Genomic DNA, 72,089 nt, shown 5'->3' with positions numbered 1-72,089 from the left:
CCTTTGAAAAAATTCTAACGTGCAACAAGCCTCCTCTTGATACTGCAGGTTGAAGATGTAGTACACAGCAAACACTGTTGCAACTGCAGTCAAAAATGTTGACTGGACACTCACAAAGAAAAAAAAAAGAAGCAATTTTAACAATTGTGCACAACAGCAATGTTAACAATTTTATATCTCAGCCATCAGTAAATGTTTCTTCTTCATCATGTGCAATGACACACTAACCCAGCAAAATCAGATGAGGATTGGCAGGTAGATTGAGTGTCTTCTCAACCTCAGATGCAGATGCTGCAACCTGTAGAGAACACACAATACACAAATAATAATATTACATAATATAATGTGGTGAAGTGGAAAGAAGAAAATTAAATACTTACATCTGCATGTGAAACCAGTCCATCTTCATGTTCCTGGAAGTGGGACATTAACGTTAGAATCTTGACAAGCAGGTGTACCATATCTTTGTTCTCATCCTGGGACATCCTCCAACTTTTCATTAAAAACACTTAAAAATATTCTGTCTACTGCTCTCTCCTCTTCCTCTCTCTCTAACTCTCTCTCTCACACACACACACACACACACACACACACACACACACACACACACACACACATACACACTCTCTCTCTCTCTCTCTCTCTCACACACACACACAAAACTGTATTTGAGGCTGAGGAACAAGTTAGAATGTAAGTGAATGAAGTAACGTTTCCTCTGTGATATAGAGATTTGTGCCAATAAATCCAGTGCAAAATTAAAATTAAAATGTGCTCAGATACAAAGCCCACTTTATTAACAATAAGTTAGAATATATTTAGATTACACTCTAACTAGTTTTAGATACGACTTATATTGAAAGACTAATGTGTCACTCCGAAAAAAACAAACGTTTCTCACCATAACGTTAACGCTACTCTTTCCATCTATCAAGTCAAGTGCTCATGCAAAAGGCGATGAGTTTATGCTTCCTAAGTAAAATTAAGTTTACAGGCCTATTTTCGATTTCCCAACATATAAGGATAATATATAAGTTACCAACTTTATACGCACCTAACTTAGCAACATTAATGCAAATAAAACAAATCATCGATTTTAAACTACACTGGGTTGGCGCCAATGCAAAATGTAAATATAATTGTGCAAATAAGTGTTTCAGAAAATCAGAAAACAGAAAACTAAAAATTTTAGAAAACAGTTCAGTACTGTATATTTACGCTGTTAATATGCTGTAAATTTACAGAAATTTTTTACAGTGTATCAACTACTCTACATCAGTAAACTATGGTGCCAGACAATGATTGTGCAGTACTTTCTGTTTTCTTTAGCATTTTACCATCAGGATCATACAGAGTCAGGTTCATACGGAGACTACACAAAATGTTGCAAGGTTGCAAGTTCGAGTCTTTTGCCAGCAGGAATTGTAGCTGGGGGGAATGAATATACAGCGCTCTCTCCACCCTCAATACCACGACTGAGGTGCCCTTGAGCAAAGCACTGAACCTCCAACTGCGGGGGGATGGTTACATCAGATGAGCCTTTCATTGGCTGTTGCCCTTTGGCTGAAATGAAGGGGGAAAACTGTTCTCTAGCTAGCACTCATAACACTTCCTCCCAGTCATGAGGTGCTGCCATTTGCTAATCCTGTACTCGGCACTCCTATTACCCCGAGAGAGAATGAAAAACAGTGTGTAACTCTGTGTGTGTGTGAGTGAGATCAGAAGGGAGGGGCAAGCAAGTTGTGTCCAAGCTGAGCGAGAGGGGGAAGGGGCTGAAAATGTTGAAGCAACAGCTTGAGGTTTCTAGGGAACTGGTCGGAAGGAAACTTTGAGCTGTTCATTAGATGAGGAAAGTACTGAAGAATGAGGTGGAGAAGCATGGACAAATAACACATATGCCTCAAAGGAACATAGCGGAAAACAGAGGAGTGAAGGAATTCATTATTGTGCGAGACAAGAAGACATGAGAAGAAAGTGATAGATCAAGGCAAGAGCAACGCAGCAGAGAAGGGATTCAAAGCCATCAGAAGAGAAAAGAAGAGAAAGAGCAAGAAGAAAAAGAGAGCTATAGTGGCAGTTAAATAAAGAGGAGGGAGGCAGGAAGAGGTGATTAACAGTCTGAGAGAAGGAGAGGGAGTAAGGAAAAGGGTACAGTTGTCAAAAAACAGACACAGTGATAAAATAAAGGGAGGACGGAAGAGCAAGAAAGGAAGTCTGCAACATTTGCACATGCATGGGTTCTGTGAGTGCGTCACAGCTCCAGTGTGAAAGTGGATGCACGTTATGAGGACTCTTACGCTGGGCAGGCTCTTTCCGATCATCCTTCTGTGCTCCTTATGCAGTGTGGTCATCTGGATATATCACTTTAACAAGTGAGTATTTTCATTTAAGCCTGTGTGTGCTCTTAGCTATCCTTCTATTTGGAGACTGAACTTTTAAAAGACCTGAGTGCTAAATATGGATATGGTCTTCTGGCCACCAAGACTGAAATTAAGTCTTTTTTCGGGTCAAGTTTGTTACCAATAATTTTTTTATAAGTAAAGGCCTCTTTAATCTTTGTACTGTCTGATACGTGCAGACATTTGATTAGTAAAATATTATATTAAAATTTTACAAAGGGGTGATGAAAGCAAAGCAAGAATTTGGGAAAAATATTTCAATGTTTTAGAATGCTGGAAAGGTCTAAAAGTTGGACTTTAGATGTTCGCTGTTTACACTGTTTCAGTGAAGTTCCGTGGAACATCTCACTTTAGAAAATAATTGAAAGTAAAATTTCTATGTCTGAATTTGCATGTCTGAACATAGTATCTTAATATCGGGTAAATACTGGTAGTGGGACAATGGGTAAAGTGGGACAGTTAAGCTTAATAATTTATATCTTTACATGGATATGTTTCTTTTACTAAAAATCAACACTGAGCTCATCAGTAGCAAGTGTGATAAAAAAAATTATGTGGCTATGACATAACTTCCGGGGTGTGGCACATCATATTTAACAACCTTGCAGTGAACTGTGATGGTAAGTAAAATGACATAGCATTATGCGGTAAATAATGTTAAGGTTATAAAAATAAAACAACTCATGGATCATTTGTAATTGTTACATATTTTGTTATAAGATGTATTGGTGAATCAGAATTTGTAAAAATCACATTTGTAACAACATTGAGTTTTACATAGTAATTAACTCAAATGATATATAGGGAATTTGAATAATTAATCAAGAATTTGATTAATATATATCTCAGATGACAGTTACATTTAATTTTATTGATTATGAAAAATAGCTCAATTGCCAATACCAATACTAATCACAGGGCACTGTAATTTACTCATTAATATGTCAATATTACATTCTTCATATCAATTATTGTGATCTCTTACTGTAAATTACTGCAGATCAAACCGGGGTATGTCCAGCACACCACTGTAGACCTATCAATTTTCAATAAAGTTATCACGCCTTATAATTCAAGGAAAAGTATTCTCTGGCCATGAAAATATTATCCTATCCTTATGATAAATTTAGTTTCTAAATTTAGAGCTTGTAGCTAAAGACCAAAACATTTCAGTGACTCGTAATGTGAGTGGGGTGGAGTCCAAAGCCAATCATTTTATATATGAGTTTTAATAATTCAACTAGTAATACATCAAACTACAAATCACACAGAGTAAAATATGCGTACGAAAATACAGACAATAAACATTTAAGAGACATAACGGAATCCAAATAAAAGAGAGAGAGAGAGAGAGAGAGAGAGAGAGAGAGAACGAGAGAGAGAGAGAGAGAGAGAGAAGTGTAGAAAGCGAGAGAGATCACAGAATGAGCTCAGGTATGAAAATCATAGTCAGTAACTTTTAGAAGCCAACAACAAATCAGATCATAACAACACTTTAAACCAGCATTTAAATCTCCATAGAGAAAGTGATACTTGCAGAAGTGTCCCATGTGAGTGTGGCGTGAGATCGGCGTCGAGCTTGTGAGCCTTGCGCGTTGAAACAGCCATGTGCCATGAAACGGAGGCCATGTGACGCGCGTGCACGCTGCGCTTGGCGTGAGCGTGGAGCACGTGGTCCTTTGTTCTGTCCTCGCGCGGTATTTGAAAGGTTCAACAAACATTGTTCCAGAATTCGTCTTCCTTGCGTGGAGAGGCGAATAGTTTAATAAACTTTAGTAAAGAAAAGAAAAGAAAACGAACGAAACGAAAGCTTCCAAAGGAGCCATTAAAATGGCTTTTCCTCTCAGCCCCTGTGCTGAGGGGGTTCGCGCTGGGAGCGCGGCCTATGGCCGCGCGGAAAAAACGTTGGAGAGCAGCGTATCCGAGAACGGGGAAGAGGAAGAAGAGAAAGAGAGGGTGGACCTTGTTTGGTCAATTCTTATAGCTTGAAATAGTTCACGCCCATTTTCGAGGGAGCATCCAATGAATGTCCGCGATCTGAAGCGGAGGGAAAGTTCCTTTGTCTCGGTTGAGACAACCCCCTGATGATTTAGGGCCTGTCCGATTTCATCAGGAATATTAAAACAAGTTCATTATTCCAGATTAAATACATTTTTCATTACTTTGCTTTAGATAAGTGGGTCTGTCAAAGCATGACGATTAGAACAAGACTAGACATAATATATAAATGACCAAAGATCTAATTTTTAGATCGAATTACACATTTAAAGATTTGTTTAACACATGATAACACTGCAGATGTTGGGAAACATCTAAATGTACCAAAAGGGAATACGTAATACATTTATAAAACATGAAAACAGAAAGTTAATGAATACATTCCATAGAATGCATTGTTCAAAAGAAGCCAGTGACTTGGCTTCTCTCCTGTCCTGTGTGGTCGTAACTTTTACAACCTGCAAAAGTGGGGGTTGCAGAAACATGGCTTTCTTTGAGAAGGTTAAAGTGAGGAGAGACATTTCCTAAAGTATGAGCTTGCAACTTATACTCTTCACATAACAAGGATTAACCATTTTATGCAATACACAAACATTCAAAATACATATTTAATAAGGGACTTACAAAAGTAAGGAACAAAAAGAAAGGTTTCTTTTTGTGTGTGTGTGTGTGTGTGTGTGTGTGTGTGTGTGTTAAGGAATTTGCGGGGGTTTCAGGTATCCTTTGAGGCTCGCATGGGTATCGTAAAGTAATTTAAGTCCAGCCAGGCTGGCATTTAGTACCAACAGTCTGAATTTATAAAACAGAATTTAACCCATGAATCGCTGACCTGCATATCTGTTACACATTCATATTAATCTTCTTGGGGTTTTTTTATGCGATTTTGACACTGTCCCAGTTTGCCAATAGCATATTGTGAAATTGGGACTAGGGCTGGGACAACGCGTCGAGGTCATCGATGACATCGACGCAAAAAATACGTCGATGCAAAATATTCGCATCGATTAGTCAACCTGTTTTTATTTCTCTAAAAAACGTTTGCAAAACGTTTATGTGCGCTGAATATACGCAATGGCCGGATCAACATTCTGTCCAACGTTATATAACCAATCCAGGGGTTTTTCTGCATTTATCTTTTTTTTTGGCGGCTGTCAAAGCCTTATTTGATCGGCGAGTGATGTAGAATAGAATGACTGCTGCGTCTGACAGGGCGCGTACGAGAGAGCGAGCCCCGGCTGCGCGCGCACTCACAGTCTTCAAACTACACGAGCGCTGTCTTGCTCTCTCTCTCTCTCTCTCTCTCTCTCTCTCTCTCTCTCTCTCTCTCTCTCCCTCATGCACATTAACCAAAATCATTAGACACGATAGGGCGGAATGCCAGTTTCACGTGGAGCATTCAGAGATTTTCTTTTTTCTTCATGACAGGCTGCTTGCTCCCACTGTTAATTATTATTATTATTTTTTTTGGAAAAGCACTCTCTGTATTAGCTTAAAGCCCTCAAGTTTACATTGGTTACTGTATTCTTTCAATTGCTCTAAACAAGTATTTTGGGTGACCTTTTTATTGAATACTAGACATCAAGTTGTTGTTATTTTCATCTGCAAGAAGAACTTTTTTCAGTAAGCTAGGCCCTATGTGTTCAGTAAGCTTGTTTCAGTAAGCTATGTGTTTTCAAGGATTCAAGGTTTTATTGAATGCTATCTCTATACAAGTGCAAAGTAATGCATTCTTAGTCAGTCTTTCATTTTGTAATTTTAAGAGCAATAAACATATGTTGCAATGTTAAGGAATTCATAGGTAAATCAACATGTATAAATTGTTAGTAGTCAATTAATGGGGAGATAATCGAAATCGAATCGGTCTGAAAAAGTTAATCGTTAGATTAATCGATGCTCCGAAAAAATAATCGCTAGATTAATCGTTTAAAAAATAATCGTTTATCCCAGCCCTAATTGGGACAGGGTATTACTGGCAAACTGGGACAGCCATTCAAGTCATTCTAATGGAGGAATTGAGTTACCTTTTTATATGTCCCTCATACATTTAGTTAGTTAGCTCGATATTTCAACAAAGACTGACTTAAACTACGCCAGCTCTCACGCATTCACCGTGAGACACACGCAATTAACACTTTTAAAAAAACAAACAACCAAAAACAAGAAAGATGGAGGGTACAAGCTCGGATGGCCAGGACATTTGCAAAATGTGGTTCGGGGGCATTGTGTGTTTGAGGAAGAGTCATCCATTCTGTATTTAATGTTTCTTTCTTTTTTATTGTCTATAGTATAGTAGAGATCCTAAGCTATTTAGAATAGTATCATATGAGCGGCTAAGACATTTGGATCATAATAAAAAAGTATGCAGAATATAAATTATCAGAAAGTGTCCCACTTTACCAGTATTCACCCTAGTGCAATATGTTTTGCATTTCACATGACAGAACATGTACTGACTGAAACACAATCAATTCTATTATGAACAAACATCAGAATCACTGTATGTCTGGCTGGTATTATGTAACAAAACTTTGAAAATACAAAAAAAAAAAAAAAAAAAAAAAAAAAAATATATATATATATATATATATATATATATATATATATATATATATATATATATATATATATATATATATATGAGTTGTTGTGTTACAAAAACATGCAGTGTACCGCAGACAGTTGTTGTGTTACAAAAACATGCAGTGTACCGCAGACAGAAGAGAGGAACTCTTTAACCGTATGATAATAATAATGTAACTGTTGCATCCTGTCAAGGTTTATTTTTAGTGATAATAACCGGCTGATTGCAAATGACTTCTTACATAACACTAACAGTAATAAACAGTGTATTTTCTCCAAATATTCCTGAATGTGCATATTGCAACTGCATGGGAATGAGAAGAAACATGTATATAAAAATCGGGGCCTACATGTATGCACAACAATGCAGTAATTCAAACTTGGCAGCATGATCTTTCTTAATTTATTGTGTACATTTCTTTTCTCAATCTCTTAGACGGCCTCTGTAACATGTTGAGTATTAATGTCATATTATGTCATTATAATCAATTATCAAATACCATAATTAATTTTACCTCAAACTTTTCCCCCCCTAGTCATAAGCATCACTCTTTCAAACAGACATGGTTTAAGTCTCACTCTCATTTACATTAATACCTGAGAGTTAAAACAGTTAAAACAGTTAAACTGACATTAGATTTTGAATTGTAATCTTATATTGTGAAAGTGAAAGCGAAAGTGAAGTGACATTCAGCCAAGTATAGTGGCCCATACTCAAAGTGAACACACACACAGCAGTGAACACACACCCGGAGCAGTGGGCAGCCATTTTTGCTGCAGCGCCCGGGGAGCAGTTGGGGGTTCGATGCCTTTCTCAAGGGCACCTAAGCTGTGGTATTGCCAGCCTTCTGTTATTTACATGCCAAATTACAGGGAACAAACTTACAGTAAGTCTTTCATTTTACATGAAGATAAGTGTAATAAAAGTGGCTTTTGGTGAATTAGATCTGAAACTTTATAATGCTAAATTGCTACGTAAGCCTCATAAAGAGTATATCTACGAATCTGGAAGGTCAAAGGGCCCCCAACATCACACAGTAGTTATTCAGAAGATAATTTGAAGATTTATTTTTTCGTTTGTGTTTAGATATATTGAAGGTAAGAACGGTGATCTGCTCAGAGGAATTTTCTTTTTTAAACAGTGTGCAAGGGAAGTGGATAGTGATATGGATATGTTGTAAGAGAAAGTAAGAGAGGGACAGAAAGTGAGGAGAAATATGAGGGGATAGAGGGAGAAATTATGGAGCCCCGCACATGACATGCAAGAAAAAATTAATAAATTGTGCGCATGATTTACTAATCAGTTCCCTCAAATTACTAAAACGTTCACAGGATTACTATTGCATTCCCTCGATTTACTATTGCGTTCGATTGTTTTGAATTGAGGGAACAAATTAGTCATTCGTGCACACAATTTATAAATTAAACGCAATAGTAATTCACAAGATTTAGCCTTATATTTTTTTTCCTGCGTGTCATGTGCGGGGCTCCGTAAGAAATATACTTCACTGTAGCACACAAAATATTAGTGCTCAGCCATTCAAATTCGTGGACGCTGGAACTGACTATTGTTAATGCTCTCCCAATAAAACCAATACTGATATATATATTGCTATGTGCTGCTATGTGAGCTGCAGGCATACCTACATGTAAATGTATTCCTGTGATATCAATTATGGGTGACGTTTGTAGTGTTTATTCTTCTGAAATGATACTTTGAATTGCCACTCGAATATTAGAGTGGGCTTTTTTGTTAATTTTCTGCTATTAATGCGATTTTGCCTCTGCAGCAATACTTGAAACCTTATTTATGATTGTCTCTTTCTCTCCACAGTAATGTAATGCCACAGCCCTCAAATGGGATTCCTCAAAAAAGGGCAGAAAAACCATTTTGGAGAATTGGGTAAGGACTGTATTTGTGCTGGAATAGGTGATTTTGTATCTGCACCGGCGTGTTGGTAAGAACAAATAAGACTCAGTTGAACCTCAGAACTCAGCTGAAGTTAGGAGTTTACTGTTGATTAGGTTGAGTGCAGTGAGTGGTCTGTAAATATCAAAGAATAATAAGAAATATTAGATATAGAGCTGGTTAAATAACATCTGCTCAAGCAATAATACAGGTTATTAAAGTTGTTGCAGTACACAGTTGTCCACAAGATGACATGAGCTTACTCATGGTATTAGATATGATAGACGCCATTACAACGTGTCAGAGTAACTGCGCATCACATAATATATATACAAATATAAACAGATAATAATATAAATCGCAATCCAGAGATGTTACTCATATTATAATGGCACTCAGACTCAAACTTTGGCGCTAACGTGGACTGCAGCGATGACAAGTTAACAAGCTTGTAACCCAAAGACCTCAAAGATGCTTTCAAACACAGTGAGATGATCATATGATAACTGGATATAAACAACTTACTTTCTAGGCATTAACTCGCTCACATAAGACCACTTTTTTTATTGTTCATGTTTACATTTCAGTTGTTTGTCTTATAGAATTAAACAATTAAATCTGACACATTTTGAGATTTTAAAATACAAAATGAAATCATTTTATGTTTCTCATAATGCATATGTTTGTGAATCACCACAGTATGTCATTTAATTCTTTCAGAGACAATGTATTAATTGCCAAGGCACTGGAAAACTACTCAGACAAATGGAAAAAACACGAGGCAAACTTTACAAGATTCAGGTAAAACAGTAGCCCGGACCATGGGATGTTCTCCTTGTAAGGTTAAACTGACGCATGTGGTAAAGCTTTGCTGGATAAGAATAAATGTACTGATATGGATAACATAAACCAGACAAATACCCTGTAGAAATGCTTATTTAATTCACCCAAAAAATGAAAACTATTATCAAAAGATCTGTTCCTTTGAGGTTAGATTCTATGTCTTTATTACACAAAAACATATTGCGATTTTCTGGCCTATGAACTCTAAGGGTTCTTCTCGTCTTTTTGTTTGATGACTGCAACCCATCAGACTGAGCATCTGTTTCCTTCCAGGTCCTTACTGAGTAGCAAATGCCATGCTGTGTCAAAGGCTGTGGTCACACAGAATAACACCAAACTCGGGTCAAATGTTAATTATGATGGACAGAGCAGAAAGCCACTAAAGGTGACACAAGCCCTGTTCAACATTTTGCCTAAGGTAGCGTACCAGCATTAAAGTATTGAGTGAATTACCAGTTTGTTTAGTTTGTCTAATGAATTTGGAGTTACATTGTGTGTGTGTTTGTAGGAGCACCCCTTCGGAAATGCAACCTGGGAGTCATGTGCTGTGGTGGGGAATGGAGGTATTCTGGCCAATAGCAGCTGTGGAGAAGAAATAAATTTAGCCCAGTTTGTCATTCGGTTAGTGTTAGATCAAATATAGGTACTAGCCATAATATAGGGCATAATGGAACCTCTCTCATTTTTTTTCTATCATCAGCAATGCCTAATGCTGGCCTAATCAATCTCTGTCCACCCCTACATTCAGATGTAACCTTCCACCACTGGATAAGAGATATGAGAAAGATGTGGGCAACAAAACCAACCTGGTGACTGCAAATCCCAGCATCCTCCTTGAGAAGTGAGTCTGTGATTTGCTGTAGAATCAGTTTTCTTGCTGCTATAAATGCAGCAGTGCCTAATACATCATGAACAGGATGAAGGATTATCAGGTTGTGATTAAAATGCACTCAAAGAAGGATTTTCCATGCCTCATTGAATTTCAATGCAATTTGTTATATGGACAGATGATTCACTGAAAGTAAGGCTGGAGGATAAATCAGACAGGCTACTGTTGGTTGCACGTGTATTTTTCTCTGATGCAGACAGACAATGCTATTTAAATGAATTCAAATAAAAAAATTACATTTTAGACAAACTTTCTAATTTGAATAAACTTTACATAAAACAAAATAAACTTTATTTACTTTTTATTTTTGTAGTTTTGTATTTCCTACAGGTCAGGGGAAGGGAAGAGGTATGTAAAATGGAAACAGAAGTTTCTAAGCAGTTGTACACATCTTTTTTTTAAATTTAGAATAGGTCCAAAGAGATTTCAGCCTATAGGGATGCCTACATTGGATGGCAAATTCCACATGTATTTTGTGTATTTTCAAAATACAAAATACTGTATTTGTATTTCAATACATTTTTGAAACCCTATTTTGTATTTTTATTTTAAATAAAGTTTTATGTATTTATGCCCATCTCTGGTAACTGCCAACATTCTAATTTTCAAACTGTCCATAGCTGTGCCTCGATAAGCTAACCGATTATAATCACTGAATTCCAAAATCGCATCCAATGATATACCTGAATTACCTGAAAAAATTTATGAAAATAAATAACCTATTAATAAAGCCTATATTATGAAATTATAACATACTTATATAGTATGTAGTTAAGAACAATTATTAGACATCACAAAGTCTTTGAAGTCTTTTTGGGGCGGCAGTGGCTCAGTGGTTCATGTAGGTTGTCTACAAATCGGAAGGTTAGTGGTTCAATCCCTGGCTCCACCTGAGCAAGTGTCGACCTGACGAGCTGGATGGCGCTGTGAATGGCAGACACCGCCTTCGGTATGAATGAATGAGAGTGTGAATGGGTGAATGTGAGGCAACTTATAAAGTGCTTTGGATGGCCATGTGGTCTGTTGAAAGCGCTATATAAATGCAGTCCATTTACCATTACCATTTACCATTTAAAAAGTTTCTGTAAACACAACTTGCAATAAAAGATTTAAAGTATTTATTATTGATAAATTCTTTGGCAATGGAATTGCATTTCTTTTTTCACTACACACTACAATACAAGTACTACACACATTATTAATGATCTGGAATCACTGAGAGGAATATTCAGGCTTTTCTTTCTGCACCTCTTCTTTTACAGGTACAGTGGACTCATGGAGCGTCGTCGTCCATTTTTGGAAAGCCTTCGTCCTTATGGACAAGCCTTATTGCTATTGCCAGCCTTCTCCTATGGTCAGAACACAGCTGTATCCTTGCGTGCTTTTTACACACTCGAGGACCTTGGCAGCAACAGCCCTCTGCCCGTTTTCCTGAATCCAGATTACTTGAGGACGTTGTCAAACTTTTGGCGTGAACGAGGCCTTAACTCAGTTCGTCCAAGCACAGGACTCATCATGGCCAGCTTAGCACTAGAAATCTGTTCAAATGTCCATTTGTATGGTTTTTGGCCTTTTAGTAAACATCCATATGGCAATCAGCCGATCCCCAACCATTACTATGATAATCGAGAGAGCAAGAAGAACGTGCATTCGATGCCAACCGAATTTGAACATTTAATGAATCTTCACAAGCAAGGCGTGATTCGCATACACCTTGGCGAGTGTCAACCCACTCACAATTAAAACATGAGACTGGCTGGAAACTAGGCCTTGCCTGTAATGTACTGTACACCTCTCAGTTTAAGGACTACTACAGACTACAATAGGCCCCTTGGATGGGTGTCTAGAAAGACACAGCTGTGAATGCGCACTGAATTTATATAGACTATGTAGCTGTGCACATTTGCTCATCGAGTCAGCCATGACCATGCACAACAAAATCATGTTTAGTTATTTTTGAGAAATTCTTGCACACAAAAATAGCTGAAAACAGATATAATTATTTTAGCCTTGGTATCCTGTGAAAGTATTTAATTAGGAAAATGACTCCTAGCAGCATCCCTTAAGGGGGGGATTTGATGCCCATTTTCTGCAAGTTGATATTATTCTTATGGGTTATAATGAAAAGTCTTTAACATAGTTTGGTTAAAATCTCTCAAACGGTAGTGTAAAAAACAAATTTTTACCCTGTCAAAAACAGCTATTTTCAGCGCAAGCAGTTTTGTAGCATTTTCCTTTAAATGTTAATGAGCTCTGCTGATCCCGCCCCCTGGGGACGCTAATTAGCACATTATTAGGAAAGGTGATTTCACTGAAACAGTGAACGATTAATTGAAAAACCTTATACTCACTTCTGTTTTAAGCGAAGATGGATCATGAATGAGTCGTGCGAACATATACACATTTAAAGGTGCAATAGGTGAGTGTTTGTTATACTGGTATACTGAAATTCTCTACACATCCTGATACCAGTCATTAAGTTAAGTGGTTTAAATGTATTTATCTGTATTTATATATTCTGTGGAAGGGGTAGGACCAAGAAATGTACATCCGATCAAAATGCTCGGTCTGAGCGTTTTAAATAGCTTTCTTACCTGCCTGTCAACATATGTATATGCATACCTCTGTGCACCCTATTCGCGCAGACAGAATACATAATCAGAGCGTTCACACACGCTGTGCAAACGGAGTGAGAATGGCTGACAAACATCAACAACCCAGTCTTCCTTCCTGGTATTGTAGTACTTTTAAAGTTTTCTCAATTGGTAATGACACATGATGTAGCCCAGTGGTTCCCAATTCCAGTGATCACGCACATTTTTTGCATGTCTCGCTTTGTTAACACACCGGTTTCAGATGACAAACTCGAGCTATGTGAATGAACTGTGTTCCAATCAATATGATCCCTATACCATGTTCAGGGGTTTACTTCACTTCGGAACATAGACCAGAATTGGGAACCGCTGATGTAGCCTATTGTAGTAATGTTGTCTCTGGTATTCTGGTCTATGAGCATAAATGCAGCCAGGGGCGTGGCTTTGGACAGCGATTGAGGGGAGGGTGGGACAAATATTATAAGCAGATCGGGGGTGCATTCCCTTCAGAAATAAACATAATTCACTTTGTCTTCAGTGGCTCAGATGTTGGGAGTAAATGACAACCGCTATGTTCATTATTACATCTAACAACAGAACACCTCAATCACTTAGGAGCCATTCTTGTCTACATCTGCTCCGGTGGTGAAACAATGATGGATTACATGCTTACAGCATGTATGATGATTAACAGATGATTACAGCTCACTCACGGCAGGTCTAAGATAAGACACCAGTCCAGCCTGTGCTGAAACACCACTGTCAATCAAACTATCGTGGTAAGGGATTGACTGTGTGATGTCACAAATGCCAGCATCTGAGATCGGCTCAATTTGACAAAGGGGTTAAGATTTAACGAGATAAAAAAAAAAAAAACACTGGGTGGATTTTTATCATTACAGGGTGGTTGTGTGCACACACTGCCAACACACGCCAGTTCAAACAACTTGTAAAAGTGCATGTAGCATCCGATGACCCCCTTAACTCTCCCTAAGCAGACTTGCCTTAATCAGCCTTTAACGTGCTCATTATTGGTGCTCCTTCTTTGATCTCAGGTGTGCAGAAATAGCTAATATCAGTACCGGATTATAACTCTCTAGACTTTGAGTCCAGGACTCAGATCTCAGTTAAAGAATCGCAGATATGTCTGGATGATTGGAAGCAACACCACATTCACAGTGTGAAACAATAAGCATGGAAATGGGTTAGCAAAAAACAGAGTAAGAAGACAAGAAATGTAAAAGTTGACAATAGCAATACTAAATATAGTAATTTCAATTTTGAATACCCTATCTGAACACGATATGAATCTTACAGCAATCACTGTAAAGTAAATAAAATATACTTTTTATTATTAGTTAAACATATCATTTTGTGTGATTTTATTTTCTTAAACTTTAAACTTTAAACCCAACTTGAACCCAGCTTAAACACTAATTTTCTTCATGTTCTCTTTTTTTCTCTTCGTATTTCTGATAGTTTCATTGATTTTTTTTCAGTGAATAAGAGCTTCAGTTGCTGTTTGTCACTAAAAGCTAAGGCTTATGAAGTGAGTCATATTGACTACTTTTATTGTACTTTCATTGTGAATTTAGTTCTTTGAATGCTCCAATCAAATATGTCTTTAAAATCCTAATTGTTAGACTCATTTCTTCCAGTCTTGATTTGCTTCTGTCAAAATGTTGTTTAAAGTAAACTCCTGCTGACTCTTTCCATTTGAAGGGGAATAAACATTGAAACCTTCAGGGATAGACTGATGACAGTGAGTTGGCCAGTAGAAAGGCTTTTTGCAGTCTCGTTCTCACTGGAGCTTATTATGATAGAACAATTTGGCAGTTTGTGCCTTCTGAAATTCCTCTGCGTGCGAATAAAAGTAGGGGTTGATGGACTGGCCAGTAATGTATAAAAATGTACCATCAAACTACAATGGATGAGAAAGAAGTGGAAGCCCATTCTTTTTGAAAAGGTTGTAGAGTTAATGATTTATATAAAGTCATTGATGAACTGTCTTTGCAAAACAACTATAAACTAATCAATGCTCTGAAACACAGAGACAAAAAATACAAACCCAATTTCCAAAAAGTTGGGACACTGTACAAATTGGGAATAGAAACATATTGCAATGATGTGGAAGTTTCAAATTTCAATATTTTATTCAGAATTCAACATAGATGACATATCAAATGTTTACATTAAAAAAATGCTTAATTTTAAGGGAAAAATATGTTGATTTTAAATTTCATGCCATCAACACATCTCAGAAAAGTTGGAAACAGATGTGCAATCCCGAGCAACATCCCCTCTTCTTTTTATAACAGTCTGCAAATGTCTGGGGACTGAGGAGACAAGTTGCTCAAGTTTAGGAATAGTAATGTTGTCCCATTCTTATCTAATACAGGTTTCTAGTTGCTCAACTGTCTTAGGTCGCATCTTCCTCTTTATGATGCACCAAATGTTTTCTATTGGTGAAAGATCTGGACTGCAGGCTGGCCATTTCAGTACCCGGATCCTTCTTCTATGCAACCATGATGTTGTAATTGATGCAGTATGTGGTCTGGCATTGTCATGTTGGAAAATGCAAGATCTTCCCTGAAAGAGATGACGTCTGGATGGGAGCATATGTTGTTCTAGAACTTGGATATACCTTTCAGCATTGATGGTGCCTTTCCGGATGTGTAGGCTGCCCATGCCACATGCACTCATTCAACCCCATACCATCAGAGATGCAGGCTTCTGAACTGAGTGCTGAAGACAACTTGGGTTTTCCTTGTCCTCTTTAGTCCGGACGACATGGCGTCCTCGTTTTCCAAAAAGAACTTCACGTTTGATTCGTCTGACCACAGAACATTTTAAATGAGCCTTGGCCCAGAGAAAATGCCTGCACTTCTAAATCATTTCTAGATATGGTTTCTTTTTGGACCTATAGACTTTTAGCTGGCAATGGCGAATGGCACGATGGATTGTGTTCACCATCAATGTTTTCTGGAAGTATTCCTGAGCCCATGTTGTGATTTTCATTACAGTAGCATTCCTGTATGTGATGCAGTGCCGTCTACGGCCCGAATATCATGTGCATCCTGTATGGTTTTCCGGCCTTAACCCTTACACACAGAAATTGTTCCAGATTCTCTGAATCTTTGGATGATATTATGCTCTGTAGATGATGATAACTTCAAACTCTTTGCAATTTTTCCCTGAGAAACTCTGATATTGCTCCACTATTTTTCGCTGCAGCATTGGGGGAATTTGTGATCCTTTGCCCATCTTGACTTCTGAGAGACACTGCCACTCTGAGGGGCTCTTTTCATACCCAATCATGTTGCCAATTGACCTGTTAAGTTGCTAATTTGTCCTCCAGCTTTTCCTTATACGTACATTTTACTTTTCCGGCCTCTTATTACTACGTGTCCCAACTTTTTTGGAATGTGTAGCTCTCATGAAATCCAAAATGAGCCAATACTTGGCATGAAATTTCAAAATGTCACACTTTCAACGTTTGATATCTCCATTTCCACCCTGCTTCAATGACTACCATCCTGTTGCATCCCATCCTCATGAAATGCTTTGAATGGCTAGTCATTCACCACATCAAGTCTGCCCTACCCTCCTCCCTGGACCCCTTCCAGTTTACATATCGGTCCAACCGGTCGACAGAGGATGCCATCGCCACTGCTGTCCACTCAGTACTCACACATACAGAGAAAAAAGACTCATATGTCTGAATGCTGTTCATAGACTTCAGTTCAGCATTCAACACAATCATCCCTCAACAGCTCATTTACAAACTGATCCAGCTGGGTCTCAACGCTTCGCTGTGCAACTGGCTGCTGGACTTTCTGACTGGAAGACCTCAGGCAGTATGGGTTGGCAACAACACATCCATCACCATCACACTTAACACTGGGGCCCCCAAGGTTGTGTGCTGAACCCCCTCCTCTTCACTATGCTGACCCACGACTGCAGACCGTCACACAACTCCAACCTCTTCATTAAGTTTGCGGATGACACGACTGTGGTGGGTCTCATTAGCAACAAAGATAAGACAAACTACAGGAGTGAGGTGATGGTGCAGTGACAACAATCTCTCTCTGAACATGGAGAAGATGAAAGAGATTATTGTTGACTTCAGGAGAGCACACAATCAGCATGTTCCTCTGACTATCAACGTTGCGACTGTGGAGAGAGTGAGCAGCACCAAGTTCTTGGGTGTACACATCACAGAGGACCTCTGCTGGACTGAAAACAGAGCAGCACTGGCCAAGAAATCACAGCAGCGTCTCTACTTCCTCCGCAAACTGAGAAGAGCCAGAGCCCCGCCCCCCATCATGTACTTCTTCTACAGAGGCACTGTCTAGAGCATCCTGACAAGCTGCACCAGTCACTTGCAGCATGGCCTGCTTACTACCTCATTCACCATGGTACTGACGTCATTCTACCACCTCATCAGTCAGTTAAATAAAATAACTGCTCTTGAGCCCTTGTCACTTTAATCAGACTGAATAAGCTTCTTTTTGCACTAAAAATCTTTTTATCTGCACTGTTTGTTCACTTCACTGGTTTGTACTCTATCTGCCTTGCGCTGCTTTATTTAACTTAATTTAATTTTATTACATGTCTTTTTTACAATTTCTTATTGTATAGCTGTATCTTATATTTTATATTCGATCTAGATTTTTAGGCCCTACTGTTAATGTTATCTGTATGCACCATTTGGGTCTGAGTAACGTAATTTCACAATTGAAAATAATGTAGACTTGACTTGATATGTTATCTGTATTCCATTATGAATAAAATGTAAGTTTATGAGATTTGTAAATTATTCCATTGCTTTTGTACTCACAATTTGTACAGTGTCCCAACTTTTTTGTAATAGGGATTGTACATCTGTTTAAGAAAATGATAAGGGCAAGGTTCAATTTAATGTGTAATGTTGATTCAAAAGACAGAACTATAAATTTCATGAAAACTAGCAGTTTTGTTAATGCGGTTAATACTGTTTGCTGCTGATAAATTGACTTTTTATCATTTGTTAAATTAATACACATAAATGCACAAAACTAACAAAAATAATCACTAATTAACTATTTAAAGAAATTTAATTGTAATAATTTACTAACCCTGAAACACAAGAAAGAAACTCATAAAGCACTGTTAGACTTTCTGTTGTATTTTTGTGGTAACTTACTGGCAGCAATATTGCCAGTAAGTTACTGTAACTACTCCTTTATAGTAGCTTATTGCAATTTCATTTTACAGTATAATGCCCTTTCCGCAATTTCATTTTACAGTATGATTGCCTTACCACATAATAATTTTACAGTACTATATCCTTATATCCCTACTGTAACTTTTACAGTAAAATAATATTATAGTAATTTTACTGTAATTTTTTACACTATTTTGTAAAACATTTGAATATTTGACATGAATGCCATTGAATTTAATAAATTCTTAATAAGTGACCTGAGTCCATTTACAACTGTATATTTTCTATTCTCTGTCACTATTTAAAGGGTACATGACATACACAGTTTCACCTAATCTCATGTTAATCTTGAGTACCTATAGAGTAGTACCGCATCCTTTATATATCCAAAAAGTCTTTAGTTTTATCATATTTATAAAATAAAAATACAGCTTTCTGATTCTCTCCGGAAAAAGCTGAGCTCCTGCAGGCGTGCCATACTGATGTTTCGTGTTGTTTCCATTAACATATTCATTTATGTGCTGATTTCCAACAAAAGACAGAAATCTGATGCAATTGTTCTTACATGAATGGGGTCTTTTATCACTGGGACCACTCCATGTTTTAATAGCCAACGATGTGCAAATCCAGTGTCGAGCTGGGCCTTGTTTATAAAACATTTGTCACTCAAATGACCAGAACACACAAAGGCACTTGATACACTCCGTCGCTGCCCCGGAAAAACAAACTGCATCCACTGTTCGTGTAACGCTGGGTTCTTTGGGAAGCTGAACACTTTACACTTTCCCTCACATCCAAAAACGCACTTATTTGGAGACATTCTCGGACATGGAGACATTCTTTGGAGACATTCTCTGGTCAACGTGTGCGCAGGTGTGCTTTTCAGAGAGAAATGCTCATGTAAGGAGTTCCACTCTCGTCTATGTCATTAAATCCACGATCGGAAAAAACACAGCCGAAACTTGTACCAACCCGGAAGTATGATTTTCTGCACAGAAATTCCATGTGGCCACATTTACCATGAGAATCCATCTCTTTAACACTGTGAACAATTCTGAATACATGAAACACCATTGTACCCCCCCCCCCTTAATACACCCATTGCTTATTTATTGTGCTTTATGCTGTAACATTACAAAAGAAAATAGAGAACTGAATTCATAACAACAAATCAAAGCAGGGATCATGAAAACAATGAAAGAAAAAGAAACAAGCATCCTAGTTGGTCCTGGCTGCATGGCCTCTGTGACCATCGACAGCTGATCTGGACCAAAAAAAGAGGGGAAATGTGTGAGAAATGGTCATGAGTTTATCACAAGATAAATATTGAAGATTTAGATTCCGCTTTTGCCAGTCTTAGGGCTTCAACAACTGAGAGAAAGACAGTCTCAGTTGAATGTCCATTTCTGAAGCCAGTAGTAATAATTAAAGGAATAGTTCGCCCAAAAATTTATTTTAAAATCTACTGAAAATTTCCTCACCCTCAGGCCATCCAAGCTGACGAGTCCGTTTCTTACCAGATCAGATTTGAATCGATTTAGCATTACATCACCGCAGCGAATGGGCACCACCAGAATGAGAAAAGCTGCATGTTTTAAATATACAAATCCATCATTAAGGCATTTTAACTTCAAACCATTGATTCCATAACTCCATAATTATGGATTATAAACTCATGTTTTGGCTAGAAATTATGGTTTAAATGCCTTAGTCCCATTGGAGTCCCACAGATTACTTGTGGATTACTGTAATGTTTTTCTCAGCTGTTTGAACTCTAATTCTGATGGCACCCATTCACCGCAGAGGACCCGCTGAAAATCAACTGATGCAATGCCAAATTTCTCTCCGATGAATAAACAAACTCCTCCACATCCTGGAGTCAACCTCAAACAAATTGTAGTTTTTTGGGATGAACAATTCATTCAATGTACAGTTAGATATTTATAGCCACTCATTGTTTAAACAGTATTGCTTTTTTTCCGTGTCAGGGAACATAAATTGTCTGAATATACAATCACATTAAAGAGTAACTTAATGGTCATTCAAATTAAATTTATTTATTTTTGGCAGTGTTTTAAAGTATATTTTTTTAGTTGTGACAGTTCTTGATCCAAGGAATATCAGTGTGTATCAGCTACTGTAACATTCGTATTGTTTGTAAATATTAGAGCAAAGCAGGCTTTTGAGTCAATCCAGAAGCACTTTTGAAGAGTTCAGGATTATAACCAAAATGAATACTAAATCAAAGTACATAAATGGCTATCATCAAATTCTCAGAAATATTTTAATCCAAAATAAATTTTATGGAAACTGGAATCAGAAAAAGAGAATAAGTATAATTGTCGATCAAACCGAATTGAATCAAGATCAGAACTAAATTAAGTAGACATTCATCAATCCGATACTCGCTATCGGCATCGGCTCCGATACCGGTATTTTCTGCAGATCGGGTATTGGTCAGACGAGATCCATCCAAATACGATATTGTGCGTATACTGTTTTATGTTATTGTTGAGCCCCATGAAAGACACAGAAACATTATAAAGAACCAAAACGTTTTTGTGCACATATTTCAAGTGTTCCGAATCAGTTCCATAGTTCATTGTGAGGTACAGATTAAAACTATAAATTAATAAGTCATTAAATTCAAGTTCACATAAACTCTTCTTTCCTGCTGCGGCTGTCTGTCATTCTCAATTCAGCAATCATACTGCATATCTTTAGTAACTACAGTCAAAACGATGAAACTCTCTTCAAGAGCACACAGTATCTGAGGTTAAAAACTGTTCAAAGAAAAGGCTCAATAAACTAACGCACTGAATTAATACACTAAGTATCAATATCTGGTGACTCCGTGTTGTTTCAAGCGCATCATTCTGTGGACGAGATGCACATAAGCGCTTGGTGCTGCTCTGTATATGGGCCCTTTTAGTATTATAAATTATACTTTTCTGCGCAATTAAAGAATATTAATAGTCTTTCTTGTTCTGTCCTATCTATCATATGTTGCTGCCTTTATTACTGTGCTATAGATATAAAGTAATGTCTTTTACATTTCTATATAAATGTTTATACTTGTTTTTTCATGAATGTATTCATGAACAATACAAAGAGCAATGTGTAACATTTTACCAGAATTTAGACTTATGTCACTTTTATTTGTAAATAAAATATTTCACTAGTTTTTATACAATTATTGTGCACCTGTGATTTTTCTAGAATCTTAGAGTATCTTTTGCTGCTGAATTATCCGCGAACCTAGTTTATAATAGTGTTTTTATCATAGATTATGATTATATATTTTTTAATTTGTTCTTTTTCATTAAAATGAAGTTTATATGTAATAGATTGTTTAACACACAAAAGATTTATGATCAGGTCAACACAGAGAAGTATAGAAATTGTACATTATTTAAAAAAGAAAAACTGTGCTGGTATCGGATTCACTGTAAAAAAGAATTTGTTGAGTCAACTAAAAATATTTTGTTACCCCGCTGCCTAAAATTTTTTTGTTATCTTGACAAAAAAAATCTTGTTGAAACAACTTCAAACTAGAGTGGAGTTAGTCCAGGTAACAAATTTCTTTAAGTTGACTTGACTATTATTTTCTAGTCCAGTCAACTAAATCATGTTGTGTCAACAGGGATTTTTTTTTACTTCGATCAATAATCATAAACAAATGTTACTCCACTGCCTTAAATGTTTAAATAAAGATGACAAAACACTTTTTTAAATGTAATTTATTTAATGATAGAGACAACACTTTCATTCACATTTAAATTGAACAAGCAATTTGCTGTCAACACATCAACTGATAATTGATAAACAAAACAAAAAATGCAAAATACAAACACGTCTAAAGATCTGAACCGACACTTGAAAGTGTGATGTATAATAAATAACATTGGCTTGGGATTGAGAAACAAATAGTTGCATTTCAATTCATCAGATCAAAACCACAGGGATTGTTTTTAATTTCACAATGCAATATGAAAATCAGAAGGTTGAACTCTGATTATTAACCCTGCACAAGTTCACATGCACTCCCCCCACCATAATGCAAGTCATGGTCAAAATGAGAAACCAAGATATATGTAATATAATATCACAATTAGTTACAAAAAATTAGTGTACTGTACTTCTGTATAATAAGATATAAATGGAATGAATGCACATGGAAGCACAAAGATCTAAAGTCAGATTCTAAATTTCATAGCACAACATGACCAGACAGAGGTGTTAACATCAGAAGGATCTTGAAAGTTTCCAAACTCGTCCCCCATCATAATGCTACATACTGAAAATGTGTACATACTGTTTAAGAAAATGAGAGGTGAAAAAAACATTTGTTTACATGAGAACATGCATATTCCAAGTCATGACATGATAAACTTTAATGTACATTCTATATAGTGAAAGGCACAAAAGAACCTTTCCTTATAAAAAAAAAAAAAACACTACTTTTTAAGAAAGAGTGCGGTGGAGCCGATGGACACATCATGAACACTGAAAAGTGAAAGTGACATGACATACATTTGTGCTCTTCATTTAACCCATCCAAAGTGCACACACACACACAGCAGTGAACACACACCGTGAACACACACCTGGAGCAGTGGGCATCCATTTATGCTGCAGTACCCGGGGAGAAGTTGTGCCTTGCTCAAGGACACCTTATTTGTGGTGTTGAGGGTGGAGAGAGCGCTGGACATTCACTCCCCAACACCTACAGTTCCTGCCGCGGTAGCGAGCACATGGTGGGAGCAGCTGATCTTCACAAGTTTTTGCAGAGCCTCAATGGTGTATTTAATGCGCTGGAGGTAGTGGATGTTCACTGCATACAGACCCATTAGGAGTCCATATGCCTTGGGGACATGGGAGATGTCAGTGATGACAGGATGTCCAAATGAGACCAATGTTGGTTATTCCTTGGGAAGCACATCACATTGCTGTTCCTCAGTTACAATCAGAATGCCCTCTTCAATTTCTTTCTCAACATCCTTAATGTCACTGGATGGCTGGGAAAAGAAAAAAATATTACATTACTTATTTATGGCAATAGGTGGGTGTTTTTTTCAACAGTCCAAAAGTAGTCAAATAATGTGCATCAATTCATAATAAAAAGTACCTCACATGGCTCTGAGAGGTGAATAATGTCCTCCTGTAGCGAATCCATGTGTTTTTGTAATAAAAATAAATACATATTTAAAATGTTATTCAAAACATATTTAAACCCTTTTCTCTCACTTTCGTGAGAGCCATTCCGGGTGGATGAAAATAGGGGTCATGCATGCACCGGTGATTAGTGACGAACACGGAAGAGCGGAGGAGAGACAACAATACGCCAATCACAAAGTAGAATCACAAAATTAGGCTTGCACGTATGATAGTCAGTGGAAGAGAAAAAAAAGTGTTTACAACTTTTTAAATATGGATATTTTTCTTACAAAAAGTGCATCGATTTGCGACAGGAAGCCTTTATTCACCCCCCAGAGCCATGTGAGACACGTTTTATTGATGGATGGGTGCTTTTTATTTGACTATTTTTGGACTGCTGAGAAAAAAAACACACCTGTCTGCTGCCATTAAATAACTTGGAAGAGCCAGGACAATTTTAAATTCAACTCAGATCAGATTCGTCTCAAAGAAGAAAATCACATAGGGTGCCTTGAGAATGAGTAAAACATGGCCTAATTTAATTTTTTTGGTGAAACAATCCTTTAAGCAAAGTTGCTAATGGCCAATATGCTAGAACTGAACATTTTTCAGGATTCAAAACAGTACTCAGCAAAATAATAAAGAATGGCTATGTCCATAAACAGGGTTTCTGGTGGTTTTATGAAGATAAATTCAACACTTTATAAAGACATTTTAAATACCAATTATAGAAAATTCACGGAATAAAACTGGGGAAAATAATGTCAAATTATGTTCTCTAAATTTTGAAGCTGTTTTCCAATGCAAATATCTACATTTTCGTAAAGGGTTCACCCAAGAAAGAAAAAGAAAGAAAATTGTCATTTACTAAACCTCAAGTTGTTTTAAACCTGAATTAGTTTATTTCTGTTAGTCCCAGTCCCAGATCGTCTAACACAGTACACAGATCGTCTAACAACGAGTTACAACCCCAGATCACCCAGATTTCTTCTTCTTCTATTACCTGGACCACATCACTGCAGACTGATGGTGCTCAGATCGGTCATCCACAAGCGTGATCCCAGCAGTTATGTCCTTGATGAATTCCTGCGCAGAGCCTGTGTGCTTTAATAAAAACAAAGGGATGCATTAAACAGGGCCTTACAATTGTAAAGCATATAGACTCCAATAGATGTGCATTTATAAATAAATAAATTTACTTACAACTTCGTCCAAGCTCTACAATGTAAATGCCATTTCCATTGTGTCTGCATATCTTTTTGATGGATAACTGCAAAAGGACTCGCTGCGGTCCATCCACAGGATTATTGAATTCTGCGCTGAATCTTCAGTCATTCAAAAATATCATAAACATGAAAAATACAAAAACATGTTAAAACACTGTAAAATAATAAACATACATATAAATAAATCTTTACAGAGAAAGACAAATGTATTGACAAGTTTGTATTAAATGCCAAAGACAAACTATACCATCCAGACAATGCTTTTAAATGACACAACACATAATTATAACACAATAAAAGGAAATTTAACACATTTGTGTCGATCGTTATTGTATCTCTATTTATACAAGATATATGATATTATTACTTTTATTCTAAAATATATAGGTTTAAACGTACGCAATTTACTTATGACCGTATATTCACCATAGACTATATAAAAACAGATATTCACGCAGTATTACACTGGGTTCTAGGTTCTAGCGAGGCACTTGAATGACTAACGTTACTTCAGAAAACTGAAAGAAGAGTTTGTAACGCTACCTTCAGAACTTCATCTGAACCGTAGACTGTAAAAAAATCATCAGAACTAAGCTTATGTCAGCGATATCAAATGTAACGTTAAGATACGCGCTCCAGAAGAACTCTGAGGGAGGTGCTCATCTATGGTGCTCATTTGTTTCCCTTATAACATGCAGAAAAGACACAGTTCGAGTAGGAATCTTCTTTTTTCTCCTAATGTTTCATCGATGTATATTCTGACGAATGTCTTACGCTGTCAGGTTTAGAGCAGTTCCTTTTTTTTTTTTATTCCCGCCGTTCTTAATCCATACAGTGATCCGCGTTGAGCTCTCGCGCTCTGTTTGCACGGCCTCTAACGCAGCCCTGGGCTCAAATAATACATACAAACTATATTTTTATCGTGCTCCACATAAGTTTAGCTCCGCTGTCCCGCATGGGAGAATATCTGTTTTAATATTTATAAGGAGAATACTGTGGAACCGCCTGTATTTTGAGGCTTCAGAGTGCCGCGAAACGAACATTTACATACAGTAACTTACATACAGAATATACGACTCTTTAAACCATACTTACTCTTCTGAGACAACAAATGTAATTTTACACATTAAGCCAATAAATACGAATATTTTACTTACCAAAGTTGTATTCTAGTCAAATGTCCAAACTTTGAGGAGAAACTGACTAGAATGGCTGACGACCTTCTTCTCTCTTCAACAGCATTCAGGAGAATGACGAGATCTCGCGATAAGTGATGTTGTGAACGTGATATTGCTATTGAATTGAGTCAACAAATTTTTTTAAGTTATGAGGACAAATGACCTAGTTCAGTCAACTTTCAAACTAGTTGAGACACTGAAAACTTAAAATTTTTAGTTGAATGAACAAATTCAGTAACTGCAAGTTGTGTCAACATAAAAAAATTCATTGAAACAACTAAACTGCTAAATAATTTTTTACAGTGTTGGATCGGTATCGGCAGATACTCTGAATTTTTGGTTATGGGATCGGTTCTGAAAAAATTGTATTATTGCATCACTAGAATTAAGAGCCTGTGAATCAAATGGAATTATGAAATCTCTATCAATCCCCAGCCCAACAAAGTAGGCTGTGAAAATTAATCTGCATTGTTAATTCTTTCGATCTTTCATTTTTATTTTTTTTTATCACAAAAATCTAAACTTCCATTGGATATTAAGAATCTAAAATGGGGGAAAATATCATAATGAAATGAATGTTTTTCTAAAATACACGTTGGACACAATTATTGGCAATCCTAGAAATTACTTTGTTTACAGGTTTCTTTTATATCACTGTATTTCAAAAGGAAACTGACTGTATTTAGAAAATTTTAGATTTCATTTTCATTTCATCTTGCATGTAATGTTTGATAAGACAGTGTTTGTGAGCTCATTACTGGAGAAACCTCTATCTCTCCTGCTCTTAAAGTGCCTCCTTGCTTGCAGAAAATTAATTTGCCATTCCAGTCCTCTGATCTGAACCCTATAGAAAATGAGAGAAGTGATCTGAAGAAGAGAAGCACCAACATGGAGCTGGGAATCTAAAGGGTCTGGAGTGATTCTGGATGAAGTAAACATCTCTGATCTCTTGTCAGGTGTTCTCTAACCTCATCAGGCTTTATAGGAGAAAATGTAGACCTGTTAAACTGGCAAATGGAGGTTTCAAAAATTATTGAATAAAAGGGTGCCGTTAATTGTGGAAAGTGTGTATTAGAGAAAAAAACACTTATTTCATAATGATATTTCTCCCCATTTTAAATTATTATTATACAATGAAAGGTTAGATTTTTGTGAATTTTTTAAATAAAAGATCAAAAGGATTAACAATGCAGATAAATTTTCACAGCTTCCTTTGATTATATTTACCAAGAGTGCCAATATTTTTGGCCATGACTGTATATATATATATATATATATATATATATATATATATATACATATATATATATATACAAGGGCGGTTTCTCTATTAGGGCGTTTGGGCGATGCACCACCAAAGCGCGAAAGGGAGGGATCTTTTTCTTTCACATTAAACCACAGTGTGAATCTAGACTGTTTGTGCTGCCTCTAAATAGTCGCATTTCGTGTAGTTACACCCCTTTGTGTAGTAGCACCCTAAGAGTGCTCTTATTGACTTCCATTCAAAGATATCATGTGTAACCTCAACTTGTGCAAGGATTGGTGGGAACAGTGGCATCCAATAATATTTAAAAACTATTCTGAATTTTAACAAGAAAACATTAAAAACTGCTCTAATATCTTTATCAAATGTGAAAACCAAAAAAAAACGGGGTGAGGCGGGAACAGCTAAGCCAACTCAAATTCAGTTGTCAGTTGAACTTGATCGACATCATGGCAAACGTTACTTCAGTGCAGATTAAGTGAGTAATTAAGTAAGCAGTTTATTTAAGTATGTTATATGCACTTAAGTATGTTAAGAGGAGGCCAGCAGTGAGTCCTTTAGGCCACATTTGGGCCAAGTCTGTTTGCTATGTGGGAAACAAAAAGCCATAATATAGATTGCATTTTCTTTCTTGAATTAATTGATTATAATTTTACTTGAATATAATTTTTTCCTCTGGTATGCACTGACGTAAATGTTTGATTTACGAGAGAGAGACCGTGCGACATATACAGATCATAAGCGTTTTTGGAGAATGGACTTTTGTTTTTTGAAACGTTCTGCAAGCTGTTCTGTACACACTTGGGGGTTTCCGCTCATGTTGGCCCAGCGATGCGTTTTTTCTACATCTGTGTTACACCCCTTTAAGGGAAAGACTTTCCCATTGGGAACTACTATTGTTTTTTTTTCTCTCTTGATCTGTTTATGGTTCGTGAGTCAATCTGATGCCTTATGGAATGCATTCATGGACTGATCCTGCTTAGACCAATTCAAAGAAATGGTTGATGATTTGGACATGTATTACAGCAACAAATGTGGCAAAAACATCCTCTGTCAAAAATAGGTCTAACAAAAACAGACTACTCCTTAAACCATAAAAATCTCCCCTTTCATGAACAAAGAAACAATTGACACAGGTGCCTATGCCAAATATTCATACTCTCTCTCAGACACATAGCACTCCCATTTTTTCTTTTTATTAACAAAATAGCTCTGAACATGCATTTCAAAATTCAAAGAGAGGGTTCTCCAAAACTGGAAATAACTGTACATCACTGGACAATCCAGCTTGGCACATTAAAAGCATTTTTTTCTCCCTAATTTTCAAACAAAAAAACAGTTATAGAAACACATACCAGTCAGGACAAACAAAGGTCATATTAAACACATTAGGGTTTAATGTGGCCTGATAATAATCAGGAAAGGGCAATAAATAGAAATGCATGCTTCAACATTCACAAACGCTCGTCAGTAAGAGTGCCATCAGACTTCACTGTGGCCTGCTGAGAAAGACTTGCTTTCAAAGCGATGTGTCAAACTCTGAAGTTAAGTAGCTTACTATATATCAGTTTCTTTTTCAGACAGCTGACAAAAGTACAAGAGAGGTTTTTCTTGAGGATCGCCTTGGCTAACCCTAACTCCGCAAACACTCACACAATAAATGTAAACACACAGTGGTGCTCAGATGTGGGGCAGAGGGGTCTCTTATATTCACTCCGTCAATATACAGCTGTTACAGACTGCAACACACATCCACACAGATAAGTTCAAAGTAGTTACATAGCAGAATCCATTTTTTTTTAGAGCTTTCCATTGAAAAGAGCGCCTTGGAAATTCCCCTAAAACATTCCCTCCCATGCAAAATCGGATTCGATTATGACTATGAAAAAAAAGGGAAGTGCATTTTCTCTGGTTGACTACATCACATAGTTTGTTTTGCTTCTATTAAAGGCAACAAAATTATACAAAATCCTACAAAACTTATTTCGTAATAAATCATATGGGCACTGTTGAATAGAATTCCATGTCTTTAAAAAGCGAATAAAAAAAGAAACCAAAATTGATGTTTAAAAATACAAACAAGTCAAGTCTCGATTAGAAACCACAAATCTAATGCCACAATCTTCTGCATCAAAAAATGCTGCTGAAATGATGATATATAAAGGGTTTTTTCTTTTTTTAAATTCATTAATCAAATATTGGTCACATGCACTCATGCAATCACTCCTGCTGCCTCGTCTTCAGCTACACGCAAGCGCACACACGCAGGCACACACAGCAGTGTTTTATGGCGTGTTCTCCTCAGTCTGCATGACTGCATAGTAGCTGGATGTCTTTGTGACAAACAGTAATTGGTCTCCCATGGCAAATGTCACAAATCGAAACATCCTACATAAAGGCAAATGACTCACAAGTTGGAAAGTGGCAGTGAGAGAGAATGGAAGACTCTTCACACAGTGTGTATGTGTGTGTAACTTAGATATTTCTGTTGAATGATCTGAAGAGTGTCACTGTTAAAAACTCAACCTCCATTTGAACCAAATTAGGCCTGCTACTTGGTTTGGCTATATCAAGTCTGTTAGAACCACAGGATGTTCCCATAAATACATGTTCACTAAAGCAGTAGAAACAATACACAGTGACTTTCTGACAATTCAGTCTGAAAGACAATTCATTTCATGTTTCTAAACTACAGGATTCCCACACTTTAGGAGCACATGGATTTCCATGATATTCTCCTTAACTTATTAATTCATAATTTAATTACTGGATAAAGTTTTTTTTTATAATTTCATAATGGCTGAACTCAAAAAGAGTAATTTTTATCTAAAGAAATAAGATTTAAAAAAAAAATATCTAAAGAAATAAGCAAGAAAACTGAGCACTGAAATTAATTTACTTTTAATTTACTTTCATTTTTTATTTAATTATTCATATTAATTTCCAATTTTTTCAGGTCTGGAAATAACACTTTAAAAAATCCATGTTATTTCTAGGACGGTTGGGACCCTGTACATATTTATATGGCTGATAAAACTAGACTGCAAATGCTTTATTCACCAGTAGGGGATAGTACAATAACAGAGTAGGAAGTGGATGCATCAACAGCATATCCCAAGTCTTGGTGTCTAGAAATACTGCTTCCTCAAACACCCATAGCTATGAAAATAAATTGCACTGGATGTGTTTGTGTGTTTGTAAATGTAGATTTACAGCTTATTTCACGCAATGTTTGTTGGGTCTGGAAGACCACAGTTAATAGCACCATTGCATTGGTGTATCATTGCATTGTTATAGCTTGGCATTGTGATGCAAAAGTTATTGTTTAACACTGGAAAAAGGAAGACAGCTGGTTTGGAATCGGATTGTAGTGTCATCACTCTCCCGAACGAATCCGATAGGAAGACTTTCTCAACTTTGAAAACGGATGGGTATTTCTGGATTATGAGGGAATGTTCTTAGAGCTCAACATAATCTTGAGTGCACAAGATTATTTTAGGAAGATCAAGAAATAGTACGAAAAAATCCATCTCATTCTTGGAGTTTGTTTAAGGCACTGAAAACACTTCAAAAAGATATACAGCATTTTTCTAATCGTTTATGTCGATGTCTTTGTAATCCGTGGGATACACAGGACATTTTGTGTCTAAAAAAACTTGCAGAATTGGATGATAGTGGGCAACACTCAGTGTAAGGTCAAGTGTGTGTGCAAATGTCAGATCCAGACAGATGGTTTGCCTTCTCCTGACTTGCTGCTGCTGCTGCTGCCGCTGCTGCTCCCAGCGCTCCCAGATTTTCCATGCTTGGACCGTTGCTTTCGCTCCTTCTGTGGTGCTTTGGTGATGTTGCTCTGAGGCTTCTCGTCTATGTCATTGGTGTTTATCTCGTCGTGGTTATTGCTAGCATGGTGCTGCAAGGTATAGGCTTGAATCGCTGCCTCTAACTGTATCACATCTTTGTTGATGGGAGGTGGTCTCGCCTCACCTGCAGATGGGAAGTTGTCCTCGTTGGAGCCGTACTGCTGCTGCTCCTCCTGTGCAATGTTGGCACGGTTCTGCTTGCACGCCATCTTGGCATTGCTCAGGTCTGTGTATGGCATCGTCTCAGGCTTCACCACAATGTTGTAACCTGGTGGCGCAGAAGGGGTGTTCCAGGAGAAGGGATAACCAACGTAGTCTGCTTCTCGCCCGCAGCCCACAACTCCGCCTCCTGGTTCCCCCTCACTGAGTGAAGGCCCACCGACTCCGACAGACACACCCCCTGCCGCAAGCAAGCCGAGCTGGTACTCATCATCAGTGGTTGATTCGTTTCGTTTGCGTAGTGCGTCACGGAGAGTTCCCACTCCGAGGTGAATCATTTCCCACAGGTTTAGCAGCAGGCAAAGGCAGCTGACACCGTACATGATTCGGAGGAAGATGGTCTTTTCGGTGGGGCGTGAGATGAAGCAGTCCACACGGTGTGGGCAGGGTTTATCAGAGCACACAAAGATTGGTTCCACGCGAAAGCCATACAACAGGTACTGTCCCGCCAGAAAGCCTGCCTCCAGTGCGGAGCGGGTCAGCAGCTGTAGCACATACACTCGCATCAGACCATCGTCTCGTATTCGCCGGCGCCCATCATGGCGCACTTTGGGTTTGGGTCGCGGTGGCACCAACCCACGACGCGTGTTGTCTATCTCAGGCACTTCGTAGATCATGGGGTCGTCCTCGCGTTCCTCTTCCCCATCCTCATGTCCTGGCCGGTGCTGCCGTGCACCAAAGTACATCTTTCTCGGTCTGCGCTGAGTGTATCCGTCCCCTGCTGATTCACTTGCGGCTGGAGCCCCGGCCCCCGTGCCGCCCCGCAGTTCCTCATTGTGGGAGATCTTATTGGCCGCGTAGCCCATATAGAGCAAAGAGGGCATGGCGGACAGAATGATCTGAAAAACCCAGAATCGCACATGTGAGAGCGGTGCGAAGGCATCGTAGCAGACGTTCTCACATCCTGGCTGGCCCGAGTTGCAGACAAACTTACTCTGCTCATCATAGTATATGGATTCGCCGCCCACCGCAGTGAGTACGATGCGGAAGACAACTAGCGCAGTGAGCCAGAGTTTCCCCACCGACGTGGAGTGGTGCTGGATCTCCTCCAGCAGACGTGTCAGGAAGCTCCAGCTCATGACGTCTGACGACAACGGGGCAGACAGCCTCCCACACTGCACAGCTCACAGACTCTGTGGACAAACACAGAGAGTTTTTCAAATTAAAATGTCATACCTTAAAACAATTACATAAAGTATGTGAAGCATAATTATAATATTTTCAGTGTGGTTTTTGATGTGCATTGACACTTAATTAAAAACAGTGTGACTTTTCATAAAGATGTCTCAATATGGAAGACACAGGAATGAAAGTCCCATCTTTCAATGAAAACATCCAGTCAAATGAGCCAGATCTTTTAGCTATTAAGCTATGAAGGAAAATGTATGATACAACCATTATCAATTACTGATTTTTCATTAACCTTTCAGTGATGATTTGACATGTTATTGAAACATAGTTCTGGATATTAAACTCTGTCATTTTTGTAGTAGATATCTGTATATCCATGATTAGAAATATGAATTAAAGAATACTTGAAAGAATAAAAAAAGGTAAAATGCTTCTTTGAACACTGTAGGGATGTGCCGATAATTATTTTTATTTCATGGATGAAAACCAATAATTGGGCAATATTACAATTACTACTTTTCTAAATAAAATATTAAAATCTAAAATCAACTGTTTTAAATGCTACATTTCAGGCCTCACAACATTAAAGTATACAGTACAAAATATAGGTTTTCAATTTGAGATTCGCTGAAGATCATGATTAAATTTAAGTGTATAAAATTAAAGTGTTTTTAAAAAATAACTTTGTGAACATTAGATGACAAGATAAACAAATGAAGGAAATAAAGAAAATTAAAGATCCAATAATTTTATATCCAAAATTAGAAAAAAACTGCTAGAAAAACTACTACTAGAAAAATTGCTCGATAAAAGGTCAACCTAGTGTTAATAGACTCAATGAATGGAACTCTCTCTTTCACACACACACATACGCAGACACAGTTATCTTGAGCAGTGAGCCTGAACCACACAAATCTTCCCTGAGGGAGAACAGCTGTAGTGAGCGGGTGAGTGTGTGTGTGACCTCTCTGGTTTGTCCCTGCTTGTTCCTGGTTTGCTTTTTTTTTTTTTAATGAATGCTTTGTATTTCTTCTTCCAATAAAGCAAGCTGTGATTATTATGACCATATTAGGCCACATCTTAGCAAAGACAAGGAAGACATACTGTATAATATCATAATATTTCAGATAATATCTAATAATATGTGCACAAGTATATAGTACGCATGTTTGAGAGAACAGAATAGACTAATTTCTTTCTGTCTTCTCAAAGGTCACTGTTATCCAGCTCAACAGGACCAGAGGGTCCAGGGCTTTCCTGTTGCTCCTGCCTATTAGAGTTTCTCAGTAGTGGGCATGCGCTCATGTGTATTAGCCCTTCACCTTTAATCTGTGTCTCATTATGCTGGTAGAGGAACCAGGAGTGAGGAACATTAGACTTAGACCGTGACTCATATGTAGGCACACTAATGAAGTATACACACATACTGAAAATACAAAAGACATACAGAAAATGAGAAGGATCCACTGGTCGCTCTGGAGCATCTTTCCTTGAATGACTGCTGTCGCTGTTATGCCCCAATCATCTCACCATCACTCATTTATCTCTCTTTCTCTATCATGCTCTCTCTCTCAAGGTTGAAACAGCAATCACTCCCAAAGGGAATAAAGGACTTTGTTTTTTATATGTGACTGTTGAACACTCACTTACAGACAGGCTTTGGCCACAGGGAGTCAACTTACAACCATAAAATAATGTAAAAATGTTCCTGTGTGTGTATTTGACATGCACGAACAAAATAAATTGTGCCTCAGCATTAGTAATGTGTCATTTTTATGATATGTCAAAGGACTCTCTGGGGCAGGACAACCCTTTTGGTTTCATGCCAAGTAAAAAAAAAAAAAAAATCTGTTATGCTTATGAATTCATAACATTACTTAATGAGAGCTAAGAGTTATTTAATGTAAAAACAAAACAATTAACAACATCACAGAAGACTTTTTAACCCAAACTCATAAGATTTCATTTCAGACTTTTGGGGTCCAAACGTTTTTTTTTTTTTTTTTTTAAAGAAATATATACTTTAATTTAACAAGGATGCATTAAATTGATAAAAATTGTAAGCAAATACATTTTCATTTTTACAAAACACTTCTATTCCAAACAAAATATTTTATGGTTTTAATAATATGCAGCACAACTATTTTCATCATTAATAATAATGTTCCTTCAGCAGCAAATCAGCATATAGTTTTCTGAAGGATCATGTAACAATGAAGACTGGAGTAATTCATAATTTGCACATTATGTCACACGCTTATAGAAACGCCACAGGTAGGGCAAAACAAGGCTGTTCTCCACTGACTGCCAGCTCTTTTTTATGAGGATTTCATATTAATGTAGTAAGACAGTGATATTTTAAGGCCAAATTCAGTACACAGCTTATTGATGATGCATACTTTGTATAGGCAAGCAGACGAACCCAAAATATAAACGCAATGCGCAAAGTTTAAAATTAATTATTTATTTAAAGGGGGGGTGAAATGCTGTTTCATGCATACTGAGTTTTTTACACTGTTAAAGAGTTGGATTCCCATGCTAAACATGGACAAAGTTTCAAAAATCAAGTTGTACGTTTGAAGGAGTATTTCTGTTCCAAAAATACTCCTTCCGGTTTGTCACAAGTTTCGGAAAGTTTTTTTCGAGTATGGGTCTGTGTGACGTTAGATGGAGCGGAATTTCCTTATATGGGTCCTGAGGGCGCGTCTGCCGGAAGAGTGCACGCTCCCGTATAGCAGAGCACTGAGAGCACAACAGGCATTCGCTGATCAGAGCGAGAGCGTCGCGAAATGTCACAAAAGGAGTGTGTTTTTGGTTGCCAGGGCAAGACAACCCTGCACAGATTACCAAAGAAAAAACAACAACACTAAGGGACCAGTGGATGGAGTTTATTTTTACAGAGCATCAACGGAGCTGTGCAAGTGTTTTTGTTTGTTCCCTGCATTTCGAAGATGCTTGTTTTACAAACAAGGCCCAGTTTGACGCCGGATTTGCACATCGTTTATTTCTTAAGGATTATGCAGTCCCAACGAAAAAGGGTCACGATCGTGTGTTGGAACCGCAGGCGGTGAGTAAAACTGCTTCAAATATCTCTGTGTTGTTAACTTAGCTATCGGCACGTAAGCACATCAAGTAAACAACATGCGATGTTGTCATCAAACTGCACTTTCCACATGTACAGCTTAAAAAAAAAAGACGACATAAAGTGGAAATTAGTCATTTTCCAAAACCGCTAAGCAAATATATACAGTTTCAGTACATACCACATAGAGACGTTGTTGCTGATGCTGCTCATGGTTTGTTTTGGATGTTTTTTTCCTCACTGTAATGTCACAGCTTCCAAACGCTCTCAACGCAAAAGCCTACTGGCGCTCGTGATTCTTTAGCTCCGCCCACACGTCACGCCTCCAGACGGTCGTGTTTTCCCGGGAAAAATCGGTAGAGACTATCTTTCTCTTATGAATATAATAAAACTAAAGACTTTTTGGAGTTATGAAGGATGCAGTACTACTCTATAGGTACTCAAGATTAACAGGATATTGAGTGAAAACGAGCATTTCAGCCCCCCTTTAAATATTCTCCCATAGAAAACCATTATAAAGGAAACCCCTAACAATTGCATTCATATTCCGAGCTCATCTGTTTGCCTGTATTAACATGCACCATTAATAAGGTTTGTAGGCTACTGAATTTGATCATTTAATACCACTGTTTAAAATGCTCTTTAAGTGTTTTCACAACGTTTTAGAATGGACCGCTGTTTTTAGTGATTGAAATATTGCAGCAGGTGCTTTATATGGATTGCTAATGGCATTTTGTTCACATATTCTTTTGAGAGTTGATCTAAATATTTTTGGATTGGAACAGACAGAGAATTGACATCAGGCTTGTGCTGCAATTCTATGGATGTTTTGCCTGCCAGGTCTTCGAGCCAGTCACATGACTGAACACCATGGCTGCTGAAAATTCTTGCTCAAAAGGGATCCATGCAGTGATACATTTTTCCCCTTAAACAGAGAACAAGCTCATGCAACACAAAACAAAACATTTCATCCTGAATACATTCAGGTATTCCAGCAATAATTGTTGATCCCATTCACTGATTAAATCCTGAGTCCCCTGTTACTCATGTGGGTCTCTAGCTTCCACACACAGTTCTCATGCCCTGCCCCCTGGCAGGAACAGACAGTGTACAGATTCAGCAAAATGCCCCTGTGACCATGTCAAAGCCAATCTACACCCTTCATTCATGCATCCACACTCCTCTCTCTCTCTGTCTGCCATTTCATTTGATTACCGCAGTGTGTTCCAACCTTTTTTTAGCTTAATCCCCAAAACTGTGTTTTTGATGTCTCTCTTATCTGACACACATTTGATGTCTTGGAGTTGTTACTAATGAGTTTTGTTTGATTAGGAACCACTGACCTAACGTAAGATCCAAACCAGAAACTGCTGAGCGGTGTCTGGCTGAATAAATACATGCTGTGTGCTTTCCTCGAAATAAACACAATAAAAAAATTACAACGGTGAGAAAACAGCAGTTAAGAAAGCATCTGATTACAGTGATGTTAATATTTGAACCAGATCTTCAATAAGCACTCCAGTCACATCATGTTTATTTATATACCGCTTTATACAATAAATTGCCATAAATCAAGCCGCTTACAGTATTAAAAAAAAATGATTACATTAAAGTGATAGTTTGGTTTGCAGAGATTAAAGCTTTATTTAGCTCAGGAATTATTTAATTATTGTAACCCAATAAGGTATTTTAAGAGAGATTATTATATATTTAATATATAATTATACATTTAAGAAATATAATATATTTCTTTGTATTGTAAAAAATAATTGTATAATCATTTTAATTATATAATCTTAATATAAATTTTAAAAGCTGAAGTGAGTACCTTATTTTATATATTTGTTAGAACATGTATAACTCATAATCTATTTTTGCAGCCCTACTTTCATCGCATAATATAGTGAATATCATTTAGTATTTTCATTAATATTTTTATAGGATTAGTTCACAAACAAACAAATCCTTTTACAGCCCCAATGTTACCCAATCTTAAAAGGTTTTTAATATTTGTTTTATAGGTTTGATTCTGGTTTGATGAAGCCCAAACATTAAACCAGAAAAGTATTCCTTCTGCCTCATAATATAGTGGATATCACAGCAAAAACTATGCTAAACATTAAACCAAAAAAAATAAAATAAATAATAAAACCTGTTAATTTTACCTCATAATATAATGGATATCATTTAGCATTTCATTATTATTATTACATATAGTTCACTCATAAATAAATAAATAAATAAATAAATAAGCAAACAAACAAAAAATAATCCTTTGACAGCCCTTATATTATTAAAACCCTAATTTTAACAATACTGTTCTATAGGTTTGGAAAAGCAAAATGAATCCCCTGCCTGGGATTCACTGGTTCACAGCGAACAGTGTCACATAATACAACAAATCCCATGTCTACTGAGACACCCAGTCCCATCCAGTTCACAGAAAGACTTGATGTCAATTCAGGTCAAACAGCACTGAGGTATTTGCCTGTTAAGTCACACAAGCACATGCCATGAAAGTTGTACTCACACATACTCAACATTGTCTTTCCCTGCCTGCTTTTCCTCTTCTCATTTCTGTTTCCTCCTCCTTTCTTCTCTTTTAAAGAGCAGCCCTGGAGATCAGAGACCACTGACCTTACAGCAACACCAGAGACATACACACACATACTGTATGCGCACACAAAGCGTGTGTCTCCATGAAGAATGCGCAAGGGGGAGACTCTCAGAAAAGCGCACAATAGCCCTTTACCCCAAAAACTGGGTCAGAGGGGGTTGTGGTTTGAGGAGGGGAGTGTTATGGTTTTGATGTGGGAGGCTGTGTGGGTTAATATCCCTGACAGCAGGGGAACAGACAATGATGAGGGGAGAACAAGAGAGGAAAGGCAAAATCAGGGTTGATGTTCAGCCTGTAACAAGAAACCAGATTTCCACAACCTCCCTCCTCCACACACACACACACACACACACACAAAGACATGCACACTTGTCACAGATAAGTGAGTAAACAATATCTCTCCTATAACCTTATCGCCTACTTCCTCTCTAAAGCCCCTCTCTCTCTCTCGCACTTTCACAGCACACTGCTGGAAGGAAGGGAACTTCTTAATGCTTGCTCTTGTATTCATCTGCCCATCTTTGGTCATGGCTTAAATTAGAGCTTCCAGCGATCTCCAGCGCTCACATTCTTATCCAGACCGTTTTCTCCCTCGTTCTTATCTCCCCCCACTCTTTCCTTATGTGTTTCTCTCACAGTAAAGAGTGAGATGAGATTACAGTCACAGAATTTTACAGCTACTTCCACAGACAGTTAGAGGGGAAAATCTCATTAAAATTCGACACACATGCGATAAGGAAACAATCATTTAATGTGACTACATTAGTTTGGAGAGAGAGAGAGAGAGAGAGGCGTTCTTGCGCTGGAACGTGCAATGAAAACATTTTCCCAGTAATAATGATTTATGAAAATCAGTTGTTTGCTGTAGATTATGGCTTTGGAATCGATGTGAAAAATTTCTCTGTTAAGTCTATATGAAATGTGATGAATTAATTCATGACAAAATCTGATAATGGCCTGAGGTATCTTCATTTCATCCTGCACAATAACGATCTTAGGTTTTTCTCTATCATATAATCCCTTGGTCTGAGTGCTTGTAACTCTGGGTGAATGATCTCGTTAATTCTGAAGCTCCTAAAATAAACAGATGCAAAAAAAACTTGAAAACGAAAATCCAGTTGGTAAATTCAAAGTTTAAGTTCAATTAAAACAATTCTTGCACAGTGTAGAATTGCACAGACAGACAGCAGGGCTCTACGCTTTTCTTTTTAGGAGCACTTACAGTAATGCTCCTAACTTAAAAAATGTAGGAGCAAAGTGAAAAATTTAGGAGTACCCTCTAATCAATAATTAAAAATTGGATAAAAACAATAGCCTTCTCATTACAAGGTGATATTTGAGTCATTAAAGTGACTTACAATTACATTTTTCTAAATAAACGTCATCTTTTCTGTAAAAAAATACAACTAAATAAAAATAATTATATATATTAGTGGTGGGCATATAATTTTTTTAATCTAGATTAATATCACTGTAATCTTGGAATTAATATAGATTAATCTAGATTTAAATGCATGGCTCATCCGAATTCTGCCGAAGGCATTCAGAATATGTGTGTTCCCCAAATAAAATAATGACTAAAAGTATTTCTCAAGCCAGGTGGTGCATTAGACCAGGGGCTCATCTCCTGCTTCCAAAATGCATCACAAACTGCTGCAAACGAATTGCACAAGGAGCAAACAAATTTACGTCTGTTTCACACATAATCCATCTGCAGTGCGTATGCGTTTCATATTTTTTTTACGCACCCATGTTAACAGATTCCAGCATTCACACGGTTGCGGTCCGTCAGTGCGTTCCAGGAGCTTTGCGTCTGCAGCAGTGCAGCGATCGTTTACGTACTGAGTAGCGGACTGCAAACGCGACCTGTGTGAAAGCACATCGAGCCGTGCTGCTTCTACACTACATACAAAATGCACACGGACTGCATATGCACTGCAGATGGATTATGTGTGAAACATGCGTGCGTCCTGTGGAGGTTTCCATTGGGAAGCTTCTTAAAAAAAAAAAAATCCCTGAAGCAAACCCGGCGGCATTTTTATGTGTGTGTGTGTATATAAGCTTTTCAAAAATTCTAATTTAAACGACAGAATAAGAAAAAGTAGAATAAGAAGAATAAGTAACCAATTAAATTAAATCAGTAAAAACAAAATTAATTTGTACAGAGGTGGCACAGAAGAACAAAGTGGCTTGTAAGTGTAAATTCAGACATTTAATGAGGCACAGAGGTGGCATGAGTGCAATTAAATCCATAAATTCAAGTTCAGATGAATGTTTTAAATAAAAAAAATTGAATATAGAAATATTAAATTATTGAAATAAATGAAAATATGTTAAAAGATGAAAAGATGGAAAAAAAAAATGAAACTAAAACTGCCAGGTGGAGGACACTGATTTTATCACTGAATAATTCATTTATTTGATTCTTTCGAACGGCTGATTCATTCAGGACTTATGCAAGTGACTAAATGAGTAATCATGAATCATTGACTCACTATAATCATTAAAATCACATTAATTCATAAACAAAATACAGCTGTGTTTGAATGAAGATGCGCAGCAGCTGTCTTTGTTTCAAACTATTTTCTACAACGAAACAGAGCAAAATCTATCTATCTATCTATCTATCTATCTATCTATCTATCTATCTATCTATCTATCTATCTATCTATCTATCTATATATCTATCTTTATAAAATGTATGTTTGCACTTGATGGAGATTTACCGGTACTGTTAATCACAGAACCAACTTTACTGATGAGATGCCCTTGTTTGTTGATTAAATAGTACAAAGTAGACTAGTACAAAGTAAAACTAAGATGCAGAGCATATTCAAAGTGCTGCCATTACTGTCAAGAGTGTGTGTAATGGTGTGCTGTGATTGGTTGAGCGGATATATCGCATTCTGCAAAAAAGGCACTGCCGCTTGTCACAGTTTGGAAAAAAAAGGCAGAACACATGACCTAATAATTCTGCAAATATTGCATTTTGCATAAAATTTAAAATTTACTTTTCATACTGACCAGAAATTTATTTAAAAATGTTTTAATGCCATTTATCGTGTTTTGGATCCAAACTAAATCTCTCCAATCTCCAATCTCTCCCAACTAATGCTGTGAACTATACTGGGAACCCTCTCATTTGGTACATTATTATGATATTACAGGTTAAAATTAACAACAGAGCCCAAATTATTATTCAACTGCTATTTATTTTCACACTCAAATAAAAACAATTCTATTGCTCATAATGTCGTTTTTATAAAAACTTGTCTTCATGGCAGATTTATTCAAACGTATATATATATAATTAACAGTAAATAAGCTGCCCTCAGTAAAGTAAATAAGGTTTTAACTGTGAGAACTAGACAAACTTTCCTGAGGTAAATGCATCTTTAAGTGACATTTTTCACAAGCTGTGTTATTGACGTTATGCTGTGGTTGAAACATTGACTTGAGTGATTACATGAGACATGAAAGATTTCAGGAAGTTATACCATATATTTCTCTCCATGTTCATGCATGTTTATGAACTTTATCAAATCTGTCACGCAACATCTAACAGTGTTAAAACTACATTTATTGTTCAAATGTTGTGATAAAATGCATATAATTTGAGAGCTTAAACTTGAACTATCAGAAGTGACAAAGCTCTTTACAGTGCTGGATAGGGGTTGCCTAATGTGTTATCACGTTAACTTCCTATACACAAGAGACAAGAGTTGCAGTCCATTTTTCCACCATTGGTTGACAGGATATGTCCTGATTGTCTGCTGTTTTTAAACAATCGGCCAATAGCTGCTGTGTTCAAAATCACCCCAAACCCTCATTCACTACTCCCAACATTTGTCCACTAATATACAGTAGAATTGAATGAAAATTATTGAATTCAGACACTGAGTGCACCAGACCGGCTGCTATTTTTGCATAGTTTGTGCTTGCTTGCTGTTTAATATTCCTTTAAAACAAACTGGCAGCAAAAGCAGTAATAAAAGATTTATTACAAACTCTGTCAATGAAACTAGCATGTCAAAATCTTAATTAAACTATTTAATAATAAATTAAAATGAAATGTATACCTTTATAATATTACTCTGTACCTTCATGATCAAGCAGGCGGCATCTTTAGGTGATATGCAGAAATTAATTCGGCACAACCTTCACCATGCATTATGGGTACTCTCAAGCTGCTCAGTGCACATCGGTTGTACACTCGTTATTATGGTGCATTATGAGATAAATAAGTGCACTCGATAATGTTCTCTATGGTTTTGGACAGCACTACAAATGTCTGTCCCCTTGAATAGTACCCTATTTAAGATTATAGGGGATTATTTCAGACACAGCCAAGGAGAATGTCAGTTCATAACTTACATATTAACTAACTAATATTTCTTCACGCTGTACGTAAGGTACTCCGAGGTACTACATTTGAGTCCAGTTGCCTAGAGATTATGTATTTGATATGCATCAGTTTGAGTCAGCTGTAAATTTAACTGTACATCCTACTAAACACTTGAACACAATGTAAAAGCCTTAATTAAAGGTGAACCTTTAGCACATATGTTATTTTGACAGATGACGACAGCAATGGCTGAATCAGGTTTAGATTAGTCTTGAATGCATGCTTATCAGGGGGAAACACTTTGCAAGATCATGTATGTATAGGGAGGTGTACTGGACTGGAAACATAATGTGTTGGAGCACAGCTTGAGGCATTTGTAAGTGTCATGAGTATGCAGTTACTCACACATAAACCCTGCTAAATACATAACTAAGAGAAAGAGGGAAAGGTTGTCATACTTCTACCTCCCCAGGCATCCCAGCACCCGCCTGTGTACCTAACACTTTTTAATTAGTGGTGGGAGGGCAGATATTTAATTAGTGTTAAGAAGGCAGACAGTGCTGTGAAGAACAAATTGGGAGGTTTAAAATGTTCAAAAGATTATAATGCTCCCTGTTATGATATGAGATAAATGAGTCATCTATTTTGCAATTATATCATGAATTGAAATGAATCTGAGGGAAAGCCTTATATTCTTCCTACAGAAGCTAAACAAATGTATTCATTGTAAATCTTAACATTATGCTATCTTCAATATAAAATCACCTGAGTTTACAATACAAATATTTACCAGCATTTGTTGTGGTTGCTTGCTTGAACGGTGTGCTTATTAAAGGGATGTGAAAAACAGCTGGAGGTTACTGCTAGAGCTCATTACCATGCAATACCTATTATGTCTCTGATCCCTGATAAAACCCACAACACACAGCAGTTAATCATATAAAGCATCTTACAGCTAAATTAAAGGGCAGTATGTTAAATATTTACTGCCTAATTATAGACCATCAGCGTATTCAATCATCAAATATTAATTTAATTATTAATTTAAAACATTAATGTACATGCAGAAAAAACATTACAGACTTTCTCTTTTATGTATGCAAGAGGCATTTTTTTTCTGTGCTTACAACCAGTTTGTTTATCAAACTAATGAAATGCTTCTTTACATACCACCGAAAACATATAATAATGCTATGTTAGTCTTTATAATATCCAGGTAAAATAAAACACTTTGTAATTGCTTGCCTTTTTATGTATATATGATCTGTTTGCATCTCATACTAGTTTGTTATTAACATAAGGTTTTAAATATAATGATTAACGATTAACCTTCAAAGGATCGTTCACTCAACAATGAAAATCTTGTCAGGTCATGCAACTTCTTTCTTCAGTAGAACAGTAAAGATGATTTTCGGATGACCTGAGTGCAATTAAATGAACATCAAATTTTCATTTTTGGTTGAACTATCCCTTTAAGTGTCCCACCCAAGACAACTTCTGCCCAAAACGACTGTATTGTGCATTAAATTCAAAATTGTCCCAAAGATGTATTCAAAAACACTGAGATATTCAGGCCCAAAAACTCAAAATTAGCTTTCCAAATCACATCAACTCTTCCATTCATCGATTTTGCCCTAAGTATATTGAGGTTTATATACCCAGGAGTAAACACACACACACACACACACTCTTTCTCCCTTTTCTTGCTTTCTTTCTAACACACAGATGCGTGCAAACAATAATTTCTGTCATACACCAGAGTCAGTTTCAAACTTTTAGAAATTCATCCAAAAAATGACGGTTAGAAAGTCAAAGATGTCATCTCAACATTTATTGATGACTTTAAAAGAAGTTCTTTACATTTAAACACTATGAAATGATGTGAGATATTAGGTACATGTTGACTGTAGCAGGCACCTCCACACTGAAGCTAGAAGATTAATCAAAAAACCTTCAGGGCAAACATAGCTGTTGATTACATCATGAAAATACCATATAAATTGCAATGCTTGAGTCAGCTAAATGCATTTTTCCTCAAGGAAGACCGTTTTTCATACTGACACCCTGACAGCTTTGATTACAGAGGCTTTTAGGCAAAAAATACACATAGGAGATGGAATTATAAAGGTGATAAAGTGAGAAAGAGTGAGAGAATGAAAGGAGAGATATACTGAGCACAAGTGTGAATGGGAGGGGTAGAGTGCTGGAAAGGTGAGATAAAGAGGACTGCCGGGAGGGTACAATGCACAAAATTAAGAGAAAAAATATGAAGAAAAGAACGAGTGTCAAAGAGGATACACTTTCTTTGATGCTTGAAGCTGTGTGGTCCACATTTAGAGTCCAACTTATAGGAAATATTCCTATAAATTTGGTGACTCATCTTTAGAAGCTTGTTTCTGCAGCAGAATAAAAAAATTGTGACATTTTATTTCATAATTCTGACTTTTTTCATATATCTGTTTATATCCAGGGTTTTTGACCAGCCTACAAAAAATTGTAATGTAAAAATATGTTATAGTTATGCTTTATTATTACCAAATACTGGAACAAATTGATCATTGGACTTATTGATCTAAATGAGTGAAATTATCCACAAATAAGCCTTTTTCACTCAAAACCTGAGGTGCATGAGCTCAGTGATTAATGAGGCCTACAATAAATCAGTTCCAATTGAATCCAAGATCTGGTGATTTTTAAAAGGCCGGCCATATTTGACCAGGAACACCAAATTAAGTGAGGGCTGCAAATAAGAGATGAGAGGTGTTGCAGTGGAAGCTCTCATTAAGGATAATTCAATAACTTTTTGTGTGTGAACATCTGCTCGGTTTTCCCTAATGTTGGGGTAAAGTGATTAGCGATCCCCTACAGGAGTTTTGCAAAGTCATACACACACATACACACAAGCGTTTACACATGTCTGGCGTGTTTTGCGTCCCGCTGCTGTATGTCTAATATGCAGAATCCCCTAAGAGACACTGTTAATTAAACAGACAGACTGGCATGTCCTGCTGAAGCTTTGGGGGAAGCTGGAAGTGTTCACTTCAATAAACCAAGAACGGTTAATATTTATTTCACAAAAGTAACAAAAATGAACATTTATATTCTCTTACATTAACCAATACTAATCTTTACAAAAATATTATTTGAGTCCGAGTTGCTTATAATGTTCATTTGGCAAAAATGTGCACCATTCTATCAGATTTATATGATAAATCGTTTTTAAACGTATGCCAACAGGAGAATGTATCATCTTTCTAAATATGCTAACTGTTCATCATGTCTTTGCATTATTTGATGTTCACATGTTCTTGTTCAAAAAATTACAGTGGCTTTGCATTTCTATTATAAAGAAGTAGACAAATATGAAAGATTAGGTGGACATTTTAATGAAATGTTGTTTAGTCAATATTAAACAAGGATTAGGTAATCAGGCCATTGGCATCCTCTGCAGGCATTTGATATAATACATAATGTACATAAGTTATGATTGTATTGTCTTATTACATTGTGTATTTTTACAATTTTGTTAAATAAAACCATATGATTACTTGCTTCTGATATTTTATTTGAGCCAATTATCATTGCCTCATTACTATTATATATGTACTTTATATGTCATTTTATATCATTTTAAATAATTACATTTTTATTACCACAAAAAAGGATCTGATGACTCAATTAATCATCAGAATACCCTAATCAGCCGATTACTTGATTACTCATCAGTGACAGCCATAATTTTTTATTGTTTATTGTTTTTTTCTTTCATAATCCCTGATGTTATCCCCCTGAAATGTAAATATGACATAGTTCCTATATTCTTCCAAAATTTTCCTATTTCTATTTTGTCAGTTTTAATTCAGTGTACCCTACCCTTCAAATGTTTAGTTATTATAATTTTATTCAGCAAGTATGATTTACAGTAAAAAGTGACAGTAAAGATGTTTAAAAGACAACAATTACAAATAAATGCTTCAAAAGCAGCGGGGCACTTGTGGTTCAAAATAACTAGCTTCACACAACATTACACTTGGAAGTGTAGTTACATGTGTGTGTGTGTTTGGAAAACCCAGTTAAGGCAGTGTGCTCTTTACAGCTGAGCTATTTCAGGCAGAAGACTTTAATGACATAATTCACATTATTTAACAGAAAACACACACACACCCTGCATCAGGCAGTTTTTTGAAGCTCTGTCGTGCAGCTTCTGAGTCCATTTGTAAGACAGCAGTGAGTTGACAGAGGCAATCCAGAGGCAAGAGGAGAATGCCAGCACATTTTTATAAATGAATGCAATAATAATGTTGCCCAGCATTTCTATGAATGGTAATGTACACTGATGAAAAAAACAAGTGGCCTGCAGAGATGTCATTTTTAAGCACAGCGCGGACAGAGCATGGGCAAAGATATCAGTGTATATTTAAAACAGAGGTCAAACCAAACCTCGCTCTAGCTCTTTCATGTATCTATATAAACACACACAAACACTAGAGCATATTCATCAAACCATGCAGAAACTGTAAATGACTTGAGGGAAGAGAGACAGACTGCTCTGAAAACACAGCTATTTACATACACAACATAAACTGCTCACATTCCTGCACAGTACACAGAAAAGGCAAGTATTTTACATCTACAATCCTCAAACACATACACATATAAATGCTTTATCTTAAAATAGAAAACTGTTGAGAAATGATCGCAGACTGTTTATGTATGTATGTGTCAATGTAAAGGGGTGAATGGGATTAATCTCCCTGGCAGCCCTTCCCCCAATCCCTTCTTTCTCTCAGCTCTGTCTCTCTTCCCTTATTCATTTGTGCCTGTGTGTTACTGTTAACTTCATCCATCCAATTCCTCCCACCTTTACCATTTTTTCCATCAAACTGGATTTTCAGGGGTTATGTATAGCATGTTTGCTGGACTGGTAGCTTCTTAACTGGACTGTGTATCTATCAAATTATAGACACTACAATTTCCCCACAACTCTGCGATTATGAGCCCTTCTCCCACTTTTTCCATGTTTCAGTTTCCTATTGTTTCATGGCAGGCATCTATTGATGATACAGTGAATGACTAGTGTAAGAGCATCTCAAGAAGGTGTACATTCAGCAAAAAATATGAATTGATGAATGAAATAAAACATAAAAAAAGAGATTGCAGCAAAACAAAAGTTCAGACAAAAGCCACTCAAAATGATACCTCCATGAATTACACTGTGAAACCCAACATAATGAACTGGTCATTAGCAGGTTTATATACACTATTGTTCAAAAGTTTGGGGTATGAAATATATTTGAATGGTTTTGAAAGAATTCTCTTTAACACTTTATTTTAGGGTCTCTTAGTTGATTATTAGTATGTATATATTCAGGGTGCGATTTGTGAAAAAAAACTGAGGGGTGTTTTGAAACATTTTAATTCATAAAAAAAAAATAATGAGAACATGAACTGGATGACGTCATGCGCTAATTAGCATATTTATACGTAGTGCGTCGTATTGTATTGTCTCCCTATGCTCACATACTTCAATTTAATTTAGCCATTTGATTTATTCTCAATAAAACTGTTTTTATTACTATATTTTAATGTTTCTGTTGTCAGACAACGGAATTAATATTATAATGACCGAAACTTGGTCCATTAAGACTACATAATCAGCTCTCAAACGTGAATCTGCACTAATGAAATCAAATACACATACGATAAATTCCGTGGTTGTGCTGTTACTGATGTCAGCTATACTTGCTTGTAAAATAGAGCTAGAAGCAACAGAATATCTTTTTTTTAATCTTTTTTATCATTTTATCTCACTTTAGATATCCATCATCTGCTGCTCCACCCTGACCTCCATTCTGCCTTTCTGAAACTACAGTCTTATCAGCCAGGAGGAACAACAGTTATTTGTGGGTATGATCTAATATTAACTCTGATACATGCATGTACAAAACATACATAGACACAAATTGTATTGGAGAAAATGGCTCATGATGCAAAGGATTGTGCAACATCAAGAACAACACACACACAAACACTTACAGAGATTATGGTATTGATTGCTGTCATTACCGGAGCTTTTGTCTTTATTAGACTGCTGTTAGACTGATGAGAATCAAAGTGATAATCATTACCGGTTACACAAACACACTTAAATATACACACTGGTACACAAGTGGGTGGCTCGAATTTGGAAAGCCCACAATGTCTGAAAGTATTAATTTGGTAAATATGACAATTAATAAACATAATCATCTTGTAATAATACACATGCAAGCATTTGACATTATGTTTAGGATCCACCATCTCCAAATTACAGATTTAGTTTAAATTGCTTACAAAACTGCCCAAGTATCTGTGTACAGAGACCGCAGGATTAAACCCCAACAGCTGAAGGCTCTCTGTCTAAATGATGAGATCATTATTTTTTTTACTGATTGCAACATCATGCCTTTGTATTATGCACACAGAATGATGTAAATAGACATTGCTGAAATGATCTGTAAAAATGAATTGAGCTTTTAAATTAAGAGTGTAGATGAGGAAATGTATGAACTGCACTGTACAATGGCTACTGACCTGAGAAGCCCATACATTTTTCAACAACAGGGCTGATGAGACAGAACAGTGAAAATAAAATGTTTCTGCAGTCAATCAACATGCTATAAAATCATTATAAGTGTGTTATATTTCTATATATTTTGGCAATAAAAACATGCATGAACAGCAGTGTGGTAAAGCTTATTTTTAATGATATTTCTTAAAATACAACAAATATGTTAATGTGTATATTTAAGTGCACATGCCTATTTACTACTGTTCAAAATTTTGGCATCAGTAAAAAAAAAATCTGCATGGATGCATTAAATTGACAGTAAAGACATGTATACACACACACACAGCACAACTGTTTTGAACACTGATAATAATAATACATGTTTCCTGAATAGCAAATCAGCACACTATAATGATTTCTGAAGGATCATGTGACCCTGAAGACTGGAGTAATGATGCTGACAATTCAGCTTTACCATCACAGGAATAATTTACTTTTAAAAATATATTGCAATAAAAACAGTTATTTTAAATTGTCATTATATTTCACAATCTTTCATCAATACACCCTTGGTGAGCATAAGAGACTTTTCAAAAACATTACTGACCTAAAACCTTTGAACAAATTCAATATGTAAATCATTAGACGGATTTCAAACCAATAACTTAAGGATCTTTTAAGATTCACTAAAAGAAGTGGCTAAAAAGAGTCATTTGTTTAAGAATGAGACTGTGTCTGAACACAGTATTTTTGATTGTAGCCAATAAATACTTGTTTTTATCCTCCTTGTATTATTTTCCTTGAGCTATAACTTCACATTCAACTTGACTGCAAACATACAATACAAAGTAGATTATATATTTTTTCCTTTGTCATGGAGCAGCATTGGCACTGAATTGCGATGCGGGAAACAATGCTGTGTACTCACACATAGTACACATAATTAATCAACACACGGGGAGTGAATTAACTGTGAACATCTTTTCATTTCTTCATTCCAGTCTTTTTTGCTTCCTATACCTGCTTTCAACAGTGTCACTTGATCAGATCACAAGTGGTCAGCCGAAACAGATTTAATTTACACTTAAAATTACATGAATCTCAAATGTACCTCTAATGTACCTAGCTAGCTGAGTATAAAACCTATGTTTTTGAGCAATGATTACATAATGTGCTATGCAGGAGGTGGCACTAAAGCTTTAAATAGGGTTGTGTTCACAAGTCATGATGGAGTAAAGATTTAGTGAGGGTCCACAAACACGGCTTTGCTTTGGAGGCAAATTCAGCAAGACTGCACTATGTTTGACAATTTATTCTGCCCCCCAGAAAAACAAAACAAAACAATTCTCCGTTGGACCTTGTGCATAAATGTGGCCAAAAACGTTCATATTCCAAACATATTGTCGGATATATTTGTTGTTGCATGTCAACACTAATATATACACATCTTGGCCCTAAAACATCTTTCACACAGATGTAAACAGTAGAGCTACACATAGCTGTTGGGTTGACTTCAGTCTGTAGTCACTGCTCTTAAACACACCGCACCATTATTGGTGACATCATCTTCTAGTAGGCACTGCAGGAAAGCCCCTCAACACAAAGCCATGAACACTAACTGAGAGCTGCTGAAGTAGAAGAGGAATATTTACAGATACTTTCCAACTTTGTACTTACTGCATAAAATAGCACCTACAGGTCAGGTCTGAGTACACTTTTATGAGGATAATGATAGGGAGCACATAAAATCCCAAATCTGTAGACTCCACAGATTTAACTCTTAATAACATGAATTATGCATTAACTGCAAGTGTGCCATTTTACACCTTGACTGTTTAAGCTAATCCAGAGCCGAGGCAGATTAGTGCAGCATCTGCTTGTTGTGCGACATACTAACACTTTTGCTTGTGCTCTGCTGTACCTTCCTCTCAACCTCCATATTTGTGTCTTAAAGATGATTCTTGCACTAAAGCTTCTTATGCTTAAGTATCTGTCACTTTTGTTTGATATTCAGATTGCATAAATCCATTTTTTATGCTTTGTTAAATGAATAAAAACATTGTTATTTTGACCTGTTGGGTCTTCCTCTTCCAAGAACACTGCAAAAATAATTTTCTATCTCAGTATTTTGTATTTTTTTTTCCGTATGAATATATATATATATATATATATATATATATATATATATATATATAAAACCATATAAAAAAAATTGTTAAAGGTTGTAAATAAACAAAGCGTACTGGAATATGTTTTAAAGAAAATACAGTTTCAGTCTATTAAAAAAATTTTTTTTTTAAAGTAAATAAAAAATATTTTACATATTTACTTGAAAAGCAAATTTACCTAATGTTTTCTGAAAACAATAAATAAATAAAAAATATGTTTTCAAGAAATAATGTGTGCCAGTGAGGTGAGACTTCATATGGCATAACTTGTTTTAATTGGAACTGGGAATTTTTTTGTCCTAGCTTGTGTTTCACATCTCAAATTAATGTATTGTCATTCAAAATACATTTAAGATATGATACTTCATTTAGATATTTGTACTGAAAACAAGACAAAAATACTGAGTAAGAAAATAATTTTTGCAGTGAATAAAGGAGAAACAGCTTAGAATGAGTAAAGGAGAAATATTTTAGTCTCCATGGAAACGATGACTTGCCAAAGAGGGGCTTTCTCCAAAACCTGAGCTTTAAGCCTTTGATCAAGGTATGTGTGAGAATCTGTGTCTGAGCGTAGCAGATATGTGTTCCTCCACTGACGAATCCCATCTCTGCAGATGACTCCACAGTAAATGAAAACCATGTCTAAATAAAAACTAGATTAGACTCAAACAATAGAATTCCATTTCCACGGACACAATCATTCCCGAAGGCAAACGATGCATTTCCATTACATTTTAGAGTGCATTAAAACATAGGAAAATTCAGTTGTTGGTCTGAAGAAAAATATATACAGGAATTGCCCTCTATGTTGCAATAAATCCACTGGAAAAATATATTTTTTTCTTTTTCACTCATTCCTCTTTACCTTACCTTATATCTTACAGTATAAACACTCCGTCGGACAATATAAATAAACAATGTTTGTGAGTAGGAGAAACTCACCTAATTTTTTATTTTAAAAGGCTGAGTTAAAAGTTGTTTTACTGAGTGGCACTTGTCTTGTTTTCTCTACTTCTGTTCATCTTTCCTTTCCCCTTATTATTCATGTCTTGCCTTAGGAAGAAACCAAGAAGAAAAAGAAGTGACAACACGAGGGGAAACATTATATATACATTGAGCTATTTAAAACTAAAGAGAGATTTAATTTAAGAGTGAATCGAAATGAAAGAGAAGGCCAGGGAGGAAGAGCTAAAGTTGCTGGGTTAGCGTTAGCACGCTAGCATATGTGTCGCCGGCGGGCTTTTTCCTCGTCTGGAGCACATGGTGGCCCTGCGCTCTGATTGGCTAAATCCTTGTGGCCATGGAAACCCAGCCATGGGTGAATGATACCCCCTCTAAACATGACTTGAGGAAAAGACAAGAAACAAGGACATATATCTCTCTCTCTCACACACACAAACACATTCAGTCTAATACTTTCTGATCTGTGTTGAGGGACTCATGTTTCATGTTGATGATGTGACCAGGGGGTCTGTCACTGCTTATAGCAGGATCAGAGTTAGAGGTGAACGGAAAGGATAAACAGATCACATGGAATCACTTGTTTTTCTGACTTGTACTTTGTTGTTGATTTACTCTTGCTGTAAATGAAAAGCAAAACTACCTCTTTTGTCAAAAGAAGTGTTTAGCTAGAAGAGACAGCCCGAGTGAAGTACACACTAAACAATCCAATACTTCAATATCTGATTCAAATCAATGACTGTCTGAGACTTTTTGTCTGATTCAACAAAAGGACCAAAACAAGGGAGTCATTTACTCATGAATCTCACTACATTGGTCATGTTGGCCTTTTTTTGGGTTCCAGCCAGCAAAGACAACCCAACAAAAATAAATTTATTTTCTATTTTATGTATTTTTCTGAGCATAAGAGTAAGGATCTTTCTACTGGCCCAGTAAGACCAGTAATTCAGATTTATCCATTTTTCCACTGGCCTCAACATAAAGAAATAAACATATTTATCAGTTTAAATGTCAAATTTAAGATTAGCATTTATCATTTTAAACTTACAAGTTCATTCGTTTTATATTGACAGTTATTATTTACTATTTATTATTTAAAAAACTATTAAATATTTATTATTAGAAATAAACCCATCACCATATATATTTATATATATATATATATATATATATATATATATATATATATATATATATATATATATATATATATATATATATATATATATACATTTTTTATTTTATTTTTTGCCATAGTACTAAACAATGCGCAACACTGCAGACACTACAGATGGAGTCTGCAACGTAATATATTTCCTTAGTATTTCTTACCCTGTTGTCCTCTGTCAACAGAGCCCATCTGGTCTTTGACACAGGTTGTGTGTCATCAGAGACTTGTGCATGAGAAAGAGAAAGTTTTGACAAAGATGATTTAAGGCAGGTCATGGGAGGGAAAGCTGTAAATCAGGATGGCTTGTTTGTGTGTGTTTTATGTGGCCTCTGTTGTCTCCGTGTGCACTGTCTTTGCAGTCATCCCTTGCTGTCACAATACATTAATACTGACTGCAGATTTACTCACTCAGCCACAGAAGCTGAGAATGCACACTCACATGTGTGTGTGTTTGTTTGGACGGCAAAGGTTCACTTCGGCACTGGGATGTGTGGAAGAAAAGAATCACATGAGACTCCTTCCCACTGGGAATGTCACTGAGGATCTATAACTACACACACACAAATAAAAACATGTTGCTTCTATGGTGTGTGTATGTGTGTGTATCACACAGAATGATAAAGTCGTTATGATATGAATCATTGTGATGATTAGGACAGCACTCCTTTGTGGAAAACACACGAGTACACACACAAAAACTCACATAATTGGACTCTCTTTATAGTGCGAGTATGGGTGAAGTTTTGCTTAGACTGTGGTTGCCAAATGTAAAAAATCTACTGTTCACTGTTTGCCACCATTCATTTGAATCTCCATATGGATAACCGATTGACAAACTTACTGAGAGGCTTCAGAACTTCCTCTGATGCTGCCTCGATGGGTGGTAAAAACTGGCCTTGACCAGCCGTAACGAAGCAGTCTGGTTTGTCTCTTTATGCGTGTATGTGTGTGTATGAACACATAAGAAAGCTGTACACAGGCCAGGTTCCTTAGGTCAGGCTCCTGGACTTTAGAGTACATGAGAGTGTGTGTAATTACATGCCAGAAAGAATGTACTCCTCATCGCTCTTTCACCCCGGTGAAGAGAAATTTCCAACCCTTTCTTTAGTATATTTCCGAATGTCTACTGTGTGTATGCATGTAATTTGTCACATAGAAACATTGTTGTATCACACACAGGTCTGCCTGATAGACTTGAGATGAAACAGTTGAACAGAAAATATAGAACGGAAAATAGTGTGTGTGTGTGTGTGTGTGTGTGAGTGAAAGTGGGTGTCTTGACATGCCATTGTGTCTGTATGCATATCCTATATAATATTTATTTACATTTAATTATTTTTATAATTTTATATTTATATAATTACTCATTCATACTAGTAAGGCAAATTCTTTAAATTATAATCTTAAATAATATTTAATGTTAATCATGACCCCCCCCCACCTCCAAAAAATTAATAAATAGGTGCGTCTTCTTCTTTTTTTACCTTTTTTAGAGGTAACATTTTTTCACACAATAATAAAAAAAAATTTTATTATTATTTGAATATGTTTTTGATGTTTATATCATCAGTTTTAAACATGCATTTTTTCATGCGTTTTCATTAAGTCGGATTTAAGGTTTAAACAAAATCTAGATAAATAAAGACTTTTTAAGGCGTTTTATTAGGAAAACTTTTAAGGCATTTTAAGACTTTTTAAGGATATACAACAAAAGATATTTGAAAATAAAATATAAATTTTTAAAGCATGCTAAAAATAATAATAACAAATATATATTTATATCTCTAACAAAAATTGTATATATCTAATATTATATATATATATATATATATATATATATATATATATATATATATATATAAATTTGCATACACAAAAAAAAAACATAAAAAATCTTGACAATCATGAAATTATTAAAGTTTGTAAGCCCATCAGAGCTATCTATCTATCACTGGGCAAATCAACTTGTGAAGCGTTTCATGATTCTTTTATCTTTAAGATTACTGCATTTTCAAATAAGATGATCTACAGCTTACATTGTAAGCTCTCCACTCTCCAGCTTATAGACAACAAGTAAAAATACCTGGACTGTTCTGGGAACATTTGAATGGGTTGTAATTTTCTTTACTGTCTATCTGCCTGATATGATTTTTTTTAATTGACTGATAGCTGCATTACATCCTATTAACCGTTATTTAAAAATATTACAGTACAGCAAATATTAATCCAATGCTAGAAAATGGTAGTAAAAACACCCAAGAGGTATTTTGTGCCTTTACGCACCACCTCACCTAAGCTAATGAAATACTTTATGCTCTAATATCAGCTAATTGCTTTAATCAAATGTTTTGGTGCATAACTGTGACAAATACCTGCAAGGGTTGTTGCTGTGGAGCAGTGAGCCGAACAGCAGTACAGTACAGCGTACATTCAACTGGAAAACATGGTGTCCGCTTAGCAGACATTAAACAGACAGACCCAAACCAAACACTGGATAAAACCAGCTGAACACGAACACTATGAAAGCAATGGAAAATAAAAAAATACATTGAATTGCCATTCTATGATAGCAAGAGCAATCCTTTCTAAAACAAATATACTTTTATGGACATTAATTGATGCCAGGGTATAATCTGACAATAGTGAGGGAGGAATTTTCCTGGAGATCTCTTCTTTATTAAAGGTGACTTTAACAAGTATCTTCTGTTTTCAATCAAAACTTTTTTCAGCTGTTTTTAGGATTATGCATTATAGAAATAGGAAATAGAAAGAAAGAAAGAAAGTATTAGGAATAAAATATTATTGTCTTATTAACTAGGCTACACAGTAGATCAGTTGAACTACTTAAAGTTTAGTGATCAGTAGCTACATGAATGCTACACAAAGTAAAGAGCAAGAAACACCTCCAGTATCTAGAGAAGTCTTCGCTTTGGTTCACAACGGAACAAGTATCAATTATATTATTGAGTGATACTCATCATAATCTCGCCAAAATATGGTAACGCGCTCCAGTTCTGCCATTCACGCGCACGCGCCCAAAATATCTTGTTAGTAAAACACAAATATGACTCTTACCGCTCTGCGAGTCTGTGATGATTATTTTAAGGAGAAGGATATGCCCGGTCAAATGACGGAAGGTCCTAGATTTTAATCGCTGCCCAAGTCCTCCGTTGTCGTACTCGCCTCCGTCTCCGTCTTGTGACCGTTGAAGACTTCACGAGACCTCAGAGCGTGAACATATTGCTCGGTAACAAACGCTGTTTTACCACGTACTGCGAGTGCTGTTAATGTTTGCGAGCAGTCTGACTAAACACAGCTTGATAAATTCAGTCATTACGAAGAAATCATTGCCGATACGCACTCCCCGCTGAATTCGTTTTCGGCGCGTCTTGCGCGAGATCGTCTCGTGCCAGTATTTCACTGGCGAAATATTGTCGCGCGCTCGCGGTGTCATTTTCAATCCCGCGCCTAAAGTCGCCCATTGCAGTGAAAACCTGTGAACTATACTGCCTACTAACTGTCAACACTAAATGGCTACGATGTCAAGCTGTGTCCGCGCCTCGTCTCCGTGCTCGTGGGGAGGTTAGGAAACAATAACTGCTTCCACGTACGGCTCACCCAATATACTTTTTTGGTTGTTTATCATGGGGAAAGGCGAAAGTGTACGACCTTGTCTGAGGGATGCTACGCCGTATTAACAACACCGAAGGGGAAGCCTGATGGACAGTTGCACACTGATGAAAGGACTTTCTGTCTGACAAGGTGAAGGATGATTGACTTGCGCGCTCGCGCGAGAACTCATGCATGATTTTATTTAGGCATGAAAAGCCATTGTTCTAACTTACTGTTCAGCTATTTTGTTTTATAAATATTTTGATACCTTAACATTTATTTAGATATAACATGTATAGGTCAAGAAATAGACCGTTTTATCAGTATTTTTAAGAATATCTGTAGTGAAATATAAGAGAAAATAAAGAAAAACGTGGGACATTGGATTGTTTTTTCACTTTTAAACAGAAAAGAAACTTCCTACACTCATTTATTAGATAACTTATTGATTATTAAAGCTGAAGTCTTATTCAGATCGCCCCTTCAACTTAATTAAGCAAAACTACCCAGCACAGTATTCTCATTGACAAAGAGCTGATCGTTCTTACCCTGAAACCGTCTAACGAGCCATTGTAACCTCTCCATCTGCTTTCAGCTGACATGCAGGCACTATGACAGGACCTTTGACAGGCTGACTGGTTCAGGTGCACAGGCTGACATGTGACATCTTACACACAGTGACATTGGAAATGGGGTTTCCTCCTAACCAGAGGCATCTCTCTCTCTTCCTGTTTTCTTTGTGTTCTCTCTCTTTCTCCCTTTCTCACTTGTCAAATGATGACATGCATGGCTTAGGTTGGTTAAAGTCCAGGAGCATTAAATAATCATGGTTGCTAGGTTGGCATGGATCCTATCAAATTGTTTCCATATTTTGACTGGGAGGTACTCTGGGTGATTTTGTTGTAGAGCAGGGTTTTCAGCATATGGTGCTCAAAAACAGCCTGAAGTGACACAAAGTGTTAGCTCCAATATGTCTGTTTGTCAAATCATCTTGTGGTGTCTGCCAGTAAATCCCTGGTGTCTTCTCACTCCAACTTGTAGAAAAGGAGAAGAGTAGTAGGTAGAGGGGCAACACTGAGCACAACTCGTAACAATAACCTTTTTTTTCTCCACTGTGAATGCAAAATGCCAGAGTTTGAGATCTAAAACATTTCCCAGTCAAATTATGACAAAATGTCATTCAGTATCACGATACTATAGTCATCATAACCAATATTTTAACAGTATCATATTTTCTTTTAATTCCTCAACATAACATAAACAAACCTGTTGCTACAAAGTTTAGCAGTTCCTCTCCACTGTGTTTAGGATCAACTTTCCCAGAAGCAGATTTAGTGATTTGGGGCCCCAGGCAAAATATAGGAATGGGGCCCTATATATTTACACACATTTATGTAGATCAATCTTGATATTTATTTTTTGTTGTTGTGATGTTTGCTGCTGCACAATGGTGTCTCACAGATGTGTCCAGTGTTTCTACATTTTTAATGTCCATGTTATTATAGCTTTCTTTCATGTTGTAGACCACAAAATAGTAATTGATTTACAGATGAGATAAATGTTTTCACAAAAACAAAAGAAATGCTAATGTTGCTAAAGCTACCATCATCTCTGCCTGTTTTCACTGATGCTGCCTTCACGTGCTACAAGAATGATCGTAAATAGAAATGTGGTAGTCAAAACTGCATATGGAAGCAATGTGAAGTCGTCCGCTTGAATATGTCGAGCTCATTATGTGATAGTAAAGTCCACTTAAGAAGGTAGAGTTTTTTCACAAACTTTTTTTATAAGTTTGATGGCATCATATAATAATAGCTGTTAATAGTGTTCATGGTCTGTTTGGTTACATCTTTAATTGATTTTTCCATACATTTTTGCCATATAAACTTGACAGTCACCACTGATAAGCCAGCATTAAATATTGTAGAAACTTAATTTTCTGTAAAGTTGCTTTGCAACGATCTGTATCATAAAAAGTACTATACAAATAAACTTTGATTTAATTGAATAGCACACGAAGGCACCATGAGACCAGCTATGCAGTTATTTTTAGTACGCCGTGTTCCCCATCTGTGTAATTCATAAACGTGCATTAACTGCACAGTACAATCAGATTGCATTCTGGTTTTACTAGATTTTTCATTGTCCTGCCTTCAAAAACCCTCCTTTCAGTTCAGTTTTGTCAGGTCTACCAGTCAAGTATCTGTGTATTCCTCCTGTTCTCCATGTTTGGATTTACCCCTGTGTTGGATTAATATAAACTCTTTCGGCTCTGTTTCTTTCGGCAGCGTAGAGTGACTGTAAACCGTCATACAATGCTGCAAGAAATATATATATACTGTTACTTAACTATTGCTGCTCAAGAAACTTTATGATTATCACAGTTGAAAATGCTTGTACTGCTTAATGAAGTGTGAAAATGTGTACAGCGACATGATTCTTTGTTGAGTAGAAAGTTCGGAAAAATATCATTTATTTGAAATAGAATTAGTTTTTAACTTTTTTGACACTTCTGTCCATACAATATTGTTTAATCCAAAATTGTACTTAGCCTATGTATTAAATGAACACTTTCGTGCTTGTATGCGGTTGTAGATTCCTGTTTATTTTATATAAGCCAAATAGTTTAAGAACAATCACAGCAGGATATGTGATAAAAAAATTATTAGTCCACAGATAGGTACAAGTTTATTTCAGCTGTTTAGAAAGCATACACAGTTACAGTTTAAAAACATAGCAAGCTACAAATTAATAGCACAACAAACTGAAATCAATCTATACAACTAGCTGAAGTTTTCTGGACTTTATCCTAACATTACACAAAGAATGACTGCAATCATTCAGTCAAGGGCAGCTGCACAAGACGGCAAATTAATAAAAACATTATAAACTGTTACGATGAACAAAAGTAGATTAGACATAAGTTTGCGCAGTGCTGAAATATTCATTATAACTGCTGAGAGCGTAAACTTAAATTCTCAGTTTCACACGCATGTTTGTGAAACTCATGAGTATTCATGTATGCAGCGCTCACTGAAACTGAAAATTTCAGAAATTCAGTTCAAATTCACTACCCTTTCGAGTTGTTTGTGGATGAAAACATTGACTTCCATTATAACGACATTTTTTGATTGCAAAGCCATGACACCATATAATCATTCATACTCCATATAGCTTCATATACAAGTCAGAAACTAAGCTTTTTTTGCACAGGCCTATCCAAAGGGTTAATGGTCCCACCTAGAGATCAACTGTAAAAATAACAAATGTTACCTCTTCCCAAAAGGGAAAACCACCAACAATCAAGAATCTCACACACACACAAACACAAACACTATAATTTGCTGTTATACTCCATATAACTCCATATACAAGCCAGAAACTAAGCCTTTTTTTGCACAGGCCTATCTAAAGGGTTAATGGTCCCACCTAGTGATCAACTGTAAAAATATATTTTTTTACCTCTTCCCAAAAGGTAAAACCACAAACAATCAAGAATGCATGATTATATGGTTTCATGGCTTTGCAATCAAAAAATGTCATTATAATGGAAGTCAATGGGGCAAAAACAGCCACCAACAACTAATTAGGGAGAAAAGTTTTTAATCTAATGCTGCACAAAAACTAACAATGCATCAAAGCCAATGTTGCTAATAATCTTTGACATGCCCAAGACTGTTATAAAAAGTAAAAAAAAAAAATCCAGCCACAATTACTTTTATATTGAAAATAAGTCATTTTGTGTGTTTTTTCCCCCAAATCAGTGACATCATTTATGAACTTGGCAATTAAAGAGTTACATTCTTGGAGTTTTTTTTAAACATTTGGTAGTTTTAATCAGGACTGAAGACAGATTTATGCAAAAAAAAATTGAAAAAAATATGAATCGGATACATTTTTACAGCAGTTTAATTGAGTGGATGTTTTCATCCACAAACAACTCGAAAGGGTAGTGAATTTGAACAATGCACAAGGGTTAAAATACATTTATTTTTATTAACTACAAATTTAAATGAAACTGACAATAAATGAGTAAGCGGCAGTTCAAACAATAAACATAATATTAACTTTTGCTCAATATTTAATAACAGCTTCAGATGCATCAGATATTTTCATTTGCTACAAGGATACACAAGAAGCACGTTCAGTCTGGACACACTGACTGTTGTGGTGGTAATAAACACCTTAAACAGCATCTGTTCGCTTGTCCGCGTTTAATAGGCATCTCATTTGTGAAAAGCATTTTACGGGGCCCTTGGCTTTGGGGAGCACAAGGCGGTCCCCTGCCTTTAACTAATGGGTAACTCTGCCTCTTAACTTTCCCTTTTTTACATCACTTCTGTCAAACATTAATGTTTCTTAGACTGTTACTGTATAAGAAAAGCTGTTCTGACTTTCCATCCTATTGATGCTTCAAGAGGTTTTTTTGGAAAGATTAAGATTTATGGCAGTTTTTTTTTTTTTGACAAATGAGCAAACTTGAGCTTAACTCTAAAATTCCCCTGAGATTTATCTACCCTAGTATTTTCAGGATCAGGAAAACTCTATCCACTCTTCCTCTCAGTCTACTGTAGAAGGTACATTAGCTTGATCTCTTTCTCCATTTCTTTTCGACCCTGATTCTCTCCCTGCTGCCGTGGAGTGGCAGTCTCATGAATGTGTTTAAGTCATTGCACTGACTGCATGGCTATATCCAGGAAATCATATGTAATACAAATCTTACTATTATTGTAATACATTTTATTTTCTGCATATTTTCCTCAATTTCTATGTTGAGTAATGTAAAAGTACTATCATTCATTATTTTTTTATATTATTACAATTTTTTTTATTATTTTTTTTTTTTACAAAATAACCAACTTTTTTCTGTTATTGAGATGATGAATTAAACATGCAACATAATGTGGTTTCGTGAGTACAGGCAGTACATGCAGTAAATATTATAAACAAAGCATGTTCTGTTAATGTCTCTTATATTACTGTGAGAAACGCTGCCCTCATGTGGTGTCGTGACCTGCTTCAATAAATATGTTTTTTAATCTTTTAATTTTTAATTTTTTTTGGTACAATGCTTGAAATAAAGTCTGTGGTAAACACAAGATCAAAATATTTGTATGAGTAACAGAAACTTGTGATTTTTTTAAGCTTTCACTTGTTTTGAAAAAGGTGATTGCTAACTGAGAAACAGGAAAACTTCTCACTAGTCTGCTTTTTTTTACATTATCAGTGTGTTTATAATCACACTCTTGCAAACTGTTCTCAAAATTACAGTTTTTTTTTTTCTTCATTAAATAAAGACTGCAAGAGTTGTCTGAAGCTTAATGGAGGTAACGTAATAATGCTGTAGTATGTTTATAGCCTACGTTTAGCTTTTTACTTCTGGCAATTAATTTAGGTTTCAATTATTTGTTTAATTATGAAGATTATCATGATGAACAAAACTGATCAGAATCATAAACTTTGGTTAGTCACAAAGCTTATTTTCTACAATAATCCAAAAAGCCAATGAAAAATTCCTGTTGGGTTTTTGCTGTGGGAACCAGGGTAACATAATGTTGCTTTTTCCAATTCGATAAAACTAAATGGAAACCAGGGGTTGTTGAGCTCCAAACATGGCAAAAAGCAAATAAAAGTACAGTAATCGTAGCTCATCATTACTGCACTTACACACAACATACAGGTTTGGAACAAAATAACGTTGAGTAAACAATGACAGAATTTAAATTTTTGGGTTAAGTATTCTTTTAAGATGGTACCATGAAAGTCTAAAAATATTCCTTCATGAACATTTAAAACAAAGGCTTGTATAGCACTTGACAAGATGGACAAAAACATACTCAATATGTCATTTTTGATTCGTTGGGATAGAGCAAGGGTGACACTCGAGTAGCCAATAAATGTACAAGACATAACAGCTAAATTATATTTCATTGGATGGATTAAAACGTCTGGAGATACAAGGAAAGTTGCCTTATAAACCATGATCAAAAGCAAAATCTTCTTCTGGAGTCAAGGTCAATGTCAGTGTTTGGCTTAGAACTTAGAAATAAGCTGCATGCACATCTTTTGGTGCTGTGACAATCCTGAAGTGTGAATTACAAGATTTCTGACTCATAATGCGATTGTATTATGACAGTCTTCTGACTCTGAGGCAGAATATGTGTGTGCACATGCAGTGTTGACCGTGTGCAGCCCAAAGCATCTGGTCTGATGGCAGCGAATGTGAAATGTGCTGAAACACACACTAACACACACATTCACACATAACCTTTGAGCACTATTTGAAAATCGTTGATAAAAATATAGAACAAACACACCAGTAAGCCAAGACCTTCGGAGAAGACTTTAAGTCAGAATATCATTCACCATTCACCCTGCTAGAAAGTGACCCTGGTATCCAATCCTTTCCTCTTGGTTCTCTCGTTATTATCTTTTCCCTTGACAGGCAGGTTTGATTTTCAGTGATGAGACCACCTTAGAGCTGCCAGACAATCTTAGCTGAGGACCAAAGTACTTTCCACAGGAGCATCATGTATAGCCTTAAGTGTTGACCGATATGTTTTATTATGCAAGTGGTGTGTGCTGTGTATGAAAGCCTGTCACTCATGCTGCCACAACCATTTCACATATTCACATCACACACATTATTCATGCAGGGAATCAGCAATGTAGTCCGAACTGATTATTCATCATCATGTTACTCACAGATATAAGTGTACAAACACTCCGCCTCTGAATTAAAATTATGATTCCCTCAGACACACGGAAACTTCAGCACGACTTTGATTAGATACATTTCAGAAAATATAAGCAATGTCATTAAAGTTATACAAATATTTTTATAATTTATTTGAAAAAGGTTTTTTTTTATTTTTTATATATATATACTTTTAAACACTTTTTAATCATTCTAATATTATTTTTGTTTCAGTATAATTATAGGGATAGTTTATAAAAAAATGCTAAGTTAGTAATCATTTGCTCACTTTCATGTGGTTTCATATTACTTTCTTCTGTTTCCATTTTTAAGAAATTCTTTACTTGCTTTAGTTTTTTTTTATTCTTTTTTTATAACAATTTAGCCACCATTTACTTTCATGTATTTTTCTATGACTTACATTTCCCAACTTTACTCCAATATTTATTAACTTCTGGTTTAGGTTACTTTAAATGTAAAACTGAAGTTCATTTAATGTGAATACAAAATATTTATCTATTTTTTTCTTTTTAAGAAAAAGGTAAAGCACAAAGACAGGCATTTGCGACATTCACTTAAATGTCAGACTCGTGTCTGTTGAATGCCCTTCACTTATGTCCACCTTCCTTAGCTCTGCCTCTGCACATTAGATGGATCTCTTTTTACCTGCATGTATGCAGCGCGTCTCCTGCCCTTTCCATGTTCTTCAGTTTTATTCTGCATTCAGCAAACGTTTTTGAAGTTTGCCCTGCCCTGAATATTCTCTTCCAAAGTTTGAGCATACTTTCATATTGCATGTCAAAACCACCTTTGCCTTGACATCAAAGAGTCCTCAAGCTTTGAGAAGCAGAATGGCTATCACCTTCACGTATATCATAAAGAATACATCCATAATGAGCTCAAACACAGATTCACAGGCCAAAGGATTTTATTCACACTTATATAAATGTACGTTTTAAAAGACATTTCAAAAAACCTTCTTGAAAAAAAGACTTGCCCGTTCTTCACATCACCTTACACTACAAAAACACTTGTCATATATAAAAATAAACAAAGAACAAAATTATAAGGGAGCTCTGGTCGGTCCCAGGTTAATTTGGAAGGTCTGCATTAACAGCAACAGTAATCGGTGTCGATATTTCTAGCACTTTACATTTCTATCATACAGAACTGGACTGATTTGTAGTGGGGGCAAGTCTGGTGAAGCTGAAGGGGAATGATGGGATGAGTTAAGTTCGTTTGTCATATCACATCGGGTAGTTGAGCACCACATCTTGTTTGGCCAGCTCCAACAACATAGGGTCGTCGAAGAACTTGCTGATACTGACGTCCTCGCTCAAGCCCTGGAGAAACAGAGAGACATGATTATGATGATGATATATGATGCATATTCAAACTAAACAAGTTGTTTGACTTTACAGGGACATCAAGCGTGTCTTACTTTGCGCCTGCGGGTTTTGATCATAAACTCTCTGGCCAGATGAGGGGCCGGCTGAGGCTCTAGAGGACGAATCACAATGCTCTTGTCCAGAGGATCACCCGGAACAATCTAGAGTGAGGGACAGAGACAATAATTACACAGGACAGTGGCGAAAATCTAATACCATGTGACAAACATACACACACACAGACAAACACAGAGAGAGAAACAGTGTTAAAAGCAAAGGGGTCCAAGATAAGCTGCTGCTGACTCAATTTTCTGCTACTCAACATCAAACACATAAGAACAACCACACACACACACATACACACACACGGGTGAATCTTACACAACTCACATTTTCCCCAATGAATAAAACAAAGCCTATGTTTAATTACTACTACTTGCATCTTTACATTATCTTTGTGAAACTTCTTATTAGCATATATTTTTAATTGAAAGTGATTCTTATTAGATTCTCTTGGTTGAAACACTGCAATAATGATTTTTTTTTTATTATTATTTGAAGCAGCAAACATTAACATACAACAAATACTACTGTGTCTAAATACGCTCTATATTTTCATCATCACATTCTCACTTTTTAAATTCACCAATTCAAAATTATTTTAGCAATTTTCTATTATTAAATTGGAATGTTAAATCTCATTTGGTTCTTACAGTAAAAATACTGTAATACATTTTTGAATAATCCATACATTAACAATAACAACAATTAATATAATTTAAATACTTAAATATTGAGATTACTGTTTCATGAATTGCCTTAAAATGTCACAATAAAAAATATCATAATGGCCCTAGAAATAGGCTTCAGTTTAACCAAATTCTCTATTATTAATTTACAATGGTGAATCTCATTTTCTCCCACTTAAAATACTGTAGTACAATAAATAAATAAGCATAAATAAGTATAATTTTAATAATATATAAATTATATTACTTAATGATAATTCAGCAAATTAATGTAAATATAATTTCCTCATATATAAATCCTCAAACTACTGTTTTACTTAAATGCCATAAAAATGTAGAAATAAATAAATCACAGATTAAAATAATTTAAAATTAAAAAATCTAATTTTGCTAAAAGAATGTATGATTTCTTATCTAAATTTTGTTTCATTGGGTGAAACGTGACCTGGCGTGTTGTTGACAGGTTTTGTGAGGTTCACTTCCACATGATGCTCCTTACACTCATTTAAACACACGTAAGTAACGAGCGAGTCTGTACCTGCCAGTGGTGGAACACACTGAGTGCGAAGGCCTGGCCCTGCGTGTGTGTGCGGAGATCAGTTTCAAAGCCAAACGAGTCAATAGCGGGAATGAAAGCCTTGATGGCGTAGAGAGGAGAGCCAGGGATTGGAGCATCCTGCGTCACATGACCTCTACGGGACACAGAGACAAGAGATCAGTCAGAGGCTCGTTCTAAAAGAAGACTGTCTTTGTTAGAGACCTGCTGACTTGAGCAACAATCTGCTTAATGTGAGTGTGTGTGTGTTAACAGACGAGGAGTCAGCAATGTCTTCATTATGTTTGGGTGTACTGTACCTCCTGCGCGCCAGCACCGTGTACACAGCAGAAACGCAGTCAGCAGGGGCCTGAACCTCCACAAAGTAATAGGGCTCCATCAGCCTGGGCGTGGCCTACAGAAAGCAACCAATCACAAAGCAAGGAAAAAAGAGAGGGAGGGCAAGTGAGAAAACCAATTACAATAATCAACATAATCTACTGAACTGAGTTAATGGATCACGTAATTGAATGAAACAGTCCAATAAGACTAATGGAAACAATGATTAGGCAGAGGAAGATGGGGAAGCGATGGAAGGATAAATTACCATCAGGAAGGCAGAGTAGACGACTCTACGAGCTGTAGGGATGACCTGTCCTCCTCCCCTGTGCAGCGGCTCCTGTGCGATCACTGCGTCCAGGATCTTAAACTTCACGTTGCGGATTGCTGAATGCAGGGAATGACCAGCCGATATATTTGTTATTTAGTACAAACAGAAACACCAAAATGCCAATTACGAAAAGGTCATTTACATATGAAAAACTTAGAGACAGCAGCAAAACCAGCCTTTTCAATTGTGGGGGTCAAAAAGAGAGTGTGAAAACATTAATGAAAGAAAATGTAACAAAAGCGCAAGTAGACATCACAACAGTTTTAATGTTTGTTAAGAAAAACTTATATTCAGATGACATGAACTGATACAAAGATCACACAATTAACAGAGCTATTAAATTATTTGTGTTTTTAAACATTAACTTGACAGGAGTGTTCAATGACATCAAAGGAAAACTAAATGTAAATATATACACAATATTAGCTAATATATATCTCATATATCAGCTGATACCAATATATAGAACATTCCGAATTTAATTCCTAATGAAAGTTTGGTGCTTTTTTTTTTGACTGTTCTGTCTTCGTAACCATTGAAACCTCTGATTTAAATGTTATGCAATGTCTTACGTTCATCACACAAAGGACCCTCGCGTGTGCCCCACTGGAAGCCCTGTACAATGCTGTCCTTCACTGAGCCGAGAAGAGCTTTATCTACCTACAACACACACAGAGAACGAAAACAGATTGTTATTTAGCTGTCAACAAGCATGCCAGTCCATGACCTCTCACAAAAACAGATCGACAAATTCTTGATTTTTTTTCTCTGATTGCTTGGAAAAACACAGTCCAACACATCCATGCCAAAAGATTTTAACACGCACATCTACATTCAAGTGGCCAAAGGCACTATTTCCACATTTATTTATCAACACAGTCAGAGGAGAGATGAAGTTATTCTAAATTAATTCACTACCCAATTACACCTGAATATAATTAGGAGAAAAAAAAGATTACGATGATTAAATGAATATAAATGAATCTTGCAGAGCATGATTAATGTCAGCTCATTACCTCAGAGGGCAGAGTGTCATCTACTAAAATATTGGGCCCGGTTGTGTCAGGTCCAAAAGCCCAAATTGAACGAGCTGCCAGCAAATCCCAGTCATACTTTGTCTGGAAAAACTCTCCCAACTTCTTTCTACAGAGAGAAAAAAAGACGCATTAATTGGTTTTAAGATAGTTAACAGATTATGGGTGAAACAGTAGATCTTGTAAGTTGAACTGCAGCACAAAGACTTCCACTTCAAGGTTTGTGGGCGGTAAATTATTTTAATGTTTTTGAAAGAAGTTTCTTATGCTCGCCGAGGCTGCATTTATTTGATCAACTGAGTAAATTCATACAATTAAAACAGTAAACAGTACTATGAAAAATGTAGGTGCTGACTTGGTGCTAAAGAAACATTTATTATCAGTGTTGAAAACAGTTATGCATCTTAATTTTAAATATTAAGAAAGACATCTTTGTGTTCTATATAACCCATATGTCCTCTACAGCTCTGACATGTTTTTACCTGTTCCATGTGATCTGCACCACCTCGTTCTCAATGTCTTCGGCCAGACCCTTCTCCAATGGCTCAGCAATCATGGTAATCTTATTCCTTCCAAATCACACACACAATGACAAATCACACATACATATACAAACACTGATGCATGTCAAGAGTTTTACAGGTCACTTAAAAATAAATAAATATAAAATTAATCAGAACTGGGATTCTAAATGGTGGTGTTAGTTTGTTCCTTACTTTTTATTGGGCGTTTCCGCAAAACACTTCAGGGAGGACGTCTCTACCACAGTCTCACAGAAGGTCACCACTGGATCAGCCACCTGTTGTTAGAGATCAAAGAGAAATCACATGAAAAAAAAAAAGCATAGGTAAAAAGAGAGGAAAGAAAATTCTATGACAGCAAAAGAGCACCTTGATATCGATCTCAGAGTACATCTTCCTCAGGTCGTGCATTACACAGTCCAGGTACAGCTCACCTGTACCAAGAATCACATGTTCACCTGACTCCTCCACCTGAACACACAAATCAGCACAGATTAATAACAAACAAGTCAGTAATACATCTTAGTTATGAATCCTAAAAATGTCAAAGTAACCCTGCCGATTGCCACTGGAAGTATATGTGATATTCGGTTTGGTCCAGAGGCTTAAAACATGACACAAATATGGTTTTAAAGCAATACTGGTATCGTAGGTTGTTCTAGGAAATGTTACCTTTGTTGTGAGTGATGGATAACTCTTGTTGACTTTTCTGAGTCCATCCAACATCTTGGGCAGTTCTGAGGGATTGACTGGCTCCACAGCGATTTTTATCACTGATGCGGTGTTAAACTTCAACGGCCTGAAGATCTGAGCCTACACACACCAATACAAAGAACATTCAACTTCAAGCGTTTTATTAATTATTACTGCTTTGTTTCAAATAAATCTCTCTCTCTTTCCTACCTCTTCATTTCCACGGGGCTCTGTGATTGTGGCTGTTTTGACAATTGGCTGGTCGCACCCTTCGATCAACACCCAGTTACCAGCAGGGACACGATTCACTTCAATCTGATACCTGGCATAAACACATTCAACATAACAGTTACAAAGACTACCGTGGGGAAAAAGATACTCATGTGTGATTACTTTAAAGCAGTTTTCACTCAAATATAGTAAACTTTTTACAAATAATTACAAAGAAACAACAAGTAATGAACTGAAATAAGTGTGAAATTTTGAAGTATATGATTTTTTTTTTGTAATACAGTCACCAATAATCTTTTATTTGTATCTTTGGGCCTCAAGATGGCATACAGTCATTAAAATAATAACAGTTTTGAAAACCCCTAATGTTTAAAGTGTGGCTTCTAGAAGCAAATTGGGCATTTTTATAATGAATATACTTTGTTGCTAGCTATGCAAAGCTAGCTAAAGCTAAATTTCTTATGGGGTACACGCTAAATGCATATTTAAAAGATCCTTATCCTTAAATCCTGAACAACTAGAAAATACATAGGGCGGGCCTTCAAATATTGGTGTGAAAAATGTGGGACCATGGACTAATAATGCTAGCAGAATGATCAGAAAGAGGTGGGACGGTCACCTAGCCACAGAAATCCACAGACGTCCGATCGTGCAGATCTGAGAGTCCTCCTCATCCTCCAGGCTGTAGTTCTCTCCCAGAACCTTCACCGGCTGTCCCGCCTGCAGGGTTCCACTCAGGACTCGACCGAACGCGTGGAACTGAACCCCGTCATCTGTGCTGTACATCTTAGTGGTGTGGCACATCAGTGGACCCTAAGAAAATACCAAAGAGTTTACTTCTTTGGGCCTGTTTCACTGAGATATTTTCATTTTTAGGCTTTCATTTGCTAAGACAACGTGTGCATTAACTATATTTACCAGATCAATTCTAAATCGCACATAAGGAAAAGTCATGTGACTTTGCATAAAGTAATGCAATAGAATAATTCACTTAGAGAAGAAAAGAAAACATTTCGCTCTGGTCATTCTGAAACGCTGGAGCCAAAGCCTGTCATCAAAATGATTGACTACTCCCAGAACTGTCTGACACGCTGTCGCTCCCAGACATAAAGCATCTGCCACAGAGTTTTGTCTGTATGCTCTAAACCACAAATTATTTATTACAGTTTACCTAAAAAAAGAACTACAGTGGCATCCCCAACGACCACGACTTCCATTTCCATTCATATTTTGTTCCAAATTATATTCAAATATACACTACCATTTAAATTTGGAGTCAGTAAGGTTTTTTTCTGAAGAAATAAATAAAAACAAATCTGCATCATTCTCTGCAGATCCCACACTTACATCAGGGTCACACTCAGACATTGTCTCTCCGAGGTCCGAGTCCAGTCCACCCGTGTAGCTGTGCTCTATCTTGGCTTTGGCACCACCCTGAGGAGATGGTATGTGTTGCACGCACATGTCCACAAAGCCTGTTGAATTAGCACATAATATTAGACCGAACAAAGAATTATAGTTTACTGCACCAACACAACAGCACAAAAACAAAAATGAGACTTGCCTGTAAACTCTCCAAAAAAGCGGTTACAAACAAGGCGCAGCAGAGGTCTGATGTTTAGCTTCAACTCCTCTTTAGTCAGGTGAATGCCGAGCTCATCCAAGACACGAGGCAGAGACGTATCCACATCCCCCACCACCTACAGACACACACCCCAGGCATTAGTGTGTGTTTAACTGCCTATGTCTGCCTGAATCAGCATTCATTTTACCCAAGTAAAGTGAACCTGGGTGTATTTCTCACCTGAGAAAGAATCTTGTACAGCGGCTCCAGAACGAATTCAACAAAGCTGCGCTGAGAGTTGCTGTTGGGGGCTTTCTTTGTGAATTTCCTCCTGACAGGCACAGAACAAGACAATTTACAATCAAGAACCAAAAAACACAGCATTTAGGCAAATTGTCCGTCAAAATAAAATTAGCTTCAGATTCTTACGTTTTAGGGTTGAAGTAAATGTCTCCCCACAGTCTTTTGGCAAACTCCATGTAGTTGATGTCGCCTGGAAACAATTGAGAGTAAAACAAGTTTTCCGACGGAAGCATCGAGGATGCATTTGAACAATATTTTTGTGTTTGCGTTGCTCACCATAAGTGTCTGAATAGATCTTGGCAAAGGAGCCAAGAGTGAAGCAGATGCTGTATTGTGAGGAAGCGAAACACACGTTCCCCAACAGGGGAGACACAATCAGAGACTCATCTGTGGAGTATGTGCTGCCAGGGAAAAAAATAAAAAAAAGAGATATTTATCCTTTGGAACTTCAAATTGCTTGGTAAAAAACAAAGTAAAATTAAAAATACAAGCAAGTAAAAGACAAATAGTAGTTCCAGGATTTGTTTCAATAGCATATAGTATCTACAAAAACATCTTCCTGTAAAAATCGTGGGGTACCTCAGCAAGCCATTGACCTCATCCACAATGTGGCGCAGTTTGTAGTAGGCATCAGTAGGGGGCAGCTTCAGCTCCACAATCAGACGATCCACTTTATTAATACAGATAGTGATGGCCAACTTCTCCTGCACTGCATGCTTGATCAGTCGCTCAGTGTTTAGCATCAC

The 72,089-nt window shown here is 36.5% G+C and overlaps 3 protein-coding genes and 1 long non-coding RNA gene across 4 annotated transcripts in view; 1 reads left to right on the top strand and 3 right to left on the bottom strand.

Annotated features, from left to right (window-relative positions):
• The first annotated feature begins 1,620 nt into the window (after nt 1-1,620).
• On the top strand, nt 1,621-14,700 carry LOC113043546 (alpha-2,8-sialyltransferase 8F-like). The gene is made up of 7 exons (XM_026202998.1): nt 1,621-2,372; nt 8,812-8,880; nt 9,607-9,687; nt 10,003-10,147; nt 10,238-10,350; nt 10,478-10,570; nt 11,881-14,700. Exons 1-7 carry the CDS (start codon nt 2,275-2,277, stop codon nt 12,359-12,361), a joined length of 1,080 nt encoding a protein of 359 aa, XP_026058783.1. The 5' UTR covers nt 1,621-2,274; the 3' UTR covers nt 12,362-14,700.
• An 8,677-nt stretch (nt 14,701-23,377) lies between these two features.
• On the bottom strand, nt 23,378-24,826 carry LOC113041473 (uncharacterized). Its single transcript, XR_003275397.1, has 3 exons — nt 24,779-24,826; nt 24,579-24,679; nt 23,378-23,436 (listed from the first exon to the last, which is right to left on the bottom strand). It is a non-coding gene; the product is annotated as an uncharacterized LOC113041473 (long non-coding RNA).
• A 2,481-nt stretch (nt 24,827-27,307) lies between these two features.
• Nucleotides 27,308-57,323, bottom strand: LOC113043530 (gap junction gamma-1 protein-like). Its single transcript, XM_026202977.1, has 2 exons — nt 56,422-57,323; nt 27,308-32,455 (listed from the first exon to the last, which is right to left on the bottom strand). The coding sequence occupies exon 2, from the start codon at nt 32,399-32,401 to the stop codon at nt 30,959-30,961; it is 1,443 nt and encodes a 480-aa protein (XP_026058762.1). The 5' UTR covers nt 32,402-32,455; nt 56,422-57,323; the 3' UTR covers nt 27,308-30,958.
• A 7,242-nt stretch (nt 57,324-64,565) lies between these two features.
• Nucleotides 64,566-72,089, bottom strand: part of LOC113043519 (116 kDa U5 small nuclear ribonucleoprotein component) — a 10,637-nt gene continuing 3,113 nt past the window's right edge. Inside the window, exons 10-28 of the mRNA XM_026202967.1 lie at nt 71,923-72,089; nt 71,620-71,744; nt 71,470-71,533; nt 71,281-71,371; nt 71,041-71,176; nt 70,824-70,951; nt 70,096-70,289; nt 69,456-69,567; nt 69,225-69,365; nt 68,922-69,023; nt 68,748-68,830; nt 68,514-68,600; nt 68,014-68,140; nt 67,570-67,657; nt 66,935-67,053; nt 66,648-66,742; nt 66,331-66,484; nt 65,097-65,204; nt 64,566-64,998 (exon numbers count right to left, since the gene is read on the bottom strand). Coding sequence (XP_026058752.1) covers nt 64,903-64,998; nt 65,097-65,204; nt 66,331-66,484; nt 66,648-66,742; nt 66,935-67,053; nt 67,570-67,657; nt 68,014-68,140; nt 68,514-68,600; nt 68,748-68,830; nt 68,922-69,023; nt 69,225-69,365; nt 69,456-69,567; nt 70,096-70,289; nt 70,824-70,951; nt 71,041-71,176; nt 71,281-71,371; nt 71,470-71,533; nt 71,620-71,744; nt 71,923-72,089 — 2,217 coding nt within the window. The 3' untranslated portion in view covers nt 64,566-64,902. The remainder of the gene's footprint in view (nt 64,999-65,096; nt 65,205-66,330; nt 66,485-66,647; nt 66,743-66,934; nt 67,054-67,569; nt 67,658-68,013; nt 68,141-68,513; nt 68,601-68,747; nt 68,831-68,921; nt 69,024-69,224; nt 69,366-69,455; nt 69,568-70,095; nt 70,290-70,823; nt 70,952-71,040; nt 71,177-71,280; nt 71,372-71,469; nt 71,534-71,619; nt 71,745-71,922) is intronic.

Source organism: Carassius auratus, chromosome 3 (assembly GCF_003368295.1).
Source record: "Carassius auratus strain Wakin chromosome 3, ASM336829v1, whole genome shotgun sequence".
Classification (NCBI taxonomy): Eukaryota; Metazoa; Chordata; class Actinopteri; order Cypriniformes; family Cyprinidae; genus Carassius; species Carassius auratus.
The sequence above is the reverse complement of the archived record's forward strand: the minus strand, read 5'-3'. Positions and strand labels throughout refer to the sequence as shown.

Bases quoted from the DNA above. Each gene is read 5' to 3' on its own strand.
- LOC113043530 (XM_026202977.1), bottom strand. From the start codon at position 32,401: ATGAGCTGGAGCTTCCTGACACGTCTGCTGGAGGAGATCCAGCACCAC.
- LOC113043546 (XM_026202998.1), top strand. From the start codon at position 2,275: ATGCACGTTATGAGGACTCTTACGCTGGGCAGGCTCTTTCCGATCATC. The intron at 9,688-10,002 runs GTAAAACAGTAG...GTTTCCTTCCAG, and splicing joins GCAAACTTTACAAGATTCAG to GTCCTTACTGAGTAGCAAAT. The intron at 10,571-11,880 runs GTGAGTCTGTGA...CTTCTTTTACAG, and splicing joins CCCAGCATCCTCCTTGAGAA to GTACAGTGGACTCATGGAGC.